Genomic DNA, 70,097 nt, shown 5'->3' with positions numbered 1-70,097 from the left:
CTATATTTTACTAGCACATTTTCATTGGGTTAGTTAAGTTTACTAGTTTTCCGTTCCAGATTAAAGCTCAATTTTTAGGTTTTATGACAGAGAGAAAATTGGACAGCTGATAACACAATGAACAGAACAGGTGTAAGTGTTCTAAGTACATAACTACCAATATTTCTAATTTAAAAATGCTCTTTTTAGGCAACCATTAAAATAAAACACAATTTACACTGCAATGCCACTGAGAAATAAAAATTTGATCTGGGATCATATCCCACAAATATTCTTATGATTGCAGTTCTAGTATTAAATTCAGTAGCAGATTTCCAACAAGATAAGCTAAGCCAATGCCTAGAGCCACCAGGATGAGATAAGGCCACAAACCGGTCAAATTAAAGAACTTCATTTTTCTAGTTGATTATTGATAAGCTTGTAAAAAGTACCAATGCTAAAAATTACAAAATGCTAGATAAGCAACACTTTATCATATATCAGTCAGTTTCTTATATGTTTCATTATGTTCACTTATTTAATAGAATATTTATTGAGACTGAAAGTTTGTCTCAATACTGTTGTGCAGAAATGTGAAAGCCAGGAAATCTAGAGTCATAATAAATCAATAAAACGAAATACATTTCTATTAAGTTAATGAAATTAAAAAAATAGTTTAACCTAAACAAAATAAATTGCGTTGAAGTATGAAATTAAATTGACCACTTTATCTGAAAAAACGGTCTCATTCTGTGCACTGCCTTATGCAATTGCCTATGATTGCGAAATACCTAAATCCGCTACTGATTAAAAACGAGATGGACTAGCTCCCCGTTCTGGTGGAATGATCGAGTTAGCACTGAGTCAGAATATTATGAAAACAAAATAGTAAAGAGTTTATTCCATATTTTAAAGCAAATTATTTTAATGGAACAAATGATGACTATGTCTCAGGTACCATTATCTGTTGTATATTAGTCCACTTGATAATTTTAAATAAAAATGTGCTGAAAACTTAACAGTAAACCCTCATTTCCTCTTTCTTTTATCCACGCATTTCCAGTTTTAATATATAAACATTTGCTTTAAGTAATCGTTCTGGTGTGATTTAAAGCATTTGAAAATATTTGCGGAAGTATTCAATCGGAAATTCTAGAATATATGCAATGGCATTATACGATAAGCGACAAATTTAATAATAGCATTAATAAGTGTCCATCCAAATGTCATTTAAACACATTTTTTAAAAATGCTTCATTAACTTTCTTTTTCGCATAAATCGTACAGTCTCCTGAGATCTTACATTTTAGCTTTATTATTATTATTTTTAGATTAAGTCATCTAAGTTATATTTTACGAACATTTTAAATTTAAATGTACAATAATAACAATCAAGATCAATGAATCAAATATATTCGCAAACGGTTTTTAAAAGGGATTCTTAAAAAAGTATCAATATTAAGATAAGGCGAACAATAAAATAAAATTATTCTGATTACACTTTTTTATTTAAAACAAAAACTTGAAAAGATATAAAAAGCCAAAGACAAAATAAAACTGCAAATATCAGAAAGAGTGGTGTGGAAAAAAACATATTCAAATCTCCACATGTGTTTAGTAATTGCCTATTTAAACGAAAAATATTGATCTTCTTTTTCAGATAGTGTTTTAACCCGGAAGTTGAGTCATAAATGGCAGTAAAGGGCCGAGTGAACTCAGGGAAAGGACGAATAAAGGACGGACCTCCCACATTCAAAACGTCTGCTGATTTTCTGTAAACCTTTTATCCACACGCCGATTTCAATCAGCAGGCATTTTGAAACGTTGCGTTGTTTTCATATTTAACACACTTCGAAAAAAAATGAGGGGAAAGTATCCGGACGAAATTTTATTTGAAATAATACTTTTCTACTGCTTTCACATTTTAAATCTTCACATCTTAATGAAAAATTGACGATTCGAAGAAAATTGATTTAAAAGAGTTATTTTTCCCTATATAATTTAAGAAGGCATCAATTCCCCCAAAATGAAATTCATTTAATTTAAAATATAATTTCAGCTTTTCTCCAAAGCAATCTTATGTGTAAACAATAATTTAGTGAGGAAATGTTTGTACATATAAGAAAGCTAAGAATTACACACACATACATGCGTGCTCGAACAAAAGGGTTGTCGTTTCTAATTCGTATTTTTGATTCATATATATATATATATATGTGTGTGTGTGTGTGTGTGTGTGTGTGTGTGTGTGTGTGTGTGTGTGTGTGTGTGTGTGTGTGTGTGTGTGTGTGTGTGTGTGTGTGTGTGTGTGTGTGTGTGTGTGTGTGTGTGTGTGTGTGTGTGTGTGTTATGATGTTTTAAACTGTAATTTCAATTTAATTAATTTCCAAGGTTTTATCTTAATTTAGCCCATAGCAACTTCATTCTAAAATGTTCTCTTATTTCCTGATCCGATTTCACTGTCTCTACTTAATTAATTCAAGAGAAGCTTTGTAAAATTGCTGCATCGGCTAAACGCTGACACATTCACACGCTCCGTGCAAAGGCTTAGAAAAACGTCCAATAAGCACATTCTTTTTTAAAAGGTCACTGTGTTTCCCTTACTTGGGATTGACATGCGTCAGAAATCCCTATCAGAATCTTAATAATATATCTAATTTATAAAAATCTCATTTCACGGTGTTTGTGTTTGTATTCCTCTGAAACGGCTCGGCCGATTTTTATGAAATTTTTATGTGTATTTGGTAGGTATGAGAATATGTCGTAAAGTATATTTCATAACGCTAGGTAATTAGGGTGTCCATATCCAAAAATTGTTTTCTATTTTTTTGACAAATTTTTTATTATTATTATTTTTTTATTTGGCATCAAAAAAAAATACCTATTACCCCAAATTTTCACCCTCCTATTCCCACCCTCCCATTTTTTAATCGCGATTTTAGTACTTTTGTATGAACTATATCCAAATAATTAACCCGTCGTTAATAAAGCTCAATGTGTTTGTGTGTATGTTGGTGTTCTACCGACCATACCGTTTTACCTACAGCTGCCAAATTTGGCATGTTTATACCTTGGAGGATGGATATGTGCACCTCGGAGCAATTCTTTAAAATTTTTAATTAAAATTTTAATTAATTAAATGTCAATCGAAATTTCGTCGTTTTTTCGCTATAAGTTCCGAAAATATTACAGCACAAAATGGATTTTTGCATGAAGTTAAAGTTCAAAAAATTATCTTTTTAATGATACCAATGCTTTAACCTATAAACTAAGTTCTTATTTTTAACGAATTTGTAAAGATATATTTTAACCATATTGTTCAACATTATATTTCAACACTATAAAATTTAACTTGCACGAGCACGTTACGCGTGCATAGGAAAAATGATCTAATTACTAGCTTTTAGCAATATGTTGCCATCATATTGACAAAAGCTTAAACTAAAAAAATAAGTAAATTGTTATTGCAAATTAAACATACAAAAATGTAATTTCAGGCATGTGTCTGTATGAAATGAAATAAATATGAAATAGGATATTTTATAAAAAGAAAATGCAAACTAAGATTTCTGTGATCTTTTACAATACCTACATTATTAATTCCATAAATCAGTTCTACTTAAGGTAAACATGGTTTAATATATATCCTTTCAATTCAATGCCCAACGGCTAATTTGTAAACCTTTAATAATAGAAATGCATGTAGTAAAATTGTCTAAATGAAGTAAACAATTATATTTTATATAAGTTGAATCTATAAATACTCTAATAAATGACGAATGTTTATCTGGATCCTCTGCTCTGCGAATCATATTTAACAAAATATTCTTGAGATACCAATATTTATAATAAAAACAGTGGCTTTCCAATCAACTAAATTAGTCTCTAAAACTCTCTTATTTATGAATATTTAAATATCACTATTTAATAAAAATGGGTGATTTTAGACCACTTCATCGACCGTCTCAAAGATGATATCTCAATCAGCGCCCAGGGTTTCTCAAGACTTATTGGCCTAGGATTATGAAAATGTTGATTGTTCTAAACTATTCTATTCAAAAGTTCATAAATTTATCATATCTGACAGCAATAGATAGATCATTTACTTATTTAAAAGTTGCAGTGTCACGAATATTTCGAGAATATGATCCCTTAGGACCAAAGGATTGTATAAAATTTAGATTTCACAACTTTTTAAAGTATATTCATAGATAAAAACAAAATAAAAAATATATATTTAACGTCATTTAAATCTTTTTGAAAATAAAACTAAAAACTGAATTTTATGATGAATCTTTGTAGAATAATTCTTAAGATACTATATAAATTATGAAAATTATTCTGCAGTGTACGTATGACTTAAATATTGAACGATTCTGTTTTCAGTACACATATTTAAAAAAAATGCGTGGTTTCAGTAAAAAAATGTTTTTTATATTGATTGCAGTTTAATCACTTTCATTTTACTTTGCCACTTTAATTTTACGGGCGCTGATTGAAAATTAGAGAGAGAGATAGTACATTATGCCTTATGGTCGTTTTAAAAGTATGAGTGAATTATATGACTCAAAATTTGAAGCTTAAAATATTTTGATGAAGAAGCAATTGAAAACACATAAAATATCTGTATGTAACTTGAAATTTTAAGGAGCATTAAGAGCGGCGAACCGACTGGTCGCCAAAGGCGGCTAGTTAGAACTATAAAAAAATATTTTTCCTATCAATAACTCATGTTATATAAGACGAGGGATAATTTATTTCTCACTTCTTCCCCACTTCTGATTTTGTGTCGCGCAGTGAGCGGACGTGCCTTGTCCGCGCCTTCTTGTAAATAAATTACGCTTTCCTGAGATGGATTAAAGCGAATTTAAAAATATTAAAGTGTCTTCAATGCTTTTAGCTCCTGCATTCTGCTTCACATAAAATAATGCTTGCATATATACACTTTTTTGATATTTGAGAAAACTTTGAAATTTTTGCACTAAATCACTGAACTTTCTCCAATTGCTCTCAATCAATAACAAATGCTCAGAATGAAATAGCCTTAGCTATAATAGTTAAAGAATTTATTATAGTTAAAGTCTCTAGAATCTATAATGGTCAAAGACTATTGACTTGGGACCAAACAAAATCTATTACCTTTGCTTTATTTTTAGAGTATCATTATTACTAATTTCATGTTGAGAAGATATTAGTCAATTTTTGGGCGAATTTTTTCCTCTTCTCTTTTTTTTTAGAAAAGCAATTCTCAATAAAAAAAATATTCAGAAAATTTAATGTTTGACTCAGTAATTATGTTTCAGGTCTACAGTTTTTTTAATCGATAAGAAATTGTCTTATTTTAAATCATTACATTATAAATTTTATTTTCGTTATGAAATATTTTTAACATTTTTATCGGCTATAAGTTTAGAATATAAAATTTCAAATCATTCCATTTGCAAAAAATAATTTCCAAATATCTTATGAATCTAACTTATCATAAAAAAATTTCAAAGCCATTTTTTTGTTTTTAATCTCTCAAAATTTTTATAAATTAATTATGCAAAATCCCAATGCAACTTTTTCCCCGTGCATTTTCGTATAAAAGAAATTTCATTTTTTTTTTTTCATTTTGGATTCATTTTGAAATTTTTTACAAACGGTATGAAGTAATAGAAATAATTCATATGCTTGAAAATTCACATCTCTATTTAAACTTATAAGCGAAACCCAAAATGATAGAACGCGTACATTTTATTGCAACAACAGCGCCTTTACTCATATCACTGGTCCGAGGAAATTTTAGGCTTTCAACAGATGTTCTCTGTAGAATTCTATGACCAATTACTGTCTTTTGACAGTAATTTGTTATTAGTCATTGATATGCTGTTTCATACACTAATTCTGTCGGTACTCAGAAGGATTGAACTCGTTGGAAAACGTTCAACCGATCAGATTTGCCAGTAAAAAAATAAATAAATAAATAACTCATTATTTTGTGCTTTTTATGATAGTTATTAGGAATGATTTAATTTATTTTGTACTTAAGATATAAAAAGATTTTTAGCTTTTTGTAGTAAAAAAAATGAAAAAAAAAATCTTTTTTCCTATTAAATTTTATTATTAATCATTTATTGACACTGACTAAATCGGATGTTTGAGGGGTAGGAATATTTTAGATGATACTCTTTTTTGTTGTTAAGTTAAATTAAATTAAGTTATTGACTGATTTATTATTTTTGTTTCAATAGTTTTCAATTTTTAGTAATCCGCACAGGAATAACAAATAGTATAGACAATATTTACGAAATTTAACTCTTCGGATTTTTTTAAAGTTTTTTTAATACTATACAATAAATTTTTTTTAATATAGTTTACGTGCGTTTCTTTTATTAAAACTTTCTCTGAAAAAATAAAATACAATTTCAATAAAAATAATGTGTAGATAATACAATCTAGAATATACATAACTGACAATCGAAAGGCTGGTTGCAACTCGTTTTCAGCGATTTATCTTCCTTTACTTTCAGAAACTGCAATTCAATTTTTTTAAATCTTTAGTTTAAATTGATTGAGACTCATTACTGGCATTTTCTTGATTTTTTTTTTTTTTTTTTTTTTTTTTTTTTTTGCAAATTTATGAGATTTTATTTTCGAGTACAATGATTTCAGTTCATTTTTATATATTTCTAGAACACTTTGTAGAAAGTGGAGGAAAAGTAGAAGAAATTTTTTGTTAAATTGGTAATTTATTTAACTTCATTTCAATAAAAAATATTTTTAAAAAATCAGTTTATTTCAAAAATAAATAAATAAATATTTTTAATGCGAACATTATAATTTTTCCCTTTAAATTCTACAATCCACGAAATTTTAATAAACGAAGCATTTTTTCTTTATCACATTGCCAACCATAATATTGATGATATGTAAACAAAAGTATAGATATATGCCTGATGCCAGCATTTAGATTTTCTGTTATGCATTAAAAAAAATATTTACATTTACATGAATTTCTGTGCATCATCCAACAGGTTTTTTTAATAATTCTTGAAGAGAAATTTATCATTAACAATTTATTTAAAATATCACTTATTTAAAAAAAAAAAAAAGGAAAATAAGCCATAAATCTGTTTTTAAAAAAATTCGGCAATCATGGAAAATAACAAAATGGAAAATAAGCCGTAAATCTGTTTTTAAAAAATTGGACAGTCATTCAGAGCAGCGAAATTCTCACGCTAACCAGGCACAGAAAATTTAATTATGCAAATATGAAATCGTTTCAACCATGAGAAAATAATAATTATGGTGTTTATATCCATTTAAGGATATCACATATGAAATTTGTTTAGAGCATTGAATATCTGCAAAAAATTGTTTAAAAAACAAACATTTTTCTGTGGAGACCTGAGTGCGAAAGAAATCTTGTTTTCATACAATGAGACAAGCCGCGCATTGCTTCCCGTGATGGTCATTATCTTGTGAATTCTCGGCATGTGATAAATAGATTCTGCCGCACACTATTTGTGGGAGGTCTGTTCCAGGAACGTCATCAATGTGTAAGTGTGTAAGGGTGTGTAAGGGACTTTCTCCCTGAGCATGATTGGATTCGTTGTTTGAGGAGAGCTTCCATTGGACAGTCGTATCGATTATTATTTTCTATCGTGATCCAAGACCTGTAATCGAAATATCACCAGAATGATCAATGATCATGTCAAGGATTTGAATCACACCCCTCTTTGAAAAGTATTGATCACAGGTATCTGTAACTTTTTGATATTGGTTACGAAATAACCGCTCATAAAATATTCGTCATCCCTACCCTCTTCAATCGCTATTTGTTTCAATGTACGAGTTGCTAAAAATGGTGCACTCACCGTTCCATACTTCACAGTATTTAGTTCGTAAGTTTTGACTGGTTCCTTCTCATTTTCTTTCCATAGAATGCGCTGTAGCTTTCTCTGACTTGGGTGAATCAAGATCATTCGGTACATTTTCTTTATGTTCGCTGTGAAGGCATAGACATATTTACGAAACCTCACCATGATGGAAAATAAATCACCTTGCACTATTCCTCCGTTATATTGTAAGGAATTTAGGGAATTTCCATTTGAAGTTGGATAATTTGCATTAAAAACAACTCTGAGCATTGCTGACTGCCTATCAGGTCGATAAACTCCTAAATGAGGAATAAAATAAGTTGCTTCTTCCTCCTCATCCTGAATTTCTGACATGTGCCCTAACTCTAAATATTCACGTAAAAAATCTCTGTATAGGGACAAATAATTTGGATCCTTAATTAGACGTTGCCACTACAAGTTTAATTTTTTCAGCGCAAACTCTTTAGATTTTCCTAAACACTTAGGATCTTCCTTTAAGGACATTTTTACAATATATTGTCCTTCCGAATTTCTCGAAAAGTTATTTTTGAAATGTTCTTCACGAATTATTTTTTCTTTACTCTCAATTAATTCCGTTCCAACATTTTCAATTTCCCAAAAACTTCTTAAAGTCTTTTCTAAATCAACACTTTCTTTGACTAACCCGCAATGTATTTTATTTTCTTCCCAGTTAGGAATACTCCCACTCACTAGATAACCAAAAACAGAATTTTGTAAGATTAGATTGGAATTCGGTGGACATATTTACCCTGGTTTCAACAGCTCAAAAAAGGCTTCCGCTCCAACCAATAAATCAACTCTTTGTGGAATATAAAAATGCTCATCAGCTAAATTATCCACTCGCTTTGATGGAGTAAGATCCGTAATTCTCGGAACAACTAATAAATTTAATTCAGTCTCAAAGGCTCGGGCCTTGTTATACAAAGTAGAGGATACTTGAGATCGAACGAAAATCGCTGAGTCATTTAACCCAGACAGCACGATATTTATTTTATTTCTTCTCAATTGAAGTCAATCTGCACATTCTTTGCTTATAAAGTGAGACATTGAGCCAGAATCCATTAAAATCCGTACTTCACATTCATTTCCATAGGAATCACATAAATAACCAAACGCTGTACTCAGGAGAACTGTTTTGTTTTTAGTCGAGACACAACTACTCGTAGCTGCAAAGACGTTGGCGCCAGTGTTCTGTTCATTGCTCGCCGCCGGTATGAATGTAAAAGCTAATGGGGAGAGTGGGGAAGGTGACAGATTTCTATTTTCAATTTGTTTTTTATTTCATATCGTACTCGAAGAAAAGGTTTCATCTTTTTCTTTTAATTGCCTAAAAGAATTCTAATCTGGGGTGAAATGTAAACTAATATGACGCCTTTTATTGCGTTTAGCACAAGAATACTTTGATTTGCAATTACTCACTTTATGTTTGCCAAGGCAATTAAAGAATAAATCATTATCTTTTACAAATTGTACTTTCTCATTAACAGGTAATTTTTTATAATTAAAACACATATAAAGAGGATGAGCATCATAACATAGAAAATATTTCGAACTTTTTACTTCGGATAAAAAGGTCTTAGATACATTTTTCACATTATAATTTTTATTATGAGGAACAACACTCTTTGATAAGGATTTCCCCGAGATGACAAATATAAATCAATTTCCTTTCCCAACGTAATTGGATCAAACCAGGTATCTACTTGTTTTACACTTATATGTGAAGAGGTTTCTCTATCCAAAGTTTGGAAAATTTTATCAGAAATTATAAGCTGATTTAATGTTTTGTAATCTGACACATTCCTTAATTTTAAGTAATATTCTCAGCTTATGGTTAAACGGGAAGCGAACTGAACATAGGTCTCATTTAACTGCCGCGTAGTCATTTTGAAATTCTCTAAACAGGACTGAGCTGTTGGCTGAAACTTTCTCAGCACAATTTCTTTAATTTTCTCATATTTATTTAGATCATCATCATCTATATATGTGATTATATTAGACGATCTTTCACCTAGCAGGTTAAGAAGAAACTCGGATTTATATTTCTCTAGTACACTCTTTACCATAAATGCTCGCTCTAAAGATGAAAAAAAGAAACCCCAATTTTCAGGTTTGCTTGGTACTTTAATTGTTATAGTTCTAATACTCTTTGAGTCTCAGGAATCATTAGGCGCAAATAATTCTGCATTATTTTCATTTGCCTCGGCACGAATTCGCGCTATTCCAAGCACAGTTTTTGCTCTTTCTAATTTTAACTTCTCAAATGCTAATTCTTTTTCATCTTCTGCCTTGCGCTCCTCACCAATTAAGTTTGCAAGATCACTTACAATTTCAGGTTCAGTTTTAAATTTCTCGCCTTTTTAATCATATCAATTAGTTCTAAAACTGTCATTTCATTACTTGTGTTCAATCCAAGTTCTTTGGATATAAGCCTTAAATCAGCCTTTCTACAAGACTTAAACATTTTGAAATAAGGCACAGTCAATAAAGAAAACAAAACAATCCTACCTCATATGAAGAATTTTTATCCACAAGATATCTCAGTAACTCCAGAAACAAAACTTGATGGTGAATCGAAACTGTTTCACATTAATAATAATTAAACTGCTTCACTCCGAACGAGCGGACCACATGTCGTCGGTGCTCATGAAAAGAACTCATACTCAATAAGTAAATTAATGCTCATTTAGCGGACAGTAATTCACTTTTAATCCACACTCAATAATTTGACGAGAGCCGATGGTACACAGATCTCTTCCTGGCTGCTCGCCACTCAACTCACTGTTTTACACAAAAACTCTTTTTTCATACAGATGGCGCGATGGTAGTATGCACAGATACAATTATCACATATATTTTATCTATATATATATATATATATATATATATATATTTGTAATGTGTAAATAAAAATTATGATAGCGAGATTTTGATTGTTTTCCTTTAATGATTCCTACAAATTAAAAGGAAATTATTGATTCATAAGTTGTATAGATTTAAAAAAAGGTATCTATACCTTTTATATTTCATAATTTGAAATTGTAAACATAATTTATTCAGTATATACTAATTTGAGTTTCATGTTCGTTCCTCTGAGCAAACTGAAAACATCAAAGTCTCAATATTTATAAAAGTAATTACATAAGAATAAAAAATAATAATTTTATTAGTAAGCTTTAAAATATTAACTTATCTAAGAGTAATAATTATTTTTAAAAAGAATTAACTGGGGGAATTATATTCATAAGATTCAACATCCAATAATATTTAAATAATATATAAAAAAGAACATATGTAATTTTTCAAAAACACTGCCATAGTCATTTGTCAAAATGTATCCTTCGGATAAAAAAAAGGGGGGGGGAGGATATGGGAATGGAAAGAATAAAGCGGCACCAAACGAATTAAAAAGCAATGTTAGTTAATTATACAAAAGCAATAATTCCATTGAAAATACAAATTAAAATTTTAATGTAAGAAATAAAATTATATAACTAATAAAATTTGGAAAATAATTCAAATTAATATGTAAAAAAAAAGAAGTTTTTAATAATATTTATAAAATAAAATTATATAACTAAGAAAATTTGGAGAAAATAATTCAGAATAATGTCTTTAAAAAAAATCAGAAGTTTTTTAATAATTGATCTGCTAGCGTAATATTTACTAAACAATGGTTCCATCAACGTTATCGGCAGACTTCACGACATGCGCAGAACGGTTTGTTTGGTACCTGATACGTGACCGTGAATTAACCCTATTAGATTTCTTTTAATGACATTATCATATCTGCTATAAAGTTAAATAAATTGTCATCTGACTGATAATAGAAAGAAAGAAAGTAAGAAGCATTAAAATATGAAATAAAATCTATAAATAAGTAAGTATAAAAATAATATTGCAAAAACGTATTAATTTTTTTTGAAAAAAAAAATGTATTTTATTTGTTTAGTTTCTAAAAGACAATTTCATCTGTTAATTTTTTCGGACATGAAAGTTATGAACATCTCCTTTCCTTTCACTTCAAACAGCACATAATTGCAAAAAAATTAAACAAATAACTACAGCAATGGATTAAGATTTCCACATCACATTAGAGAAATATTCCAATAATATCCGTTTTCTACTACAAAAATTTCACCCTTATTTAAAAAATCTTGTAACCAACTTTTATATAAAATTTGAAGATAAAAACCAAAATATAAAACACTAATTATTATTTAAATATATGTGTGTGTGTGTGTGGTGGTGGTGGTGGGGGGTTAGGAAAAATTTTTCTTTGAAAATTCATTTAAACCAGCGGGAGTGATCTTCCCCAAGCTTTTTGACATACTCTCCAATAAAAGTCTTATCTCTCCTCCACCGGATAAAATTATAGATCTTGGTAAGGCCAAGAATTCTTTACATGACATAGGTTAACAATAGTTATGAAGTTATTAAGAATAATTGTTAGCGTTTTTACTGAATCTATCTTATAACTATGTATTTTGCATGCCTTTTTACCGAACGATTGAAATCAAGATTTGACACAGAACTACAGCTATAGTTGCAAGATCACTTACCAATTTTCATTGATTTAATCATTGCGTTTATATGCATGTGAAAATACCCGACAATAGACGGTAACTCCTTGAGGATATCTACACTTTGGCTACTAACTAAATCAGAGAATGAAATTTTATTCATCTAGCTTTCTTCGTTTTGCAATTATCGTGTTAACTTATATTTAGACAACCGGGCCGACAGACTTAATTTAAATGAATTTCTCACAAAACTTGATAGAAATTTACAATTTAGTGCAAAGAGACTACAAAACAAATTTCATTATTTTGCACGGTGTTTTTGAATTATAGATTTCACAAAAAAACAGCCATATTGTCAGAAAGAAGTCCGAAACGTGAAGATTTGTTTAGACCTGAAGTTCGAATTTTTTGACAATTACAACTCTTTCTCTATCTATACTTTCATTAAGAGAAAATAAAAATAATAACTGGTGTTTCTACTGGTTAAGAAGTCAATAATTTCTTCTAGTTATTCTATAAGAATTACTTGGAAGGTTCACATGTTCGGCCTTTTTGAATCCTTGAATGCAATAGATTGTTTTTTAAAAAAAATGATAACACTATTCAAAGATCAGTTCTACTCGTATAGCATTAATGAATATTGCCATCCCGGTGTTTTTATAGCGCTCCCTAAAATAAGTTACGGTACACTCCCGAGTATCTGGCTTAATGTGGTGGAAGGGTATGCCGGATAAAAAAAAAGTCGGATATTCCGTATTTATATGAACTCATTTCTTTTACCCACCAATGCAAGAAGAAGTTTTTATACTAAAACACGCTGTTATAATACACATTTCTCATTTCTTATTGAGTACTAAGGTCCTCCATTTATCTCGAGCCATATAGAATGTGAACGGTTTTTCTTACTTTTATTCCACTTCCACTAGATTGTGCAACACGCCATTTTCCAATTTCTGCCCGATTTTTTTATTTGTCGTCCACTGTACTTTTCCCAACTCTTAACCCAGAAGTTATATTCTTTGCTGATTCACTAGAGTCTGGTCGTAAAGAGCGTAATTTCTCCTTCATAGTAACTACAACTTTTTTTCGTTTACCACCACTATCGAAATATTCATTGTGGTACTGTTAAGGAAACATTAAATATAACCCTAGAATAATTTACGAATGTATACTGTACATACTGTGCAATTATAATCAGGGGCAGCAGCAAAAATTGAGGTCAGTTACACATAGAGATGCATAATCCACAATTTTTTTAATAACAAATAATTTTGCTGATATTTTTAAATATTTGTTCCAAATATCTGTTATTTCAATCATATTATTAATTAAAAATTATTAATTAGTATTAAATATAAAATTTATTAATTGCAATTGATACTTTATTTACTAATTTAAGTAACGTGTGATTAAATTATCTATTTCAGCTTACTTCTTAAATAGGACTTTTTTTCAAAACTATTTATTTAATTTCGTTATTGGAGTAAACCCTTTTCTGAAAAAATTTGAATTAAATAGATATGTCATTTCTTTAAAATGTTGACTTTAGTTTTCTATTCTACCAATAGATGGCGCCAGCAGTAAACAGAATATATGCAATAAAAGTCAAGTCACAAGCAATTAAAAGTGATCTTTATGGAATAGTGCATCGTCAAATGCGAATTTCGGAAAGTCAAGGTCACTCCCATGAAGTGGAGAGGTGACTTCACACTTTCCAGTGAGGTCACCGCTCCGATAAATTTCAGTTATATGCAATTTAATGATACGATAATTCCAAGAATAACCGGTACGTTCACTTCAATGGGTAAGGGACTTTCCCTATACATGATTGAACTCTTGTTCGAGAGTTTCCAATGAACAGATCATATCGATTGTTACGTTCTATCATGATCCAAGACCTGTAATTGTAATATCACCAGTAAGATCGTATCAAGGATTTGAATCACGCCCCTGTTTGAAAAGTATTGATCACTGGTATTTGTGACTTTTTGATATTGGTGACGTAATAACCGTTCGTAAAATATTCGTCATCCCTAGTTACACATTGACGAAACAATGAATAACGATCAGAACGCTACTCTTTTCCTGTCACATCTTGTATTTTGCACACGACACGTAGGAGAATCGTAGCAGACTTCCACTTCCAATGCCTTGGCAATGTTGTCAATACAACACCTTGCTTCCTCCTTTAATTATGATAAAATAAAACTAGGCTGGATAGTACGGAAGGCGGATAGTCGCGAACCGGATACTCGGCAGTGTTTTGTATTTGTAATTTATTTTGTCAGTTTTCAATACTTGCATCTATCATCTCCTTTTTTATTAACTTTTAAATTTATCAATGACTTCGTTGTTTTAATATTTTATCCTACTGACATTTTATTTTTATCAATTAAATACATGTATGGCGCTAAAAATGGTCTGCAACCCAACCCAAACACTGCGGATAGGACACCCCCACCCCTTACCTTTCTGTCGCTGCGTCACTAGTAGATTGTAGCACCCTCATTTCTTATAATTTGCCATCAATAGTTCTCTGTATTTTGTTAATTCATTATATTATTTTCAATAAGATTGAGACTACTTGTTTTATATTTACAAATCAAATGAAGTGAAGTTGTGTTGAATCGGCTGTGTATGTTAGAACTGAAAAGTTAAGCTTGTGTGCAAGTATCGATTTCATGATTGTATGCGATCCTTTGTTGAATTTCATTTTTAATCAACGAAAATTTTTTGCGTAATGCATATTTACAGTTAATTTTGATGTTCATAATTTCATTTAATTCTTCTATTTTTTCTATATATTTATTATCTTGTTATTCTTATGAAGAAATTATATATTGAAACGAATTACTCGTGCAGTGGAATAAAATTGGAAGATTAGGGCACTTTCTATTTATGAGCTCGTGATTGCATTTAAATTTTCTTAATCCATATTTCGATTAGTAAAATGGCGAGTTTTAAACCGCCATATGGACTAAAATCCAATAAACAACCGTATGATGCTTCTACATTCAGATGCCAGAAATGCTTGGAAATTGGCCATTTTACATATCAATGCACTGGTAAAAGGAAATATGTGAGTCGACCTAGTCGGACAGAATTGTTGAATAAAAAACTGAAATCGGACGACGATGCAGCGCAGAATGTTTCTGATGAGAAGAATGCTTCTGATCAGCAGAATGTTTCTGGTGAGCAAAATGTTTGTGATAAGCAGAATGCTTCTGGTGAGCAAAATGTTTCTGGTAAGCAGAATGTTCCTGCGGAGCCCGTACCTTCCACTAGTGGCTATCGGGTTAATGCAATGCGTGCTGATAATATGAAAGATGATGCCTCCAGTCATTCTTCTGCTCATTCAAGTACATCTGAAGATTCAGAAAGTGATAGCTCGACCTCCAGCTCCAGTGTCTCTTCATCAAGTTCAAGTTGCTCCAGTTCATCAGCCTCAAGTTCATCTAGTCAGAGCAGCTCAAGCTCATATACTTCAAGCTCTGATAGTGACTGAATTTCAGAATTTTTATTTCTTCATTGAATATCAAAATTGATTTTTTTATAGCCAAGGGACTGCAAGATGGAACAAAATTTATTATCAGGTATATTTTTTAAGACAATTTTATTTTATTCTTATTTGTAGTATCTAGTAGTGACTGATTTCCAATGAAAGTCGTCAAATAATGCAAGCTTGTAATAGAACCATGTTAACACAAATCTTCAATATGTAATTTTCAACAATGTTTGAATGGAAAATAGAAGTAGATTTGTGCATTTGGATATAAAATATTGTGTTGAAAGGAATGTAAATTTTATGAAATGTTTTCTTTATTATTCTGATAACATAATTTGCTTTTAAAAATATATTATAATAAATTATTTATTTTATCATTCTAATTTTACATCTGTATCTTGAAATATCCAGGTCTAAAAAAAAAAAAACTTACTAATGCTTACGAGTGACATAAATTATCTAAAAAGAAAGCACAACTTATAATTAAACGTGAAAATTAATGTCCTTTGATTTGTTTAATGTTGAAAAAATAAATATTGGAAGGTTTTGAATTAGTGTAATGGAATAATTGTAAAATTGATAATCTTAAGACTGCAATAACTCTAAAATAAACTAATAAAAATCAGAATGTTTTACAATTTTTTAAGAACGAAAGATCCAACAAGTGTGTGAATCTGATTAATCTGCTTCTTTATGGATTTTATATAATATATAAATAAAATGAAATTTTAAATATTGGAAATTATTATATCATGGGAATTAATTTTTTCAATAAATCATATCAGTCTTGTTTAGAAAATTTTCCACTGAAGTATTTTGATAATGTTTACTTTTATATACTATATAACATAATAACTAATACTACTGAAATTCTGGATAATTTTTACAGGATTGAGAATTATTATAAATATATATATATAGGATAAAGATTTGGTAATATGTTTATAAAGAAACGACTTTTTCAAAAGTACATGTAAATATATCTACTATGAAGGTTATAGTACTCTATACTTCTAGATGTGTATTAGGATTACTTAAAAAGAACTGAAACTGTTACTTAAAAACAAAATTAAAGAGCTTTCATTTTTATCATTTGGGTAGAATGCTCTAAAATTACAGAGTATTATTATGTACTTTTTTGTATCATTTGTCTCTGAAGAATTTAGATTTCATTGCATAAAAAAGGATTCTTAATTTTGTAAGTGTCTTTTTAAATATTCATGATGTAATTGGCTTTAAAAAGATGCTTTTGATGTTAATTACAGTGATAATTTAAAAAGCTACATCTAAAATAACTATTATATTTGAGTCTTTATTCATTTAATTTTCATTACATTTATAATTTAAATATTTTTGTTAATTTTTACCACTATTTCTTACTAATTTTACCACTATTTCTAAAAAATTCACCATATAGTTGTGCATTTTTTAAAAATTATGTATTAATAATTTTATTTCTGTTTCCATTTACTTGAAGTAATAATAATTTGAGAGTAATTGTTTTTGAGGATTAAATTCAAATCATGAATAATATGTACCTTTTGCAGTTCTAGCTAATGGTTATCTTTTGATTTAAATAATTTTCTGTTTTCTAAAATCAGGATTGTATGTTACTTTGATTTTTTTTTTTTTTTTACTCTAAAATGAATTGCATAATATTCTGTTTTCATGTTTTTGTACATAGGTAATAAAGTGCAATTTTGGGAAAATTTATATTATAGAAAGTATGATTAGGGGAAGGTGGAACAAAGTGGTGCAATTTTTATTTTGTTTGCAATAAAGTCTCAAGTAAATAAAGTTTTTTAAAGAATCTTAGATATCATATGTTGTTAAAATTAAAAAAAGTAACAACTCGTGTTTTTGGTAGTGATGGAGATATTAATTCTGTGCCCCATTGTTGAGGTTTGGAATTTTCACAGCAATGGCTAGTATAATAGGTTTTTATTAAAATTCACTTGAATTGAAACACTTAATAATTAATAAATACCATATTTGATCGTAACTGTCTTAATTAATATTTGGCTTAACATAAAGTACCATATTTGATCAGTTTATATCTAATTAAATTTATTGAACTTTTATAGACTAATTATTAAAGAATTACTTTGATTTGAATGCATGTAGATGCCTCATCAGACTTGAAAGGGTTAAAGGAATTTTCATGGTAATTGGATTATTTTGGATGGGACATTTTTGGTAAGTTTCCGTTTTTAATTAAAGCAATTTAATGAATATTGGAAACATTCTGTTTTGAAGTTATTATATCAGGTTTAGATGTTTTGATATTTTAAAGAGCTTTTCTGACTAAAATTAATTAAAAAGAAATTGCTGTGGAGGGGATTGGAAAATTTAGTTTATTATTATTATTCTAAGCTAAGAATCTGTTCTATTTCAGTATTCACATTATCAGAACATTTTATTTATTATATTTATCCTCTAATAAGTAATTCTTTTTAAACCTTTGTAACATATATGATATTTTTAAAAATATGTTCTTATATTTTAAAGGATACATATGGCTATTAGTTTAAGAAATGCAGAATATTCCAAAAAATAATAATAACTTAATTTTCAAACAAAATGCTTAATTATAGACATTTTTAGTGCATTCTAAAAACTTATAATAGAATTTTTTCATCCAGCAATGGTTCTAACAATATTTTAATGATTTACCTATAACAAACTCTTTTACGAAAAAGTAAAAAGTTGTAGATGACTCATTATATTTTTAAAGAAATATAGCCTTAGTTTTAGCTTCTTCAATGAAAGTTATTTGTGCGACAAATAGTCTTTTTTTATTTCATATGCTTTTAATCTCAACTTTCACTTTAAAAAAAATTTCCACCTGATTTTGTTTTATTGCATATAATATTTTATTGCAATTTGAAGCTGTGTTGATTTTTGAAATACTGCTGTATACTTAGTGAATTTGGTAAAAGTTGTCCTTTTTTTTTTTTATCAGAGATAAGGTAAAAATGGAATTACTAAAAATTTTCAGTTTATCTTTACCAAAAGGTTTTACTTAGTGCAGAGTGAAAGGCATAGATATGTCCATCTTTAGCTATCTGTCTTTAATTCCTCACAATGAAGATTATTATCAACTTCTCAGAAAAACAGTACATTTATTTTTTAGCTACTTTATAAAACCCTGCTGTATTGTTTATGACTGCTTGATTTTGTAAAATCCTTGAATTTACATAGCATTTTAATTCTGCTCTAAATTGAACTACAAGACCTTTTTTCATGTGATGTTCCAAAGAAAGAGTAATAAGCTAGACAATCAAAATCTGACTCATAGTGAACAGAATTTGCCAGCTATTCTTTAACTGGTTAGTAGGACTAATGATCCAATAATGATCTTTTTGAAGATAATGTTAATACATAGTAGCAGTAAAAAAAAGTTACTTTCATTGAACACCAATGCACATTCATGATTTCAATTTGTTGCCTAATTGAAAAATTTTCTATAAATTTTTTTTTATTAACCCGGTCCTTCAAATTCGCTCCAAATGCTGAAGCTCTAGGAATTATCTTTTCATGTTGTCGACATGTTTAGAAAATGGAGCAACTGTTTTAAATTTTCATTTACTTCTGCAGTAAGCAAAATTATTTATGATTTTATAGATTTTCCTTCAGCATTGATCCATTAGTAGAAAGTAATTAGGGTTTCACTATTGATATATTCCAATTCGCCACACAATACATTCACACTACACTCTTTGTACACACAATCTGCCATTCAATTTTTATTATGTTTTCAAATTTACTTACAGTTATAATAAGCAACTCCTTAGCATTATGAATTTTCAATTTAGAAAAGGATTTCTTAAATTCGATAAGTAACAATTCTATGTTTTTATGGTATATCCAGTAATACACTTCCCTGTCTTTCTGTTATTGGATGAGTATGTTTTGTTCTTAAATTATGGAAGCAGCTAGTGCCAATTTCTGCAATAGATTCTTGTTTGAAGCTCATGCTTTAGTATTTTTGTATTCTGTTTGCCATTGCAAATAATTTTTTTTTATCCTGGATTGAATCCATTTGTATCATCAATTTTTTTAAAGGATTTCTTTTATAGTTTCTCTAGCAGTAGCCAAGTCTTTCTTTTGGGCTACTTTTCATGTTTAAATATCTGAAGGAAAATATTTTTTGAAAGAATACTGTTAATAATGTAAAGAAATATTGTAAATGTCTCATAAAAAATGCAAATTTATATGGTGGAAAATCCTTTATAAAACTTTACTATTTTATTTCTATTGTCATTCACAATTCTAAATTATAAAAAAAAAATCTTTAAATGAAAGGCACAAAGCTATTAAAGATAATAAAATTTATTTTATGAAACATGTTTGTTTTAAATTTATTAATTAGGCAAATTATGTATTTAACAGTCTGTCCCATTTCAGTATGTAACATTGTTTCTTGTTTGATACCCCATTTTATGTAAAAAAAAAAAAAAGAACTATATAATGTGAATTTAGATCATCATTTTTAACTTAAAAGAATCTAAACATAATTTGCTTTCTTTTTAAAATATTATTCATTATAATTATAAAATAAGCAGCAGTTATAAATAGTGAGGCATGACACATTCCTTTGAATTTCAACATTTCCTGAATGAAATTTTATCCTTGAGATCGATTAGTTTTCTTTTATGTAATGATTCCACTATACTTTTAATATTTCAAACATTCTTTATATGAATTTATTCACCTTGTTGTTCAGTTAATCATAATTATTTTACTACTCGGTGTTTGTTTAGTATAATTCATTATTTTATGCTCAACTTTTTTTTTTTTTTCGCTCAAGTTCTGTGTAATGTCTGACAAAGAAAATATAATTAAAACATAAAATTTTACTTTTATCATGTAAAAATAAAGATTTACTTATAAAAATATAACTAATTGTGCAGTCTTCTGAAACACATAGACTTCAGGGAAATAAGATGATTGACAAGGCTTTAAATAAATTGGAGCTGATTTTGCCACCACTTTAAAATGAAATTCACCATAACACTGTGCCCCACCTTCCCCTATAGCAAAATTGATTTTAATACAACATTGTAAGTTTTATAAAATAACAAGACTAGAAACAGTTTTCATGTGCAGGCATCGGATTATATTTGATATAACCCAAAATCACTTTTATAATTTGCCTGAGCAACATTACGCATGGTTATCTGAAGATTTACCAGCTTGCTATTAGAAATAATTTAACCTCAAATTATAACTGGCAAGAAATTTTATTCCTTTGACTGTTTATTGAAATTATCTAAGAAACAAAGATTTTTGTATTAAACTGTGGAAATTGTGTATTGTTTGTGCAGAAGAGCTAGAACTCTTCTAATGTAAGAAAGTACTAATTTTTAATTAATTTTAATTTTTTTAAAACTTTTTTCCAACTATCTCTGTGAGATGAAGTTTTCTGTCATATAAGAGAAGAGACACATATGTGTAAAACAATATATGTTTCCTGTCAATATTGGAAGCTCTAAGAGAAATTTATTAAATTGATGATGGATTTAGATTTTGCTTACAAGATTAAATAAATTAGTGATTATTTTTACAAAAGAAAAAAAGCTGCAAGCATTGCTGTTCTACATCATCTATACACATGCCGCCCCTGGTTTTAAAAACTGATCTTTTCTTCTAACAGCTTTTCTTTTGAAAGTTTCTAGATTTTACTTATAGTTCTAATGTGAATACAAGCTCTCAGTATTTATATTTACAGTTACTTGAGGGTTTTTTTTTTTTTTTTTTTTGGTACTATATGGAGCTCAAGAAATATTGGCATGATCTTAGAGAGAGAGAGGGTATATAATCTAATGCCACCAGTAAACCATTAGATTATATTAACCACAGTTTTAATTAAAACTGTTGGTTGAAAGTTATATGTTTGAGATATTAATATGGATGAGTTCTCAATGTTGTAAGATATTTGGGTTTTTTATGCCATCTGCAGAACTAAGAATATTGGCATAGTCTTAAAGAGAAGATATACTTCAATCTGATGCCATCAGTAAACCATTTTAATTAAAACTGTTGGTTATATGTTTAAAATATTGATGTGTATTATATGTTCAATGTAATAAGTGTTTTTAAGGAAATCATTAGAGTAGTGAACATAACTATATTATAATAACTGGCAAAGATGACAGTTATTATTTTTTTGTTATTGTTAAATGTTTTTATGGATCATAATTGTGAATATCTTTCATATGCTGCATTGTCCTATCCATCTGGTTTTATTGTTTTTATGGTTCCAAATCATTATGTGACACTTTTAAAAATGCATTTCAAAGGTTTAAAATAAAAAATCTGTAAATTTATAGATGTAATGAGTTTTTAATAATAGATGTGATGAGTGTTTAATAAAATGTGTTACTTAAAAATGAGCTAAATTATTCTAAGGTATCAGTTTTAAGTGTACACTCACATGGGGCAATTCCCACCGATTTTGCTGCCCCAATGATGTAAACTATTTCTCTTCTGCTTTGTGTTTTTTAAATATTTATTTGAAAGAAGAAGAAAAACCTAGTCATTTTTATGGTTAATTTTTAACTTTTAAAAAATGTCTCCCCTCCTCAAAGCATAAAGGAGAACTTATGTCATTTTTTAAAAGTGCCTTTGTAACTATTTTCAGATTAGGCATCTTTTTATCGCCTGCCCTCCCCTGCCAAAATTTAATATTCAGTAGCTTTAAAACAGCTAACAATAGAAATGAAAGTCAGTAGCTGAACCAAATTCCATTTTATTGTATAGGAAAATGTTTTTATTAAACCTGAGACAAAACCATTTTTATGCTTTTTGAAAAAAGCAGACTTATAATGTATATTTTAAGTTTTTGATTCATTTGTAAAGAAATGCAACTTGATATGTGTTGTACATTTTTTCCAATCTTGTGTCAATGTTCTGTGAATAAAATTGTTATTTGTATTTTTCATGAGAATGTATTTGACACTATACTTTTTCTTTTCATGTACAACAATACTCTTTTATTAATTAGTAGCTTTTTATTTCATTTTGTCAGTAAAGCATGCCAATACACTCTTGATTTTGCAATTAATGTAAATAATAATATATAAGAACTTCACATTTATTGTTAGATTCTGATATACACTTAATTGCAGTATTATTACAATTATTCTTTATAATACCATGAAAGATTTTAAATATGCTTTTTCAAATGCATTAAAACTAAACATGTTTTCCAATTGCACAGCTAAAATAATAACGTGAATTTTTTTCATTGAAAATATTTCGAATGAATTTTTGTTACATTTCCCTTTTATTTCTTTTCCCAATTTAAGCAGCCTACATTATATATATATATATATATATAATATAATATAAACTTTTTTTAATGCTAACAAAACTATAAAGTGGTACAATACTATTTTTTATTTAACACTGATAGTTTTTAATGTTTTGCATGAAAATTGCCAATTACCATATCTGAATGCTGACAGATGATTATATCATATGTGCTGTTATGGCCTATTTTAGTTGGAAGAGGAAATCTACCAGGATAGAATAATTTGCATTTCAAAATTGTGCTGTCCTCATAAACACATTTGCTTCAGTGAATTTTTTGAAAATGAGCATGATAGAAAAGTTGCCAAAATTTCATTTCAATATTTACTTAATTTATAAATTATATGCAGAAGTTTTGGGTTGAATAAGAAAATATTAAAACTTAGATAATTTTGAAAATTTCAGTGATAAGTTGTTGATTAATTTTATGTAAAATAAATATATGTTGTTGCTGTTCTTCACAAGTTAGAACAGGTAGCTTTATTCTATTTATTGAGTTGAATTTATATGCAATAAAATAAAATAAGAATTTAACTAATCAGTTATAAATAACAATCCAGTATTAAGAACAATGTGAACAAATTGTATCTTCAGTTTTTCTTTTTTGTTAAAATTTCAAACCACTGCTAGCAAAGACAAACAAACAACAACAAAAAAAAATGTATAATACATAAGATAGATTGAAGCTTTCATCAATGATGGAACTATTTTAGAAGGAGATAAATTGTAATATCATCATTTAAATTATTTAAAGCAACTGCAGCTTACTTTGCAATTCATCTTTTAACTCTGATGGTTGGGGTAAAAAAAGAAATCGGTGTTATTTAATTAAACATCAAAACAACAGTTTTTTCCCCATCCTTCCAAAAAAAAAAAAAAAAAAAAAAAAAATGCTGCTATGGCAGTTTATTTTCAGGAAAAATATTTCTTCATTGCTAATAATAAAGACAAATGTGTGTGTGTGTAGCGGTACTGTACTGACCAGACCATTTGACTTAAAGAATAAAACTTACGAAATCAGTCCACAGGACTGCGCTCAAATCTAGGGAGTGGGTGGGATTCTCTGTATACATGTAATGTAAGAGGAAATGCGGGAACAGCACTCATGTGCTAGTTTTAATGGAATAACAATGCTCCGTAATTTTGGTGAGTGGAAAAAACAAGGAAAGTAAAGTTTTGAGTAATGTTAAATTGAAATTTAAAATTACTCGAAATAATAGTATATATTAAATGAATATTTATATTTACATATAGGAAAAAAAAACAATTCTCATTAATTATTGTATAGAATTTATCAAGGCAAAATTTGCATATCAAGGGAGATGTTAATTATCCCTCATGTTCTCTAATAATAAGTTACACAAAATTAAAGACTAGAGTGAAATAAAACACAAAATAACATTTTTGTTATCATGATACAAACCATTTAATGATTACTTAACAAAAAAACGTTACAAAGCAAGATAAATTTATCTTATTTTATTCATTTATTTTGCCAATTCATATATTTAGGTATCAGTTTCTACAATGTCTGCAGATTTTTTCAGTCATCATTTCATTTTTTTTTTCAATAATTTCATTTGCATCGCTCTTTGTGGTTGTTGGACTCATTTCTTTTTCTATTCCTTCAACTTTATATTGCTTTTCCAAAGCATAATACCTCGAACGTGCTAATTTTGTATACTGAATTGAAATTGGAACATTTAAAACGCCTCTATAAAAGTTTGTGACATACAAAGTTCTTAGTTAAAGAATCAATTAAGGGGTCTCAAAACTCTTAACAATAACCCATGAAGCAAAAAAAGCATACATTTATTAACCCATCTAATTTACAAATTAAACAATTGTGAGCTTTGAAAATTTAATCATAGAATACTTACTCATATACAATTTCATCATTTCTCACGTTTTCATATAATTTCAAGAAAAAAGTTATAAAGAAATATAAATTGGATATTGAGATCTTAAAAATCAGAATTTTACTGCACGCAGGATTCTGAATTTAAAAATTGGTCAAAATTTACAAAATTAATATTAACTTGCAGAAAAATGTTCAGTTTTGAAGTTATGCATACTTTTTATAAAAATTTTGAAAAAAAAAATTTAAAACAGAAATTATCGTTAAAAAATTTGAAATTTTAAGAAAAAATGTAATTAAAATTCATGCAAATTTTTTTTCTCTGAATAATGTGTCTAAAAGTTGAAGTATGTAATAGAATAACTTATTTTGAACATGTGTATGAAATTTCAGATTGATGGGATAAGTAGTTTTTGGGATATCCTGGGTACAATTTTTGTTTAGAGAAAAATAATATTAAAGTTGAAAAATAGGAAAAAAATTTGACTAAGTTACGTATAATTAGAAAGCCTCAGAAGCCTTTAGAACTGCCTTTAGTTAGCTTAAATTGTTACTTTTGTTTCATTAAACTTTTTGGGAAAAAAAATATTTTTAAACTATGATTATTAAAAAAAGACCGAGTTTTAAGGTAAAGAACATGTTTAAAAATTTTAAATTTTTATTTGGTCAATAATGCTAATTTGCAAAAGTAATTGTATGCATTTCGATATAAGTTCTTTAAAATTCTCAACAGTGTGATATATCTTGCAATAACATCCATTTGGCATGTTTGTGAAATGCGGCTCAAAGCTTCGTCAAAGCATTTTACAGGGTTTTTTTTTTACTGTTTAAGGATTTCTTAAGAGATTATGGAAAAAGTGGAACGAATCCGTAACAAATTATGTTCAACATTTTTTTACGAACAAACGTGCATTTTTTTCGTTATATAATTGAATTAAACGACAAATGTGATGCAACAAGTTTTAATGGCCATAAAAGTTTAGCTTTAAATTGTTCTTGAACTAACAAGTTTGAAATTGGTTTATTTTCGGGAATGGAATTTGTCGTTTTCGGACATGTCATTTTCTCCTGTATTCCTTTTAAACACATATTAAAACATATTCCTTTAAGATCAATCTCAATTATCAGGTTTTTGAACTGGTAAGCAGTTATATGTTCTCTTTTGACATGACTAGCAAGTGTCTATTTCCCCAAATTACTTAGGCTTTTTATCTTCTTAAAGAACGAGCAATACATAGCAAATTAATTTTGCGAAACTTCTCTAACCTATTCATAAAGTGAGGACTGATACTTTTATTTATCCAGTTCGTATTAATTACGGATTTTGAGCAGCTCATTGTTAAAAAGAATTCTCTAATGTAATCTGAAAAAACTCACAATTTCTCAAATAATAAACAAACCATTCAATAAACTCTCATGTGAAAGACTAAATACCACCGCGAAGCTTTTGCAAATTGAATATTGCTATTCCCTTCAGAAAAATTTATTTTATTCTTTCACGCAGTTGCAGCGATTTATGCTACTACTCTTCCATGCTCATTAGCAACAATCCAAGAATTTCATGGAAAAAGAGCAACTGCCCCTCAAATCAAAATCGGCCTGATATATGCAGGGAAAAAAAAAAAAAAAAAAAAGAGCTAGTAGAAAAGGGGGGAATTTCTGCGATTACACAGTCATGAATTTTGGTGTTTCGTTTTTGGAACTACATCGCATTTTTTAGATGAGAAAAAAAAAAAAAAAAAACCCTTAAAATTCCATGTACTTTCCCGGTTTTTAAGAAATTTTCAAATTTCACTGCATTTCCCCAGTTTTTTTTTTTTTTTTTTTTTAATGATTTTTAAATTTCCTGTATTTCCCTGTGTCATGGTAATCCTGGTACAGTTATTAAGGGTGGGAGTTAGTTTACGGTATTTTTCGAAAGGGGATGATAGGAAGGACAGATAATCATTGATGACATATGTAAAGATCACTGGCTTTTATATGAAATAAAAACTAATGAAATTTTGCAATGATTGAGGTTTTCTCCATAGAGAATGCACAGTAAAGTAGTATTTTTTCGATTTTTCTCGAAATTTATTGAATTGAATTGTATAATTCTTGAGATTGATGCAAATCTGCATTAAAATTTTTGTTACTGTGCTTAGGAGGCGCATGCAAACTACGCACTGAGTGAGATTTTTACGTACGTCTCTAAGATGAAAGAGTTTCGAATTCATAGGATGTTGCGTAATTCTGTCGAAAGCCATTTAGTCTGGGTGATAAAAGAGGGAAAGCATATTGGTAGCATATTTTGATTAAATTTCACCATTAGGCGAAATGTCTGAAAACTATTTTTTTTTCACTATTGTTTCAGTAATCAGAAAATATGTAGACTGAAGAGAAACAACAACTCATGCTTTCGCATCTCGCTCATTTGCTTCCGCATTCTCAAAGGTAAGCACGCACATGGAGAGAGCGGCTTTACCACAAAGTATCCACCAGTGAGCAGGCGAATGACATAACTTTATCACATATAAAATTCACTAAACTACAACATAAGCAAAAAAAAAGACGACATAAAATATATACAAAAAAAATGATGCAGTTAATATCAAAAAGCTTGCTTAATTAACTAAAAATAAAAGATGCATTCATACACGACTCTTAAAGCAATACTCAGAATAGAACATTAAATACAAAATTTTCTAAAATATATACAGACCGAATAAAGTTTTACAAAAAAAAAAAAAAAAAAGTGTTATGAATTGTTCTAAAACTTTAGGAAAGCTGACACGTCGTCCAGATTTATTTTGAGAAAAAGTTTTTCTAATTTGTTTATCTGGATGAGACACAGTTACATCCGTTTTATCCTGTTCTGATTTAGGTACTTAAGGAACAGAAGGAATATTGTTTTTATCATCCAAACAAAAGACTGTTTCGACATGATCTATCGACACAGATTTCTTCTTTCCATTAACAGGAATTGTGAACACTTTGTCATTTCGCCTGACGACTATATGAGGACCAGACCAGTGAAGAAGAATAATAGTATAATATCACCCCACTTAGAAGTCTCATGACCTTTAATTGCTTTCTTGAAGTGGCGATGTATTCTTTTAACAAGTCCACTGGCTTTCGGGTGATAGGCGCAACAATGAATTCTGTTAGTTCCAAGGAGATTATTGAAAAGATTTCATTCAAAGTTTCTATCCTGGTCTGTTGTTATGATTGTAGGACAACCAAAACGAGATATCCAGCCAGATAACAAAGACCGACAAATAGTTTCAGGGGTCATATCCGATGTAGGGATTACTTCTATCTATAGTGTAAAGCGGACATTTATTGTGAGACAATAAATTTTACCATTAAATGGAGGAGGAAATCGATATATATATATATGGGAAAATCTGGCATCGGGTAATGCAATGTACCAGTTGGTGTCTTTGTGTGCCGATGAATCTTTGATCTTTGGCAGAGTTGACAAGATTTTACCCGCATCTTAATATTTGGCCACACGAAACGTTGAATAATCATTGTTGTTCAGGAAGAAATACCAGGACGAGGGAAACTATGCAGGTGTTTGAAAACCTGTCTGCAGTAATCCTTGGGGATGAATAGACGAGGAACATTTGTGGAGACATCGTATCTTGATATCTTCTGAAGGAAAATATTGTTGTTTCAATAGTAAAGATGATAAGTTTGATTGAAGAAGTCGTTTGAGTTCATCATCTACTAACTGAGCTGATGCTATGTCCTTGTAAATGAGAGAGCTTGCTTGAGAAATTGGGTCGATTTCAATCCGAGATAAAGCATCAGCTACCAAATTTTGTGAATATCTATAGAAAACATGCCAAGCATCTGTACAAAAATGCGAAATAAAATCCAAGAGTCTCGGAGGTTTTTGATAAATATAAATCACGAAGTCTCTTCCTTCCAACATGTGTCTCATTTGATCATCGTATAAATGGCTAAAAGTTTTCTATCATACTAAGACCATTTCTTTTGGGAAGAAATCATTTTCATTGACAAGCATGGCAGCGGTTGCCATAGATTATCACTGTATTGTGTTAGAACACCACCAACAGCAAAATCTGAAGCATCAACCCAAATACTTGCATTTGGTTTTGGGTGATATAATAAAGTAACATGTGCAAGGGCTTTCTTAATCTGTTCAAAAGCTATGATGGCCTTATTTGTCAATGAAAGAATTTCTTCCGGTTTGGTATTAACTTTTCGCTTTGAACGCTTTTTATTCTTTATGCCTTCTAGAAATTTTATTAATGGAGTAAGTACACGAGCAGCTTGTCTAATGAAACGTTTATAATAATTTAACATACTAAGAATACAATGCAATAGTGTGATAGTGGATGGTCGATGAAATTGAAAATAGTATCTACTTTATCTGGTAAAGGTTTTATTCCAGTATCACTTGAAATCCTAAAAATTCTAATGCGGGTACTTCTAATGTACACTTAGAAGGATGTATAGACAATCCGTACTGATCCAAACGCTCAAAAAGGAATCGGAGATGTTGTACATGATCTTCCTCTGAAGATGACGCAACCAAAATATCGTTGATGAAAGTATACACAAAATTTAAACATCTCATAATTTCATCAAAACTTTGAAAAGTTGAGGAGGCGTTGCAAAGGCCGAACTGAATTCTAGTACTTTTTACGGTTCAAATGGCAATTTTATGAATATCATCTTCATGAGTAGGTATTTGATGATAAGCTTTAATTAAATCAATATGTGAAAAAGTTGTTTTGTCATTTAGCTCTGAAGTAAAATCTAAAATTTTAGAAATAGAATATTTGTACTTTTTAGTTTGGACATTCAAGACACGATAATCCCCAACCGGTCACCAATCATTACTATCTATCTTGGGTACCATATGTAAAGGAGATGCATAGTTGCTTTTATAAGGTATAATATGGCATACATATAAGCATATGCTTTTAACGATCAGGAACTAATCGTCTAGGATTGGCAGAAACAAGTGGAACAGAAGTTTCGATATAATGTTTTACATTATGTTTGATTTCTTTAGAAAAGGAAGGAGGTTAACAATTTCAGGAATTTCTCTTAAAATTACTCTGACCTGAAATAAGTTTAATAAAATGAACTTCAGATGAGATAAGCTTGCAACGAGTATTTATTTTGGTCGCATTATCAACTCTTATGGAGATCGGTAAATTGAAATGGTATAAAAAATGAGCTCATACGATAGGCATTGGAACAGATGTAATTAGAAAAGACCATCGAAATATTTTTCTCAGATTCAATCTAGTGTCAAAAGTCTTACCGTATACATTGATGGGATATGTGTTCTCGGCCGACAGCTGTTGTATACTATTCCGTCTCTCTCTTTTTCTTTTTGGCAAAAGATGCAGGGAGTGCACTAACATCAAATCCTGCATCGACGAGAAAAGAAATATTTGATGATCTGTCCTTAATAAATAAGTGATGGGAAACATGAGAGAGCGAGGAGGTAATCGCTTTTATTCCTCGCTGGACGATTTTTTTGAAAAATTGCATCGAGGAATGCATTTTCTTGCGGTGGAATTTCCTATGGTATCAACATGCATTTGAGTCTCTAGGAAGATGAACGGCTGCGTGAATGAGAGCGATTTCTGTAATCTTGCTTCTCTTACCTCATCGTAAGTTCGTCGATTCGCCTATTAAGTCTTTCAATTTTTCGAAGAATCCGATTTTTACTGCTTGAAGATATTGCATTAGTAGGGATACATTTGAAAAGTTCACTTCGAGGATTCGATCAACGATTTCCGTGGCTTTTTAAACCGTTATTGGTGTAATCGACGACAAAATTGTTTGGATTGAAGTTGGCATTTGTTCCAGGAAAAGTTACAGCATAAGTTCTTTCGGAATATTTTGTGAGGCGGTTCGATGATTCATAATCCTTAGTAATTCTGAAGGTTTTCTATCCTCTAATTCCACTCTGGATAGCAATTTTTGAATTTCTTGTTGCGAAGACTCTCCGGATCTTTGATTAAGATGCGTTTTAATTGCAGTATATGGGTCTACTGCATCGGTATTTATATCTTGTATTAAAACAGCGGCTTACAGTGGCAATTTCGACATGATGTAGTTGAATTTCGTTACACTATCAGTCACTGGTTTCAGTACTCCCAGCTCAAAAATTCTTTCGCACTTAGCAAACCAAAGATGTGGATCGGTGAAACTGTAGGGAGAAACTCTTACAGCTCTTACTTCAGCCATGATAGGGAAAATGAAATCGGTAGGAGAGAAGATTTATTTATTTATTTATTTTTACAAAGTTGTCGTCACAGTCACCATTATGGAAAAATAATAGCAGTTATCAGAAGTTTGTTTATTGTCCTGTTTAATTGCTAAATATTCATCTTCATAAATAAAAGTGAAAAGGAATGATTCAGATTTAATCCACAATTTTATTCGCTGCTCGCATTTACACAGCTCAAGCGTACCAGCATAAAAGGAATTTTCTTATAATTTCGCCTCGTGCTCAATTGCTTGCGCATTCTTAGAGGTAAACACGCGCATGGAGAGATCGACTTTACCATAGCTCTTTCAATGACATGACTCAATACGGGTTTCGTAGTTTGCGTGTGAGCCTCACTCACATTGAAATATTAAACAACTGCATTTTATGTCCAAGACTCGGATGTGGTAAATTTTTTTTTAAACCTGGGACTTCATTCTTTTTCAGATGAATATTTCTCTGCAATTTGGCAGATTCGCCAGCTATTTTCTTTGCATCTTCCTTTGGCACTAGCTTTTTCCTTGGACTTAATTGTCAGTCATAATTTTTTTTAATAAGAATTTCTCTCTCCCCCCCCGCCCCCCTGAATTCATGTTTTAACAGAAATTTCTGTCCACTTTATTTTTAATATAGTTCTTTTTATACCATGGAACTGCAGATTTTTATTTTTGAGACATAAGCTCATATTTCACAGTCTGAATGGGATCAAACGATTCTATACTTAATCTATTTGTTTCAGAAGTGATGACTGAGATTACGATACTAAAACTCGACTTAACTTTAGGTCCATGAAAACAAGTGATCATGGATGGCAAATGTCCTTTTTCAACTTCCATCTACCTCTTATCCACTGGTTCCTTCTGTTGTGGTGCGCATAAACTGGTAACAAGATACCCGAGTACCTTCATCTCTTCTTCACCCTCTGCATCTGTTTCTATAGCATTAATGACATTAGTCACCAGATCAGGTTGACCTTGCATTAATGTCACAGAAAGAGAATGCTTCCGACAAACAAGATCAATTATTGCCGCAGATTGTAACAGCAAATTATCCAAGGACACTTTACTCTGAAATATGCTTGAATATTCAGTATATGTTTTCAACACATTTTTTTGGTATTTCTTCACTACATCCGATCGTGAATTTGGGAGCTGAAGTGGAAAGCCTTTCAATAGCCTCATAAATACAAATTTTGTAAGAAAATGATTTTTTTTTGTGATAAATTGAAAAAAAAAAAAAAAAAAAATGTTACAAAAAGCGGAAAATTGTGGAGTTCCGGAAGAATCACATCCTTGTTCATGTTGTTTGCTATTTTTGTCTGTCATGCTACACCGAATTATTGCTCCGACTCTTGTGTTATGCACTCCTCAGTAGCGGTGGCAAAATTGTGAATTTTTCTACAGCATGTTCTATTTATAAGCATAGAAATGCCAATTCAGAAGACAGTCACAAATGAAAGAAATACTGAAGAATTTATCGTCAAAAAATATAACTAAAGATGGTAAAGGAAGAAAATATAGAATCCAAAAGTTTTTTTAATGTAGAAGACTCCAATTACCATTTTTATATTGCAGTTTTACCTCGATTAAAGAACCATGTGTGAATGCTTCAATCGAAACTGAAGAACAGACAGATATTTAAAAAAAAAAAAAAAAAATCTTGCTTTAAGCGGTAGGAATTGTGGCAAAGTAAAAGCTCAGGAGTGATGTAAGTATTAGGATGATGTAATGAATGATTGTAATCATATAGGTTTGAGTAAAATGTTTACTGCTGCAGGAATTCAATCTATCATATTAAATGGTCCTAATGATTGTACAAAAAAAATTTTTATATGAAGTTAAAATAGTCTATACAAAACGTGTTCATTATTTTCAAAAAAATTACCCATGGCAAATCCTTTACTCATTTATCCAGCTGCTAGAGAGGAAAAGGTTAAACTTAAAAAGATTACAGAAGTTGCATTTTTAATTATGAATATTTTGACAAGCACAGAGTATAGTAAGGCTCAAACAATGGAAATTCATCAATATCGATTGAAAACTGTCATTCTTTTAATGATTCAGGCAAACTAATTTCCACAGACATTAGGAGTCTAAATTATACACTTTGGAAAAATATACTAGTCTAAGCAAGATGAAAAGTTATAATGAGTTGTTTCCATGGTCCTCAAGTTGAAGGTGAATTCTATATAATGTTAGACCCAATAGATAAAAGATCAAAAGAATGAGCATTGAAAGATGTTCTACAATTCTGAATATTAAATACAAAATGATGAGCAAAGAGCCATCCGCCATTAAATATTTTCATTTTTTTTTTTTTTTTTCTTTTTAGCACAATGCTAATGACAGTAGCTTATGCAAAAATTTAAAGTCATAAAAAAAAAATACTACCCAGAGGACATTGTTAGCAGGAAAACAACAGAGAAAAATGTAAATAGCAAGCACCCCATCAAAGATGGAAAGTAATTAAAAAAATTTTGAAAACTGAGGAAAACAGCAAATTAAAGCACACAAGAAAACTTGAACTTTTGGTTCAAAAAATAGAGAAAGATTACAAACAATATATAAAGTTTTCACATGACTTAAATTTTTTAACATGATGCATCTTGTTTAGTGTATTATTATTTTAGCAAAGTTTTGATTTTAACAAAACCTCTTAAATAAAATTCTTCAACAAGATGTCATGGACAAATGATTAATTTTTACAAAACATTACATAATAAAATTTATTCAAGTTATTCTTTTAAGTGTTAATTAAGATTAGCCTGTGTTACTCTGTTAAGTGTTAATCTAAGCTTAAAGATTAACATCACTTCTAACAGCAAAAACATTTTCACATTTAGATAAAAATAATATTAATTATCAAGTGGCATTTTTTTAATCCATGAAAACTAAAATGTGTAGGATTTTATAGATTTCCAAAAGTTGTTTACAACCATATGCAACTTTATAAACATACAATAAAAAAAACTTTAAAGAGGAACAGAGTATTTATTGAGACATTTTGCAAAAAAATGAGTATTGCATATACATAATACTTAATAAGTGATAAATATCCAAATTTCTGAGTATTTTAAAATTTGTTCTCTTATATACATATACACATTTTATAAGGTGTGAAACAAATACTCACAGCATATATAATATGCAGGAATAATGCAGTATGAATCTTAATGCATACTGCTCAGAAATGTAATATGAGCTATAAATGTCAGTTATTTCCTAAAATTTTTAATGCCTAAGCAACAAAGACTACAAATATAATAAAAAATACTATTAACACTGCAAAGACTTTAATCATTAGCCAACGATTTGATGTAACGTTTTGAAAATATTTCAAAATTTCGGAATGAGCCGCTTCGATATTCATTTCAGACTGCTCAACATTGGCATCAATGCGCTGTACTATTTCTTCTTGCTCTTTAACCATATGTGCTAACTGTTGAAAAATTGTACCTAACTCCACAATTGTTGCTTCAATGTTCTGCATTGTATCAGCACGGTTCTGTATATATGCATCCTAAAAATTTGAGAAATATAAATTTTACATTTATGTGCTTTAAAACCATTCCAACAAATTTTCAGGTAAATGTAAAACAGTTTTAAAATTTGTCTGGTTCCCTCATTTATGTAATCAATAATTAAATGTGATTAATTATTTATACAATTTTACAAAAACTTATGTGTTTAGATACTTAAATACAAAGTTAAAGTTCCCTGAGAACCAAAAAGATATTTAAAACCATATTCTCTCTCTTTCACTCATACAATACATAATACAGGCAAGATAGAGCTTAGTCAAATCAATTACATCTAAACATATAGCATTTAACTTAAAAGAAAAAGTTCTTGAAAATCTGATCATTACAATATAATAGAATTGAAACCAGTGGCTTGTTCTCATAATTTCTTTAAAATCAAAGGTTTGGTAATAAAATATCAATAAATGTAAATGCAATTCATTCAATATCTACAAATGCGCCATTCATGCAAACTGTTAATTCAGACTGATTTTGCAATTCAATTTTTAAATTGAAATCAATTATATCTAAAAATTAAATATTATTCACTGTAATAAGGAGGATGAACTATCTAAAAGTTGAGAGAAATGTGCAAAGCATAGAACATACCTTAATAAAGAAAAACAATGATTTTAAAATTTCATGGTTTAATCTATTATTATTTATAGATGTTTTCAAAATAAATTGAAATGTAATTCAAAATTGATGGCAGTATGTATATAAAGGTGCAGCAATTTTAACCCAATAATTTTATATACATTAAAAAAAAATTGAAAAATATATTACCTGTTCGTCAATAAGTTGTAACTGCTGTTGGTACTGATTATCAATATTTATAGCACATTCATCATTTTGATGTGAATGTGAACTTACAGATTCATCAGACAGTAAAACACTTCTAGTTTGACCAGATATAGCAGACGGTAAAGTTCCTGTAGTAGTTCCATTAGATCCTGAAAATTTATCCCGACGACTCTTCTCATGCTTTAAATTCTGAAAACAAACACATGCTCAAAAAAAAATCATTGAATTCCATATTTAATGTATTTATTCAAGAAATGTGTTAATGTTATTTTGATAATTTCATTTCTAGTATGAAACTGATGAATATAATGAAAAAAAGTTGTACATAATCCAGTCTTACTAATACATGATTCAAAACATAGTTCATCTATAAAGATGACAATCGACAAGGTAAATTACTACCATTTTAATATCTATTGTGAATTAGCTATTGAACTCTAATACAGAAATTTGTAACTATGATAGCATGATTACTTTAACCAGTACTTTCACATTACATCAAGATTCCTGAGATGCGGCCAAATGAAAAACAGAACGTTTCCATACTCCCCAGAAGGTAGCCTTCAGACTTAAATCTGCAATTAGGCTAAATCTAATTAGAATTAGTTTTTTTAAAACACATTTTTATTAAATGTATTTGGTTCATTCTACAGAAAACATGCAGCATTTTAAGTCACAAAACAATAAAATGAAAATTATTATGAGCACTGCCTTTTAAAAAATTTAATATATACAATTTTTTTTAAAAAAATTAAACTTCCAAACAAATAATTATTCTAAGCATGGGTTCTTCTAAAAATTTTCACTGTCTGACAAAGGAAGAAATACCAGCGTATATGTGAGATTGTGTTCAAAAAGGAAACAAGGATTTTTCTTACTCTTCATGCGCATCAATGGGAGATCCAATTACCCTATTTTGGAGATACGGTTCTTAACATCGACTGACTGCTCGCCCCTCCAACTTTTCTTTCATAAAACCAATCTGCAGTTCCAAACAAAACCTTCTCATCCCAATTTTGTTTTTGAAAATCTATTACATCTTATAAAAAATATTTTGTCTACTTCTTTTTCTACAAGTGGTTTTAATTTTTCATAACTAAAACTTCTCCCCTTAATTTAAGCCTTTAAAGGGCCATTTTTTTCTAGTCATATTATGTTAAAATATTTTTAAGCTTGAAATTAGAATAAGGAAAGGGATTCATTTAATTTATTAGATACATTTAATTTAATTAATTAGTTTGGTTAGTTAATAATTAAGTACAAATCAAGACACATTTTGTATGAGACAAAGAACTGAAGCATCTAAGTTTGTCTTTCTTAAAAAATTTGTCAGAACATATCCCAACCTACATAATTTCATACAAAGATTGATAAATTTGGTAGGAAGCATACTTCCCACAGCCCTAGAAAGGGTTAAATGTTTAGTCACATCTCCCTTAATTTTCAGAGATATAAATGTGCCAAAATCGCACTATAAATTTACACTTTACCAAAACAATTTAGAAGTAATACCTAGTGCAAATAAATAATTTATTCAAATGTATACTAATTTTCAATATATGTGCATCACACACTTTATTTCATTTTCCTTTCTAAAGATATAATTTATGATATCTTTTACACAGGAAGTTGAAAATTCTACAACCTAATCATGAAACTTGCAGACAAATTTCTCTTTTTTTTAATGATCTGCAGAAGTTTGGAAAAAAAAAGTATATGCATGCATTTGAAATCCAAAGAGTTTTGTAGAGGCTTCGCAATTAAGAATGCATATAAACTTGAAAATACCCTTTAAGAGGCTTCAATACCTATTATTGATAACAGTAAAGTTTTCCATTTTAATTTCTAAATTACCCAGGAATTTTTCACAAAAGTTTTTGAACATTTCAAATGAATAGAAAAAAAAATATTCAGTGAAATAGGAAGTGATATTAGCATTTTTAATGTGGGCAATAACTATTTTCATTGTTTATATTTAAGCACCTAAACCAGGCCAGGAAATAGAGCAAAACATTTTTTAAAGAAACTTTTGTTTGCCTATAATTTTGTCTGCTACAGGGTTCCTACTCTTATTAAAGAGGGGGGGGGGAATCAAGGACCTTTTTTAGAAAAATCAAGGACCATAAAATTACATATTTAGGTATAAAAATGCAAATAATAAATTTGAGTAAAATATTTTCACTATTAGCATTCAAATGAATAATTACTTTCTTGTTACATAAAAAGCAATATGAACACTTGTTATGTTCTTTATTTAATAAGCTAAAATTTGCAGCTCAAAGATGGTTTCAATATTACAGTGCAAGAGCCCTTATTGTAAGCCACCACAAAGCAACAACTAGCTCTTAATATTGTATTAACAATTAAAGGGTACAAACTTTACCAGCACATTCTCATTTTATTTGGGGGGGAAAAAAAGAAAAAAAAACATCATTTCCAGGAAAATATCTAACCTTACTTTTGACATGCACTTGGCAGAATAAAGTAGAAAACATAAGAGACAGAAAAAAAGAGAAGGCACGAGAAAAACATAAGCAAAACTTCCAGAAATACATGGAGAAAGAAAAAAAGTTCACAGAACAATAACAAGGAAGGTAAAACCAATTTCACAATGTTCTGACAAGGAAATGAGAAAAATCTGAAAGAAATTGGAGTAAAACAGCAAAGCAATACAGGGAATTTCAAAACCATAAAAAGAAAACTGGCCATTTTTCCCAATAGGGATACATATCCTATGACTCCAGGACCAATTCCAGGAACTAGAAATGTTCACAACCTAACTTCCTTAAATAAAAGACCAGTACCTTTTCAAAACAAACAATGAGTAAACGGATAAGAGAGTGGGGAAAAAAAAGTAAAACAATGAAAAAAAAAAAAAAAAAAAAGGCAAAATAAGAATATAGTGGAAAAAATGGCTAAATAAATGAATGTAAAATTTCATCAATGACCCCATACTTAAGTCAGCAAACTTTTTAAAACGTATTAACAATGTTTCTAAAACAGTGAGGGGAAAAAAAGTAATCTTTAGTGAACAGTTACAGTCAAAGTCAATTTACATCAGGTTGAGTACTGTTGAGAAGAGAATACTAAAATCAATTACTAATGGAATTCTTAAAAATATTGATGAAAAGGATATTTTACATCTTTAACATCAAGCTGGAAAATTACCTTGTCATATGAAAGAATGGAAAGAAAAATTAAAACTTGAAAAGCTTAAAGGAGATATGAAAGCTTTCTCAGAAAATTATACATCAAGCAGGTTAACAGCAAGAACAGAAAAAGCATAACTAAAAATAAACAAAAATGTGGAGTGAGGCTTTTAAATAATTCACTGAAGTCTCCTCACAAGTAAATTCCTAGCAGTTTATCCTTGTCACAAAGATGGAAGATTAACTGTAAGTAAACTGTTATTTTGTAAATTACATCCATTCTGGATATTACAACCTAAACCAATATCCAGACAAACATGTTTATTCAAGATAATGTCAATGTGACTCTCATGGAAGGTTATGTCATGGCTCTCAATGTGGAGCATGAAGATGTCAAAAGAGAACACAAAAAACAGAACAAGAAATTATAAAAAAGTATATGCGACAAAAACATAAAGGAAGAATACCTAGAAAGAACATACCAAGAATGTAACAAAAAATAATTATAACTTTATATTATAATCCACAGGTCAAGATCAAATTTGAACATTGGATAACAAAGAATGTAAAAATAATCACTCATGGAAATCAAAAGATTAGTAAGAAGACAGTAAAAGAAACTGTTGAGTACTCAAAATAGAGCTATTCAAAGTATTTGTGAAATCAGTGGCAATTTTCATGCAGCATTTAAATGATATTAATCACAGACAACATTAATAGCAAAAAAAAAAAAAAAAAAAAAAAAAAAGAGGAAACATCACTTCACATTGATTTTTCTGAAACCTTCAATCGTAAATATGCAGAATAAATTCGATCAAACCATTTTGAATTCTCAAAAAACTGTTCAGTTTCCATACATCAATATTGTACTGCAACTGACAATTAGAACACAGAATTGTATCTTTGTGCTTTTGGAAATTTATACCATGGTGTTGAAATTGCACGGATTCATGCAAAATAAATTTTAGAAACACTGCATATATTTAGCAAGTCTCATTATAGGAATTAAAAAATATATATCTTTAAGAGCATTGATGGCAATAGAAACAGGAGCACCTAGATGTGTTTGGCACTTCTCTAAAACCAGCTATGGTAAGGGGGCTCCTCATGAAATTGGAAGAACAATAAAATGAATGGTATGAAAATATTATTGCACAAGATCATGATATCATTGGCCAAAATGAATTTATTTCTCAGCTAAAATCAAGCTGCCCTAGAATCAAAGTGATTGGTATTGATACCGATGCAAAATAGAAGAAAATGTATTATCTTTATTTTTTTAATAAATACTGCAAAATTTAAAAACACATCAGTAGAAAATATTGCACAAGATCATGATATCACTGGCCAAGATGAATTCCTTTCTCTGCTAAAGTCAAGCTTACATGTTCAAAAAGAAAGAAGCAATTTCTGGATGCCAGATGTCAATTGTATAAATACAAACCTGAAGAAAAGTTAATTAATTTCTCTCTAGGGCAAAAATGCATTACATAGGTGTAGTAACAGAAGAGCATCAGAATGAATGCAAATTGATTTTTAAGACATGGAAACAAGTGTGGGTTGATGAAGAAGTTGATAAAAAAAAAAAAAAAAAAAAAAAACAGTTTAAGAATTTCCAAACAAATACAAGAGGTTGTTTCAAAACCGAGAATGAGTTAATTTTACTTTCAAACTTTGAATTAATCTTCGGAAATTTCTTCTATCAGTTGCAAAATCAGATCCTTTATTTTTCATCATAATATTTATATTTTCGGAGGCATCACTTCTGTGCCTATTACATTATTACTTTTATTTCCAAAATGGAGTTGACAAGTGCGATTTATGTCACGATTATATATATATGTAAGCATTATTTTATGTGAAGCAGAATGCAGTTTTGAAGGCAGTGAGGAGACTTTCAATCTCGTGACATCGTTTTATTTCATCTTGGAGAAGAAGGCATTATTTACAAGTAGGAGCGATGAGAAAGAAATGAGGAAAAGCTCACAACACAGAAAGAAATGAGGAAAAAGCTCTTGAACATTTTATACCTGGTCTTATATAACCCGAGATATTGATAGGGAAAATATTTCTTCATAGTGCTTATATACAATGAGATTTCGATAGGGATTTTCGATATATGCGTCGACGAGGTAAGGGAAAACACAAGGATGTTTTAAAAAAGAATGTGCTTATTGGACATTTTTCTAGCCCTTCACACGGAGTGTGGGAGAGTTAGGCTTTTAACTGATTCAGCAATTTTACAAAGCTTCTCTTGAATTAATTAAGTAGAGAAAGTGGAATTGGAGAAATAAGAGAATTCTTTAGAATGATGTTACTATGGGCTAAATTAGGATAAAATCTTGGAAATTAAATAAATTGAAATTAGAGTTAAAATATCATTACATACATATACATATACACACACACCACAGGGTATCTTGCATTTTTTGAAGGATATGCTGTAGACATCACTTTATATGGTCGTGGTTAATGTTATAATTCCCTTTATATCATCCAAATCATCTCATTCCAAACCCAAATGAGCACAAAAATATTAATTTAGTGTAATCACAACACTACTTGATTTGATCAAATTTGAAGCACAGAACTGACCAATTTCCTCAATAATTATGATTAACAATAATGGAAAATCTTGCTCCACTTGTAAGGAAACATCTGAGAGTCACTTTTCCCATGGACGAAGTTCACCTTTTGTCTGGACTTTTTTTTTTAAAGAAACTGTCTGGACATTTTTATCTAATTCAAAGAATATATAAAAGAATTTGTTATAGAATAATTATCAACTAAGGAACTACGCAATAACTAAGGAATTTTTTTAGTAGTTATATTTGAAATTAATCACAACCCTGAGATAAATGTTCTGCCCTTTTCTGTTTAAAAAAAAAATATGTTTTTTTCCCCTTTGAGTGGTAAAAATATTGTTGATTTTACTCAATTAGGTTACTGCTAAGTCCCAACCTTTAAGCAGCAGCTATTGCATTTTAGATTTTTCTTAATATGAAAATTTATGCAGTCAAATTAGATTTTTTTGGTAGAATGAACCAGTTCTTAATTTAGAGAAATTTATCTTAAATATTTAAAATGAAAATGTGTTTTTTATTTTGAAAGAAATTTATTCATTAAAGAAATTATTATATTTTACCAAGACCACATTTACTTACTTCTGTTCTTACTTCCAGAACTTCACGAAAATTACTTGACATATTGGCAAGCTTACATTGCAGAGACACCACAATAGAATTTGAATGATGAAGCATATGCTTTCCATGACTGTTATTTCTAGCTTTTGATTCCTGAGGAAGAAAATTGTTATATTAAATAATACTTATGATTAATAAATTTATTTCTTATATCCATTTTTTCTAGAAAAACATAATTGAAAGCATTTCATAAAACAACTGCTCTAATTGTTAATTCTGATGAAATACTAGAGAAAAACTCCAGGCTTTGAAATCTTTCAAAAATTTAGTTACTTGAAGCTGAGCAATCTGCTTATTCAGAGAGTTGATGTCTTGCTTAATAACATAAGTCAGTTCTTCAATTTCAACTGGCTTATCTGCAAATAAGCTTCTTCTCTTAGCCACTAAAACAAAAGATTAGCAAAATATATTATAATAGATTGATTAAATACATATGAAATTTAATGCAAAATATACAATGCCAATATGAAATAATTATTTTACTTACAAACTGTCAGTTTTTCAAGTTTTGCATATGTACTGGCCAAGTCTCTTCCAATTTGACTTTAAAAAGGGGGAAAAAAAAAGATTATTTGTGATTTTTTTTAGCACAAAATTTAATTATTAATTTAAATTCAAATGGTAGTTTTGCTTGCCAATCAAACACTGCCATTCATTCTAAGCACATTATAGACACAATAAATATTTTCCTGATAAATGTTTACTAATAGTCTTAATTTTATTAGTCAAAAGTTAGATTATTAAGAAATTTGATCACTTTCAAATGAAACTCGAGCATTAGATCATTAATGTAACTAATCAAGTGCAAATTCTACTATTTCCATCCAGTATTATGTGTTACATCATTTCAGCAAAATCTCAATAAAATTACCTGAAAACAAATTCTCTTCGTTACTAACATTGAGCAGATGTAAAATTTAAAATATATATATATATATATATATATATATTTATTATTTTGTTACTCATGAACAAAAAGAATGTTACAAGAATCAAATTCAGTTATGGACTAAGTTTACGAGAACAATGCATCATGAATAATTGACAGCTTTCAGTATAAAATTCACAATAATAACAAATGAGTTGATTAGAGAAATCCAATCCGCAATTCTTTGGTAAAATTTAACGAAATTTCTAGCAAGAATAATTTTCTGCTTTTAAAAATAAAATAGGAAAAAAATTATCATCAAAATCTGCTTAAAGCTTTACATTTTTTTTTTTTTTTTTTTACTTTACTATGCTGAAGATTATGAAGTACTAAAGACTGAAAATATATAGCCTAATTTCTTTAATATGAAACAACTGCTACACAAGATACTCCCTTGTAAAATTTCACAATTAAAAATATGTATAAAGTTACAAAAAGAAGATATGATGTTCTTGAAGTTTTGATATTTTAAACTTTTTTATATTTCAAATTTTCTACGTATAATTCATGATCCAATGGAAAAGTTATAATGTAATTCTGCTGAAAAGTAAAATATTCTTACTGAAAAGTAAAATATTCAGATATTTTTTTTTAGTCGACACATTTTGAAAAGATATTTAAAAAAAAAAAAAAAAAAATTAAGGTTTTTCTCATGTTTCATGATATACTATTCACTAAATGTTAGTAAAATTCATCACTTCTTTCAGCATTTTGCTTTTATTGCGATTTGCCAAAATTTTTACACATTTCAAAATACACAAAAGGATCTAAACAATTTTCAGAAAAGCCTGCTTATTATGTCATTTATTCTGATAAAGTAAAATATATATCAATGAAATTTCAAACTATATAAATGACTAATTTTACAAATTATAAGACTTAAGATTCAATTTATGCATTTTAATGTTTTAACATATGAAACACATTTCTAGTTACTATATATTTGCATCTCATTTGTTGTGTTGTAAATATGACATTTTCTGTTCCATTATAAATTAAAGGATGATTACAGTCAATAAGAATATACCATAATTGAAACATTATTACTAATATTAATCCTAAAATTCATTTAGTGGTAAAAAATAATCCGATTTTTTTTTTTACTTCTTTTATATTACCTTGAAACCAGAATAAATGATCAATTTTATAACACTCTACATCATTAGCAACAAAACTTTGATATTTAAAAACGGGACATATGAAAATTTACTTACATACACACTGGTTATAAAATATTTAAATTTAGAAATTGTTAAATTAAAAACCATAAAACTGTTCACAAGAGTGAACCATACATTTTATAATTGCTTTCTAAATGAGAATATCTCATCCAAAGTTAATTTTATAAAATTCAAATCCCTGAAAGCTTTTATACGACAAATATATTTCTTTAAACTAATATAACCTCTATAATATAAGTTTACTAAAAACTAGTCAAAACAAAGAAATACATACTTTGCTGTTTGCATAAAATGGGTCCACTGCTCTAAATTTTTTATGTGTCGCTTTCCCCTCACAGGAACATATTTTTCTTTCTATATATATATATAAAAAAAAGCAGAAGGGAGCATTAATATTAAATGGAGATATACAGCAAAATGCTTTAAGTTTCTTATTTATTGTATGAAATTTAAATTTTGTCATACATTCTCTAACAAAATTACTCAGAATACAATAATTTTACTGAAACATTTTTTATATATAAAATTAAAAAACAAACAAACATACTAAATCAAAGAATGTTTTATTTCCTAACATGTGTTTTAGATTCCAAAACTATAATCAATGCAAAATATATCTATTTATATAAGCATAGTTTTATAATTAATTTGCCTATGTATATTTCTTTTTAATCATTATTTATGGCAAATAAAATTTCTATAATATCAATGAAATTAAGAAAATCTAGATTTTGTGGCATTATTTTAGTTCCAAAATTGTGTTATACTTAATATTTAACAGTGGAAATATTCTAAACAGAATCGCATTCATAAAAAAGTCAGGAGCTAATTTTAAAAAAATACAAATTTAACACTCTTTATTTCACAATTACTAGCATATTTTATACATTAAATTAAAAGAATATTACGAACCAATCTTCCTTCCTTGTTCTTAACAACTGATTTGAATTCCACAGTTCTATCACGACAAGCCATATCAGTTTCAAGATACTGGATTTTGTTAGTAGTGTGAAACTTAAGATGGTCAGCTGGAACTGATCTGAACTCTGAATCTGAATTATTTCTTCGCCGAAGGGTGTTCATTTGAAAAAAGTAGTAAACTTTGCATTAACTACAACAAGAAAAAACATAAACAAATAACATTTTATAAATGCAAAAGACATTAATTCTAGATACAAATTATGAATAACTTAATTTAGTGCATAAAATTCTTTAAGATTTAAGCGTCAAGCGAATACAAATCCTGGCAAGACAAGGAGAAATATATCGTTTCAAATAAAAACCAAGAATTCAGCAAAGATGATCATAACATAGATATTGAGACTATAAAATTTGTAATAAAAATATCTTATCAAACAAAAAAATAAATTATAATTATTAATCACATACGTGTATGGAAACAATAAGATGGAAACTTGGCCTAATATTTGGCATATTATAATAACATATTGAGATATTAACAGAGTCTAAGTAATCATTTCATTTATAAAGAAAAGCTGTACTAGTGCTAATTTAATTAGCTGTTTAAATTATTCTAGTGCAAAACATTTGGTTCGATCGTATAAGGATGGTACTCACTGATTTTTAAATACACAAGTAGAAAGCAAAGCTAAACGTCAGTGATGACGGATTGGGACAGTTGGTGGTGGTGATGTTGTTGTTGATGATGATGCTGAAAAGCACTGAAATATTCGTTCCAACAAGGGAGTCGGCTTTACCGCCAATTGACTGGACTCTCCAATAGTTCAAAAGGAGAGTTCAATACTTTTTATGATATTGTTTCTACTAAGGAACCTCAAAAATATTTTAATCTCCAACCAAATGCATTGTAAAGATCTAAGGACAGCATGCGAATTCTTTACGAAGATCGTAAAAAGACAATTTTTCTTTTTGATTGTTGACTATGCAGAAGTTTTGTTATAAAAAACTAATCTTTAAATATAAAAATTCGATAAATCAGATTGATAAATAGAATTTTCAGATTATAAAAAGCTTAACCAAAAAGTCATAACAAAAAGGAGAAAAAATTTCAGATTCCCATAGATAAAAGAAATTCAACAACGATAATTTATTTCGACTGACTTTACAGTTAGGAACGACGAATATTTTACGAACTCTTATTATGTAATCAATATCAAACAGTCACAAATACCATTTATCAATATTTTTCAAAGAGAGGCGAGATTCAAATCCTTGATACGATTTTATTGGTGATATTTCGATTACATGTTCTGGCTCACGTTAGAAAGGAACAATCGACACGATATGTCCACTTATAACTAAAGAACAAGAATTCAGTCATGCATAGGAAAGTCCTTTACACACTTACGTACGCTCCAGGAAAAGAACCCCACCACCACCAATTATTGTTGTGAGACTTGGTCACAATGCTAGTTTTTCATTTCACAGAGAATGGGGTCAATCGTGACTTCCGAGGTCACGGGTCAATTCATGTGACGTAAAAGTCGCATGTCATGAACTTATGCGCATGACACTAATAAAGGTTGTACTTCGAGGACTTCCCTCCTGCACTCCCATAGAGGAAATTAAAGAGGAATTAATAAAGGGAGGGTTCACAGTTGTTAGCATCACCCAACAGTCTAAATTTCAAACCAAGTCACCGATGCCGTTATTTTATGCACAGATTGCAAACGGCCCTCTGTTAGAAACGGTTTACACTCTCACTGAAATGTTCGGCACCAAAATTTCAGTAGAGCGTTACAGAGGAAGGAAGGGGCCTTCTCAATGCTGGCGGGGTCACGGCTTCTTCCGCAGCTCTGTAGCTTGTAAATTACCAATAAAATGTCTAAAATGTGCAAGACCTCATAGGACTAAGGGCTGCACTCTAGCCTTTGAGGATAAGCTAACCTGTGCTAATGGGTCACATGTCATGAACTTCTGAGCATGGCATTTAAGTTTTCATTCGCAACGCTTTCGTCGATGAGTCTGCCATTAACTTTCTCCGCCAAGTATGAAGCGGATTTTTTGTTTACATTTGAAGTTATAATTTTGAGTCATTTTCTTATCTCTTATTATATGTTAAAAGATGAAATACTGGTGTGCTGTTGGATGCTCTAATGCGAAACACAAGAGTGATTGTCTTGATAAAATGTTTTTGGTTTGACTTGGATTATTAGCTTTGAATTAGAAGGTTTTACGCCTTCTTCGAAGTCGGGGATATGCTCCGATCATTTTGAAGAATCCATTCAGTGTGTGTCCATTTACTAAATATAAGAAACTGAAACTCAAAGCTGTTCCAGTAATTTTTTAGAAAAACCCTTCGAGGAAAAAGAAATCGGAAAGCGATCTGCCATCACAAACAAAAGGGGACAATCCAACAAAATCCTGAGTGCATTTCTAATTTATTTTATTAACATTTGATGAAATTTCTCATAATTTTGAATATGCTTAAACGGTTTTAAAATGTTTACATGAATATTGTATTACATTTTACCTGCAAAATCTTATCTAAATTTAATTGATGTAAGTAAACAAACCCCTGTTGCAAAAAAAAAAAAAGCACTTAATTTACAATTAACTACTGATATAATGCTAAACTTGGGTGGAAGTGAATAAATTTCTTAAGATTTATTTAATAAGTGAATCCTTTACTAACTACAGAAAATACAATTTTCTTATTGACTGTTATCAGCATTTATAATTGATGTATTTTATTAAAAGTGGTCTTAACTTGTTACATTTAATGCTGTATATAAGAAATATATATTAAAGTTTTGAAAATACATATCATTTAGTTAAGTATATAAATGCAAGAGAATTGATTACTAAGAAAAATTATTGAATTCTGATTTCAGTGGTATGTAATCTGCTTCTTCCCAGACTATTACTTTTTTCTGAAATAATCGACAAGATCAAGAATTTGCAAAAAGAGCTGCAAGAACTTCAAGATTCTGTGAGAATGAAAGAGATTCATTCCAGAGAATATTGTTGATGATATTAAAATGAGTGCATTGACATGTTTATCAAAAGAAAATTTTTTATCTATATATGTTCTTTTTTGAATTTTAAAGCAGATCATCAAAAATTAAATTTGCTGGAGTGTCTAGTTGATTTATATGCTCTGTTCCTTGTTAAATTAAAGACTGGAATTTCAGATGAATTTTTATCTATTTTGTTTGAAATTTCAGATTCTGCTGTTTCAAGGAATTTTAATTTTGTAACAACAATTTTTTTATGAAAAGTTGAAATTGTTATCTACATTCATGTCCAAAATTAAGGTCGTAAACATAAAATCTGCGAAAAATGAAAAACTATTCACTATGTTGCCACGAAATTTGGCACAGAGCTACACTACAATGGAAGAAAGAACATAGAGACATAACAACATTGAAAAGATTTTAATTGGTAATTAAGAAACAGGATATATCAAAAAGTGTTACATTATGAATCAAAGATAAAGCATTTATCTCGGGAAAGGCATGTCTAATATGGATTGTGACCACCGTGCACTGCTATACAGGCTTCACAACGAGCTTTCATACTATTTATGAGGGTGTCAATAAATGCTTAGTGCAACAAAGCCCATTCTTCCAAAAGCGCGGCTTTTAACTCTTGGAGGGTATTAGGAGGGGGGTTACGATGTGCAATGGCTCTTCCGAGACCATCCCAAACATGTTCAATAGGATTGGAATCCGGAGTCCTCGAGGGCCAGTCCATACGTCGAATATCCTCTTCCTCAAGAAAATCATCCACGATCTGGGCTCTGTGTGGAAGCGCGTTTTCGTCCATAAACATGAAGTTTGGGCCAAAAGCACCCGGAACAACCTTACATAGGCTTCAAGGATCTCATCCCTATAACGATGTGCATTGACAGTACCCGCATCGAAGACGTGCAGTGGTGTACGACTGCCCAATATTATGCCACCCCAGATAAGGATTCCTCTGCCACCAAACTGTCAATTTCTTTTAAGTAGGAGAGATGAGAGTGAACTCCTCGCTCTCTCCAGATGTAGATTCGAAGAGTGTCACTCTGTGTGGTAAATCTCGACTAATCACTGAAAAGAACACGTCCCCATTCTTGCTGTGCCCCAGACTGATATGTTAGGCACTACAACAGCCGGGCTTTTCTGTTGGATGTAGTCAAAGGGACGCACTCAAATGATCGCCGGGCAGAAAAAGCCCTCTCTGTAAGGCATCTTATACTTTTTGTCTGGAAATTCTTATTCCAGACGCAGCAGCAAGGTCAAGAGCAAGTTGAGGGGACATTGTCAGCCTATGCCGTCATGCGCTTAATGCCAAATAGCGATCCTGTGCAGGCGTCGTTACTCTGTGACGGCCTTGGCCGGCCTTCCTGGTTACAGTACCACTTGTTTGGAATTGATTCCACAACCTGGATACCAGGATTACTTTTGGTGCCACTTGTAATATTCGAACCACCTCCGCTTGAGACTGCCCAGCTTCAAGCCTACCAACGGTTCTCTATCTCAAGGAATCGTCTAAACGATTATGAGAACTCATTCACACTGGAAACAGGTTAAATTTTTTGTTTTAATGCAATATTCACAAAATTGCAGGTAAAACTCCCAGAGGCCAAAACGATCTAATTTCAGTAGTTCCCCAAAAACTAATGCGAAACAACATTTTTTCCCACAACAAAGGTTAGTATCGTGTTAGCGGTCCTTCATATATAAAATATAATTTGTTTAAATTTTACTGTTAGCCATTTAGAATTACTTTGAAAAACCTTTTTGTGACCTTAATTTTGGACATGAGTGTATATTTCCTCCAAAGTCATTAATTATTGAAACCATGATAAAACAGTTAGATTCTGAAAATAAAAACTCCAGATTCATTATTGACTGTACTGAATTTCCTATATAGAAACCTAGCAGTCTAGTAGAACAGCAAATGAATTTTATTTTTATAAGAAAACAAATATTTTAAAAGATATGATAATCATTTACTTTAAAAGATATAAAGCCTTCGGGAGCCATCAGCCATTATACTGTGGTAGCACATCTGATGGATGTATTAGAACCGAATGATGTTGTGATGGCAGATAAAAGTTTCCAAATTTAACAAGAACTACAAATAATAGGATATAAATTGAAATACCCTAAATTTTTAAAGGACTATTCAGTTTAATATTACTGAAAGAACTGATAACTCCAAGGTATCAAGTGTAGGGGTTAGAGTAAAAAGAGCTATTTCAAGAATTAAAATGTACAAATATTTTGCAGGGGCTCTCTCTTATACATGTTTATATAATGTCAGTTCAGTATTTTTTATTACTTGAATGTTGTGTAACTTTCAAAGACCATTAATTAACATCAAATAATTTTTGTATTTGACTAAGTTTTTTTGGTATTATAATAAAATGCATTATCAGGTTTTACTTTTTTATTATGAATCTTAAAGTTTTCTTTATCTTTTAGTAATTCATATTATTTAGTTATTGCTAGGTAATCATGTCAAATAACAAAAGAACAACATGGATTGCTCCAGGAAGAATTATTATTAGTTTTCCAAACACATTTGCTGTTTTGTGATGGATTCAAGGTGAATTTATATGAAGCAACTGTTTCTATTGTTGAAAAAGAAATGCATTCGTTTCTTATATTTAAACTGAAATTGATTATCAATAATATTATGCTATACCATTGTGCACCTCAGTGATTTCTGTTTTAAAAAATACAGGTCTTTTCATTAAAAAATGATTTCCATATCAGCATTTATTATATATTATTTATTTCCAACTTCATTGCTACATGAATGTTTCACTCTTTTCTTCTTCTTCTTTTTTTTCTAACTATTTCTTTAACATATCAATTTCAAATCATAAAACTCTGTAAAAGCATAAAAGTGTTTTTTCCAACTCCTCTTTATATCCTATTTAACTTATATATCATGACCTAATTCTTGTTTATTAAATTTACTGTATTGTATGTTTTTGTTTTATTTTATGATATTTATTCAATGTAATTTTTATCAATGTAAAGATCTGGATCTTTATTTTCAGAACCAAACTGTTTTGTCATGGTTTAAATAACTAATGACTTTTCAGGAAATATAGGTAACAATTTCAACTTTTCATTAAAAAAAAAAACTTTTGTTACAAAATTAAAATACCTTGAAATAGTACAACCTGAAATTTCAAACAAAACAGAAAAAAATTCATTTGAAATTCAAGTCCTTAATTTTACAAAGAACAAAACATATAAATCAATTGGATGCTTCGACAAATTTCATTTTTGAAAATCTGCTTCAGAATTAAAAAAAAAAAAAATTGAACATATATAGAGAAAAACCTTTCTTTAGTTAAATCTGTCAATGCCCTCATTTTCATATCATCAACAATATTTTATAGAATGAATCTCTTTCTTTCTAACAGAATCCTGAAGTTCTTGTAGCTTAGCTCATTTTGCAAACTGCAGATCCTGTCTATTATTTGAGAAAAAGTAATAGTCTGGGAAGAAGCAGAGTACATTCCACCAAAATCAGAATTCATACGAATTTGCTTAGTAATAATTTCTCTTACATTTATACTTAACTAAATGACATGTGTTTTCAAAACTTAAATATATATATATATATATATATATATTTCTTATATTGAGCCTATTTCTTATATTGAGCCTATTTCTTATATTGAGTCTATTATATTGAATTTATCAAATTAAGCACACTTTTAATAAAATACATCAATTATATATTATAACAGTGAATAAGAAAATTGGATTTTCAGTAGTTAGTAAAGGATTCACTTATTAAATAAATTTTTAAGAAATTCAGTCACTTCCCCCTAATTTCCTAAAGTAAATTAAGCATTATAACAGTTGTTATTTTTGCAACAGGAGTTTCTTTACTTACATCAATTAAATTTAGATAAGATTTTGTTAGAAAAATCAGGATTGTTGAAAGAAAACTAATATAACATTTTATCATGACCATCACTCTTATGTTTTGCGTTAAAGCATCCAGCAGCATACCAGTATTTCATCTTTTAACAGATAATAAGAGGAAAGTAAATTAATCAAAATTGTAACTTCAAATGTAAACAAATGCTTCAAATCAAAAATGAATGTAACATTGTCCATCTCTTGTTTCCTCAAATACAATCTGATTTAACAACTAACTTCATATAGAATATAATATATTTTGCACTTATTTTTTTATTACAGTTAATCTTTAAGTGTGTTTCATGCATTTTATGAACAAACTGAGGGTTTTTTCAGTTTTTTTCTCCTAATACAAAATCGGTCAAATGCAATTTTGAAGACAAAGATAAAATATTTCGATTCAAGAAAATACTTAAACTATTACAAAGTTTACTGACTTCACTTGTAAATAGAGAAAGCTTTCACTTAAATATAAAGTGTTCTCAGATGAGAACAAATTACAATTTTACAACCAATGAAAGAGTTGCTTGAATTTTCATAATGATTTAAATTTGGGATATCAAAGTATGTTGATAAATGAAAATGCTGGAAGTAATTTAGTAACAATTACTTCCAGTGATAATGGATTCAATTTTGTATTTATTCATAGAAATGTAAACAGCTAATAAAGATTATACTTGTTTTGAATTCTAAACTTCAATTTTATGTTAACCTTCTTGATTAAAGAATGTCACAATGATATTGTAATTTCATCATTGATAAACAGAGAAAAATGTATCAACATTTGTCTTGGCATTCTCAGCTAATGCAATTAGACCGTTATTCATATGAGAATAATTCCTTGAAACACATTGAATGTATTGCTAAGTCTTCCAGGTATATGTAGATTATGATCTTTATCAGTACTAACATTATTATATTCAAAATCTGCTAATTCTACAATTTCAGGCTCAACATTGCTGCATGAAACATCAGATGCACTACTAAAATGTCTTGATTCATTAGAATCTTTATCGAATAATACAGCATATGCGCATTCAATGGTCAAACAGTCATTATTTCGTTGAATGGTCAAATTCAGACACAACATAATAAATAGCAGGAATTAACTAAGTGAGGGAGGCACCTATATTTGCTTACATGGAAATGATGTACCAGCAGAACCATCTACTGTACATTTAAGAATGTGCACAAAAAATTTCTTTCAAACGAAACATAATAAATTATTGGAAATTTTCACTCCCAGATTTGGTTAATATGGTAACAATCGCACTTTCTATAAACGAACAAACAAAACATACTATGCTGACAAAATTCTGAAAGGTATCTTAAAAGAATTTCAAAAAATAATTTTATAATACATTTTTTTAAACACATAAAAAAATGGCTGAGGTCAAATTGACCCTATCTTAGTATAACAAAAGTTAAAAGGATAAAAAACATTTGCAGAAACATCTTGTAATCAGTTAAATTATGTCCGACTGATAAACATAGATTACATAGCAAAAAAAAAGATTAATAATGTTGAAATATGCAGGTTTTTTTTTTTTCTATGGCTGTAGAGGGGAAAATGACATAAAGCAATACTGAAATAATTTTGTAAAAGTATCATGTTTTTTAATTAAACTGCTGTTCATTAACCCTCTCAATTTCCAAAGACAGTTTGGAGTGCTTTGAGAATTTCGACTTAACACTCAAGGTGGTTTTTGTTTGCCTGTTTTCCTTGGAGGGGAGGTTGCTATGAAAAGTGGCTACTGTGCAAAACGTTACAGGAAAGTCTATATTATATCTAACTGTTGTGGCTTTTTCACAGCCCACTCGCATGTGCCTTAAGGTAGGCATTAACTAAAAAGGTAGTTTGCATTTTTTTTTAATGTTTTCAAAGGTTGAGTTATTCGTGTAAAATATAAAAGATTTTATAGCTATTTACTAAAAGGAATGCATACCATTGGAGGGCACTTTTAAAAACAAATAATATATTAGGATTGCAATACGTTCTTTACTTTTCTGATAAACACCAGATATTCTCTATAGCATTACACTTACTATAATAACATAATAGCAAACTATTGGATTATTACTGCAGCGAATTCACAAGGGAATTTCTTCCAGAAATGTACAGCGACTCCTGTTATTGTGGAAGCAAGTAATTCTGGATTAACACCATCTTATTTGTCTTTTTTTTCCCTCATAAATAACTAATTTAAAAGATAGGCTCTTTCAATAATCTGTTCTTTGGGACACATGCAGAGATACCGAAGTTTTTGATGCCGATTCTCGAGGCAAATAATTTTTTTTTTTCGAAAAATTGCAAAATTCACAACAATTAAGAAATAGATAAAGTGTCATAAAACAGCATCCCGTAACCATTATTGTGGGAAACCTAGTGAGTAGGATAGAAAACTTCCTCAGTCCTGGCATAACTGGCCGATAAAATTTTTTTGATTGGTTGAATAAATAGTAGAAAAGGCCCATATCTTAACATTAGATTTTGAAAACTGTCATACTAGAGCATCAAGCTGTCGTACTAGAGCATCTGTACTTACATCGTTTTAGTATACCAACTGGGCGTCTATTATCCATTTGATTAGTTCCTCCAGGTTTTGGCGCACATGCGGAAAGAAGCTGTGAAGACTGTATTTAAACGCTTGTTTCTGACTCGAAATATGAATTTCTAAACGAAAATACTGAATCTTGAAATTTATATTAACAATTCGCCCGCCTGTCAAAGTATCTAAATTTTGTTACAGTGTTCCTTATTCCCACATTCTTATTTGAGATAAGATTTATAAACAAATCCAAATTATCTACATCTTTCATTTGTAATTTTGTGTTTATATGTTTAGTGAATTAAACATTTATAGCAAGCAGCTGAGTACGTTTTTCGGTTAATTCACAAGTTGCCCATTTATTATTATTATTTTCTTTGTAGCTTTTTAGTAATGCTATTGTGGTATGCAAGTGGATTTCAGAGCTCTGCAGGAGGATGCGTCGTCGATTTTTGGTGGCATATTATTTGTATATATTATGAAGAATTGTTAATAATTTAACAATTCTTCATGCATTTATCGCATTGAATTAAGCAAATATCACTATATAACAAAATTTGATAGGATCAAATATTCCTTAATTTTTTTTAAAATTTTTTTAATGCTCTGAATATAAATAATCAGTTGCAAAATCATTAGGCTCATATGAATCCTTTAGTGACTAGTCATGACAAAGTTCACCAGAAATATTGTTCATATTTACACTTTGGAGATACAAATGTTAACCAAATGTTTAATCGTAATCTTTGCTTGTTTAAAATTTTTCAGAAAGTTCTTTTAGAGTTTAAAAAATTGTTATTTTGGACAGTTAGATGCAAAAAGCTCATATACTTATTTAATCTAATCATGATATTGTTGTCGACCTTTGCTTGTAGTAAAACTTGCGGTTTTGTACTGTCAATAAATATATAAATATCTTTTTTTTTCTTTCCTTTCCTAAGTGTCTGTTTTGCCCATGGTTTATAATGATATGAGCCATTTATTTTAAAAATAAAGCAAGTCCATTTTTTGTTATTGCGAGATATTTAAAGGTTTGCGTTTCAATAAATTTAAAAATATTGGTAAATATTAATCGATATATTTTGTGGTTCCAGATAACGTAGGTTTATAATCCAATAGTGTTTACAGTGCTGACTAAAAAAATAAGAGTTCCATTATAACTAAATGAACTTGCTTCACTTTCAAAATTAAAGAATTATTACAATCATTCATTTAATTAGGAAATAATATTTCAGTTGCATCAGCCATTTTTTAAGAATAAAATCAAAATACTATTCAAATTTTTATAAATATTTATTCATTTGATAAAAAGGGAAAAAAAAACCAAGAATATTCTAGTAGAAAATATAACAACAAACAATTCAGTTTTATTAAGAATTTCAATGAAATTATGTATTTTAGTTTATACGTAGGTATAATCAATTTTAATTTCATTCAAAATTTAACATTTAAAAAAATTTATGATGAACGGGAGGTGTATATGGTATTAAATCCATTATATCCTTGTATTTTTCAGATATAATAAATCTCCTTTTTTTTCTTACATAAAAGATAATTTTATATTTCTGAAATTACTTGGAATTATTTACCTTCCTTGTTGTGTTGGCAAATCGATAATTTTTAAATTCAAAATCTCGTTCTATCGAACATTTTGTTTGGTGCATCCCTTGTAAATCTGATCCAGCATATAGTTAATCAATTCACGGTTTCTCCATCAGTATTTTTCTTCGGTATTATTCTTTTTAAAACTGTTTTTTCCAGAGGTAGGGTTGAAAATAAATTTCAATATTTAATTTCATGTACTAAAAATTTATTATGTTTTCGACAATTCTGTATTACTTTCTAGTAATCCTGGAGAATATGCAAGGAACTGGTTTCTGTATTGAATAGTTACTAAATAGTTCCATTCCAAAATCACGATTGTTCGGTAGAAATGAATGTCCTAGCAATAAAAATTTGTGATCAATGATATTTATTTCGTTGTCACTGGACTGAATAATCGATGGTGGAAGTAAACATTATTATCAACACACAAAATTAAAATATACTTTTTATAAAAAACAAGAGATGGACAATGTTACATTCATTTTTGATTTGAAGCATTTGTTTACATTTGAAGTTACAATTTTGATTAATTTACTTTCCTCTTATTATTTGTTAAAAGATGAAATACTGGTATGCTGCTGGATGCTTTAATGCAAAACATAAGAGTGATGGTCATGATAAAATGTTATATTAGTTTTCTTTCAACAATCCTGATTTTTCCAATAAAATCTTATCTAAATTTAATTGATGTAAGTAAAGAAACTCCTGTTGCAAAAATAACAACTGTTATAATGCTTAATTTACTTTAGGAAATTAGGGAGAAGTGACTGAATTTCTTAAAAATTTATTTAATAAGTGAATCCTTTACTAACTACTGAAAATCTAATTTTCTTATTGACTGTTATAATATATAATTGATTTATTTTATTAAAAGTGCTCTTAATTTGATAAATTGAAGGCTCAATATAAGGAATATATATATATATTTAAGTTTTGAAAACACATGTCATTTAGTTAAGTATATAAATGTAAGAGAAATTATTACTAAGCAAATTCATATGAATTCTGATTTTGGTGGAATGTACTCTGCTTCTTCCCAGACTATTACTTTTTCTCAAATAATAGACAGGATCTGCAATTTCCAAAATGAGCTAAGCTACAAGAACTTCAGGATTCTGTTAGAAAGAAAGAGATTCATTCTATAAGATATTGATGATATGAAAATGAGGGCATTGACAGATTTAACTAAAGAAAGGTTTTTCTCTATATATGTTCGTTTTTTTAAATTCTGAAGCAGATTTTCAAAAATGAAATTTGTCGAAGCATCCAATTGATTTATATGTTTTGTTCTTTGTAAAATTAAGGACTGGAATTTCAAATGAATTTTTATCTGATTTGTTTGAAATTTCAGGGTGTTTTTTTTTATGAAAAGTTGAAATTGTTACCTATATTTCCTGAAAAGTCATTAGTTATTTAAACCATGACAAAACAGTTTGGTTCTGAAAATAAAGACTCCAGATCTTTATTTTATTTTATGATATTCAATCAATGTAATTTTATTAATATAACTTTAGCATTTGAAATAAATTTCATTAATGTTCTGGTTTAAAAGTATATTGTTCAACATTATGTTTTTATTTTTGATTAAAAAAAACTGTTGTTTAGTATCTAGGATGTTTCTGTTGAATAAAATTGATTTCATCATTTGCATTGACATTCTTGTCATGTTATATTTATATTCTTTCTCTCTAGAAAAATAAATGTTGATAAATAGTAAATAGTTTTTGAGTTTTTTGAATTAGTGAGTACATTGAAACATCCATTTGATCATATTTTTTCAAATAATTATCATATATATTTTATCTATATTTTTTTGTAATGTATAAATAAAAATTATGAAAGCATAATTTTGTTTGTTTTCCTTTAATGATTTCTACAAATTAAAATGAAGTAACTGATTCATAAGTTGAATACATTAAAAAAAAAAAAAAAAAGGTATTTATACCTTTTATAATTTGAAATTGTAAACATAGTTTATTCAATATATACTAATTTGAGTTTCATGTTCTTTCCTCCCAGCAAACTGAAAACATCAAAGTCTCAATATTACTAAAAATCATTACATAAGAAAAAAAAAAAAAATGTAATAATTTTATTAGTTAGCTTTAAAATATTAACTTATCCAAGAGTAATAATTATTTCGAAAAAGAACTATATTCGTAAGATTTAACATTCAATAATATTTAAATAATATGTAAAAAAGAACATATGTAATTTTTCAAAAACACTGCTATAGTCATTTGTCAAAATGTATTATTTAGAAAAAAAAAAAAGGGGGAAAAGCCAGCGTCCTGGCATAGGGGTAGCGCGTCTTCCCCGAGATCTGGGAGTCTCGGTTTGGGCATGGGTATTCTATCTGTGAGATATGTGAATGTGGCCCTCCTGTAAAAAGGGGTTGTGCAAGCAAATGAGCCTAGCCCTAGTTGGCACTACTATACTAGCGTCTCAATCGCAACATTTATCAATATGGGATGGGCGAATCCATCATAAACATACATTTCACAGGTAGGTACGTGTGAGTGAGAGGGGCATCAGGGATAAGCGTTGTCTTTTATATGTTGAGTTGTAGCTCAAACTTTTCCCGGTTCAGTTGAATTGTTTTTTGATGAGCATGAGGAAAAAACGTCATTGCTTTTGTACATGAATGTGGATATCGGTTTTTTTCTTTTTTTAAAAAGTTTTTTTTATCTAGTGAGTGTGAATAATTTATCAAATTTTCCTTAATTAATGTCTATTTTTAAATCGCATTTCATATCTTTGTAATTGATTTTTTTGCTGTTTACAAATTTGTTCTTGTGATGCATTTCGTAAACAGATCATATAAAATTTCTAGAAATGTATAAATTAATTGTAAATGAAGAGGTAATTTGATATTGATATCACAGTATATGATCTGCTTATATCCATGTATCTAATATGAATATAAAACAAATCATTATCCATTCCATATATGCTGCTTTTTTATTTGGTCATTATATTACTCTTGTGCTTTCTAGTTTTAAGCATATGTATGTTAAATTCTTGTAACTTATAATTTCTAAATAATTTAAGGTGATAAACTAACAGAAATTCATATCTGTAGTCATAATTAAATAACACATTTTATGAGTAGATGACATATAACCAAAACTTAATTATCTAAGTAAACTTTATTTTTAAAAAAATGAGTAAAACAATATTAACATAAATTTAGAAAAATAATTTAATAATAATTTAGAATTTTTTTTAAAGTGCTGACTGTAAAAACAACTTGATATCACAATTAACTACTCAGGGAAAGTACTTAGATCTTCCTCTCTCTTTATTTTCAATTATTCAGTATTTAATTTATATCTAACTTAAATGAAGCTGACACTAAAGTTAAGTAATAGCATTCATATCATAGTGGTATAATGAACATAGCATGTTGAATAAGTAGTATATATTGTAATTTTCGTTGTATATCAAGACAAGCCTTTATTCAAGAATCAATTTTCTGATCATGTATTCTGATTTTATTGAAAGTATTTTGAGATTTATTAATTTAAAATTAATGTTTGATTGAGATTTACCTTACTATATTCCAATATAGTGTTATATTTTATAAATTTCAAAAGTCTTTGAATAAAATTTTTGTTACTGCAAGTTATTCCCTTCGTCTATACAAATAAAACAAACTACTTTTATACTTAACATATAAATCTCAATAAAAACATGAGGAACCTTTTTAATGCATGATATAAAACTATATTTCAATTCATGTTTTATTGGTAATTTAAGTTTTTTTGTGACAAATTAATCATTTACATAAATTATAACATAATTGTAAATATACTTAAAATGTTTCCATTTGATAAAGTTTTTTATCAGCCTAATTAGTGTTATTTGAAAATAAGCTGCAGCTGTTAATGATTTAAAATTGCAAAGAATTGTATTTTATAGTCAGTTTTTTAAAACACGGCACTATTTAAATCCAATTTTCTAGTGACAGACAATTCATACAAGGCTATATTCAATTACATAAAATTATTTAAATGTAATTTCCTGCTAATGTATCGGAGGATATAAGTTTTTTCAATAGTGTTTTTCTAGCTGTTAAGTCATATTATGAAGAATTTCATGCCCATACCTGAAGCTTCCTCAGTATGTTTCAAAATATAAAAAAAATAATGAAAGATTAATAATAATGGTTTTGTTGATTAAAAGTTAAAAATATTCATAACATTGCATCTTGTTATTGACACTGAATGTAGGAAAGGAATAAACCTCTACTTTAAAAAAAATAAAATTACTACATTTTCCAATTAATAATTTAAACAGAAATGACATTGAACTAATATATTATACAAATATAGAAAGCTTGACTGTTCAGCATGTTTGTAATTTCAATATATATATAAACGGCCATTTTTCAATTGAATAATATACTTTTTACAACATAGCCAAACATGGCTGTCGAATCAATCAATCAATGCTAAACAAGAACGGCAATAAAGTAAATTTCCTTGTTTGGAGACAACTGTGAACTAATGAACATTCTATTTATTAGTTTTAATTGTAAATACCTCTAAATAGGCAAGTTATTTTATGGTCACCCTATAGTTTCATTATATAAATTTTTTGAAATGAAGTTCTAAGAATTCATATAAAAAAATAAAAATTAGAGCAAATAAATTATAGTTTGGTAAAAATTAATTTTACTTGCTAACTCATGCAACAGTTTTTTTTTTTTTTTCATGTTAAGGTGAATGAATATAATATCCTGATAAGTCTATAGTTAAGTAACAAACTAATGCTGGATTTTGAATGAAGCAATAACACTTGGGAAAATAAAAGTGTAACCAAATATCAAGGGCCAAATTCTTATTGGTTTGACAATGTAATATAATTAAATGAAGAACAACATATAAAATAGTAAATAAAGAAAATAAATAATACATAACACTATATTACTTCACAATTTTTAGATTAAACTTTAATAAGTTCACATCATAACTAGGTAGTTTAGAGTAATGAAAATAAAATTCATCAATTGTCAGCTTTATATAACTATAAAATGTAAATAAATGTGTTCATATGTAATGTTGTCTTCTTCCTCTTGTGAATAATTGCAAAATTTATTAATTTGTTTGAAAAATCTTGGTTGATTTCATTATGTCATAAAAGTAAATAGGTAGAATATATGTATTCCTTATCAAGAGAACAGATTTTACTTAATTTGTAAAAGTGCTGCATATTTACGAAATGCATAACCTGAAACATCCAAATTGCCAGCAAACAAAAATATCTGCAAACAAAGGAAATTTACAATAAAAAAGAAAAGTACAAAACCAAACTAATGGTAATATAAAGAATTTATTTCTTACAGAAATTTATCAGAGAAATTTGTCACAAGTATCATTGATATTTAATATGTTTATTTGTGCATTAATAAAATAAATTTTTCGGTTTTAACAATATATTTTTGCATGATTATTTACAGAAGATTTAATGCATTGTATAATTTATATTTCAACAACAGTATAAATATAAGAGTTAAGGTATCACTAACAGGTAATGAATCAATGAATATTTATTCAGTTTTTAACTATGTTCAACTAAAAATTATTGCATGATTATTCAAAAAAAAAAAAAAATGTTTAAATGCATCTGTGTATTAGCAATCATATAAAAAATTAAGCATAATTTAATTACAAGTACTGAATTGATAATTTTACTGAGAGTAAGAATATTTCTTTCCAAATAAATGAATATGTCTTTTAATTTAAACTCCAGTTAAATATAGAAATAACTAAAAAAAATTTATACAAGTAATATAATAAATGAGTTTTTTTATAGTTCTATTTTATGGATTAGATAACTTACAACTCTACGATAACTTACAACTCTGCGCATTATTTGTTAAATACTGCATACCACATTTTGGCTCGTGTATTAAAATTATACCAAATAATCTAGAGAATCTGTAGAACTACATCTTTCAAGAATTGAGAACTTGGTATTAGCTCAGTGATAGTTCATAGATATTTTTAAGAAAAAACTTTAATAATAATGATGTTCTATAATCTATTGCAATCAACTTTTATTATTATCATTATGGAAAATAGCATAATAAAATACTTTTTTAACTTAATTTACACACAAATCTTAATTTTTCAGGGAATTTTTTTATTCAATAGCAGTTTAATTTTTTTTATCGGTTTATTGTATCTAATTATTAAAAAATTTAGCGTGGTAGCTGTATTAGAAACAAAGCATTTTGCAAAAGCATTTATTTCAGCATTTCATAAACTTCATTTGTGGTATTTGACTTTTTGAGGCTGAATAAACTTATGTAATAATATATTAAAAGACTATAATGAAAATAGTTATTTCCATTTTTTTATTAATATATGTACAAAAATATGTTCTTTTCTAAGAACAGAAATATACTTCTATAGTTTTATATTATGACTTGATTTTAAAAAAATGAACACATAATAAATTTGGATGAACATCAAGTTGTAGCAAGTTTGAAAAATCAAGGAAACAAAGTTAATATGAATGAAAGTATTTTAATTAAAACTTGTTTTAAATATTTATATACCAGCTGATTTCATGGTTAAGAAAATTATACATTTGTTTTCATTCGGTTTGCTTGGAAATCATTACCAAAACCAGGTATGAATGGCTGCTAAGCATAGAACTTGTAATGTACTCTCAGTTAACAAAGTAACCATTGAATATACTTACCTATAGATATAGGATAAATATTTATTCACATAAAATATAGGGATGTTACAGTGTTAAAGAACAGAATAAGAATACTTACAGATTGGTATCTTTAAGACTTTGCTTAGCTGAATGCTTACTAAACATGTCTTGATAAATGGTTAGTAATTAAAATAAAAATAACAACTACAATCTGCTGTTTATTTACTGAATTATGTATAAGTCTCATAATTTATAAAAATAATAATGTAAAACATTTACATATGAATATTTCATTGAGTTAGTCCAACAAACATTGACATTGCATAATGCGAGATGTCTTGGATATAGATATAACTAAATAACTTTCGAAAATCAAATAATAAAAAAGCAAATTGCTTAGCATGTAACTAAATTGAAATACTAATATGAAATTTTTATATGTCTATTGTTATATTTTGCTATAATTTAGGGTGTAAAATGTTAATGAATGGAATTAATACTATCAAGAGCTATGAATAAAGATACATATTAAAGAAACAAACTACATACAAAAAATGCTATGCAAAATTGCATACTTTATGAAGAATAAGACAATAGATAATACAAAAAAAAATATTTCAATTGAAAAATATGACTACCATAATTACAGTCTGAGAATTAAAAATCAATAAAATATAGAAAGATGTAAGAAGGAATTATTTATCTAAGTAGTTTGAACACTATTATATTTTCTCACAAATCATAGTCTGTTACTTTTTATAATTAAAAAAATGTTTAAGACTGAAATTGGCAATATTGCAACTGTTTTGGAATAATCAATTTTTGAACACTTGGTACATTCTAAAATAGATCCCATAAAACTATATATGAAATATTACAATATTTTACATAGATTTTTTTAAAAATATTTTTAAAAAGAATTTCCCATTGAATAGTTATTTTTAGAAATTTTATAACTAAAATTGTCTAAAGGAAAATAAATGTAAAACATATGAAGTTCCCTGACAATGTCTTAAATATGTATGTATTTATGATATTAGAATATGATAGTTTTGGGAATGGGATTTTTATGCCATAAAAGTTAGTTAGCTATATGTATCTTTAAATTGGAACTGCAGAAAATGCAAAATATCAGTCCAAAATGTTTGAGTTTAAATTCTGATTTAACAACATCTACTCTTAACTAATTATATTATAGAAAATACTTCTACAGAAAGTTTATATCAAGAAACTTATTCTATTAAAAATATATATTCTGGATGCTTCAATTTATCAATGCATTTTGTAACTAGCTATGATTTAAAAATACAACTTTCAGTAAAACCAAATTTTATTTTATGTTCTCACATCATAACTTAAAATTAGCAATAGCAGAATATAATTTTATTTATTTTTTCAATTCATGATAACATAGAAAGGCAAATAGAAATGTTGAGCTTAGAACTTATAAAAAAAATATAGACATAACCTGTCCTGGAAATGTCAAGAGAAATATAATCATTAGCAGAATATTTTTCTCTGACAACAAAGATACTGCATTCATACAATCATATAAAGTCTTAATAGGCATTTCCCCCCCCTCAGAAACAGTGCACATTTTAATGAAAAAAATGTCTCCATATTATTTAGAAGTCTTCTGTAAAGGAATATAAATTAAAACATTAATGTTAATTTTTTTAAATCAGTAAATCACCTGCTTTGAAGAGGTATCAATGAAAACATTCATTAGGCAAAAAGTACTTTTAAATAATTTCAAGATTCATTAATATCAGGAAATTCAGGACTATCTAAAAACAGCAATAGAAGTAATTTTTTAAAAAAGTGGAAAACAAGTAAAAGCCAGATGAAGAAAATAAATAGTCTAAAATTTTTCGTTTGTACTGAACGATTAACACTATGTCATTTTTCTCCAGCATTCCCTGTAGTGAAATAATACACAATGGAACACTTATAAAAGATGAAAAGGAATTTGTATTAAATATCCATTAAATAAGTAAAAAGATTACTGAAAAATATGTTTTAAGCTAACATGTCGACACATCGTTTATCATTCCATTCTTTCCCAAACACAAGGAAAAGCGTTGTGACTTGGGATACAACTCAACATATAAATGATAACGCTTATCCCTGGTGCCCCTCTCACTCAAACGGTCCTACCTATGAAAAGTACGGTTTGCGATGGATTCATTCATCCCATAGGGATAAACGTTGTGATTGAGACGCTACTATAAAAACAAGAGACGCTCTTCGAAACAGCGAGCTTGTCCGTGGCAAGTGCCATAAGAAACAACAACAAGGGGGGATTGGTTTGGTTATATTAACGTCCCATTTGAAGCAACACTAGGGCTATTTTGGGACGGAACTCGTAATTTTGAACCGCAGTCAGATGACGAGGACGACACCTGAGCTGGCACCCGCCTCTCCACACCACACCATACCAGCGGCAGGACGTTTGGTCATGACAGATTTAACGTGCAACAGACCCCCTTACACGACGGTTCTTCGGTGGAATCGGGTCACGAACCTGAAACCCTCCGGTTCCGAAGCCGAGACCTTACCACCAGGCCACCGCGGCCTACAACAAGGGGATGGGGAAAGGAAAGAATAAAGCGGCACCAAACGAATTAAAAAGCGATGTTAATTAATTATGCAAAAACAATAATTCCATTGAAAATAATAATTAAAATTTTAATATAAGAAATAAAATGATATAACTACCAAAATTCGGAGAAAATAATTCAAAATAATATCTTTTTTTTAAAAAAAAAATCAGACGTTTTTAATAATTGATCGGCTAGCGTAACATAACAATGGTTTCATCAACGTTATCGGCAGACATCCCGACATACGCAGAACAGTTTGTTTGGTACCTGACACGTGACCGTGAATTGACTTCAAATAAGATTAATTCCTTTAAACAAACAATGATTTAAGGAAGGTGTTCCTTTCTCGCAGGCAGAAGCGTCGAAAACAAGGCATATCTCGGTGGTTTTGCTTTGCATTTTTTTCACGGGACGATGTGGCAAATAATGACATTTTTAATTCGTTTTCTGGGACATGTTCGATTATTTTCAGTTTCTCCCAATCGTCAAAAACCTCTTGGTACTCACAAAGGAATTCGCGAGCTTTCATACGCTTAACCATGTTCTCATGACGCACACAACACAATTCTTTATTGTCTGGGAGATTTCTAGAATCGGATTTCCAAGGTAATCCAACCTCATATCTTCCACATGGAAAAATAGTTAATTTCTTTTGAAAATCATTTAAATGTCCACTATGCGCTTTCTTCTTGCAAAGTGATTGAGATGGGTCAGTTATTCCCAAGCATTCTAAATCCCACATTTCCGTCAAATTGACACTTCTGCAATGCATTGAAAGGGTTGTCATGACATTTTCCATTGAGCTTGTTCCCTTCTGCTTACCCATAATAGTTCAACCTAGTTTGGTATGAACCACAGTTAAACCACAATCTAATTCTACAATTTCTCCAGTCAAAAGACTTCCCAAAAGATCTGCGCCAATTAAAAGATCAATTTCATATTATCCAAACAGAATCGGTAATTTCAATTTTGCGATTTTTCAATTCTCTTAAAATGATCCCATCATTTATCTTAGGCACGAACCCACATATCTTTTCCTCCGAAAGTGCTTCCAAGCAGACAGAAAAACTTTCATCTGAAGCCTTTATTTCTATAGTATACAGACCCTTTTCCCTCTGCTTGGTTTCACTCCCCTCAAATAAAGTATTAATAATAGTTTCAACTCAGTGTGGCTTTAAACCCAATTGCTTAATTATCCTATCACTAATATGACTACTCATTGAACCTGAGTCAAAAACGAGACGAATACGTTTTTCGCGACCCTGACCTCCTATAACGAGCTCAAGGGTTTGCAGATAAACTATCCTTCCTCTGCTTACATTTGAAAGAGCCATCTCTGAATTAGAATTATGATTACCAGCATCCATATTATTCTGACCTTTTTTTGAGTTATACCTTTTACACATAATTTCATAATGTGTGTCAGAACACAATTTACATTTTATACGAGATTTTTGATCACGAAATTTAGAAATATGACCAGACTTATCAAAACAAATAAAACATGCACCTTTCTTTGACAAAATATTTAGCCTTTCTTGGCGAGTCATTTTTCTAGCATCAAAACATTTAAAACCAGGGTACCTTCCATTACAAAAAATACAGTTCGAATTTCTCTTACCTGGCCTGCTTAAACTCACCAAAGCAGCGGCAGTGGGTGGACCAGTTTGTTTTTCCGACACAATGGAAACCTCTTTCCTTCGACAATGTTTATCCTCAACCCGCTTCGTGATCGAAGCATCATTTTTTCGTTTCTTATTTCCTTCTGAAGAAAATCATAAAGTCGTTTAAAGATCTTGAACTTTTGGTTTCGTTTTCGTTACCCCTACTTCTGTCCCATGCAATCAGCACTTCCTCCAGCAAACAACTCTCCACCAGTGGTGTTAAGAAATCGCCTGTCTTTCCCAGGCTCTCCAATGCTCTTAACTTTCCTTCCAGCTCGTCATATAGGGTAGGAAAACTTATCTTCATCCGTCTAGATGTAGCGTTCTTCATTACTATGTCTTCATTATTATTGTGTCGTACATAGATTTGTACCAATAAATCATCTCTCCCAAATCGTTGCGGCAATTGATAATTCGATGCCGTTGCTGGAAAGTTCTGCACCAATCGTTCCGCTTTCGAACCCTCTTCAACAGCTTGAATAAGATATTGCATCTTGTTTTCGTTGGGAATACCCGGGTTTGCAGGGATTTTTTGAAATTGGCTCCAAAAGGCCAAATAATCCCGAGCACCTCCATTGAATTTCTTCAGCTGGAGTTGCGGTAACTTGAAATTTATTTTTGTTGGTGGGTTGATCGGAATCAATTTCTCGGTTAATTTCAAATTCAGGTGTGACATTACTTCTAAAAAACGATCACGGTATTTCTCGGCTTCAACAAAATCCGTTTCAAACAACGATTCATTCTCTTCATCCTGAAGCAAACTCGTAGCTATTGATTGCTGATAATCTTCTAATCTTTGAAATTTGTCCTTTAATTGCACTTTCAATAAGGAGAATTCTTCCACCTCAGCAGTTTCGTTTTGAAGTTTGGCTTCAATATTCTTTATACAAAGCGTAAAAGCGGTTCTGAAAACCTTTCCTTGTGTCTTCAGTGCCTGCATATTTCATTTCAGAAGTTTCGTTCTTTGAGTATTATTTATAACTTATGGAGAAAAAAAATGTCATCCGGCTTATAGAAATCCATATAATTCTCAAACTTCGCTCACAAACACTATAAGCATAAGGAAGTTTCCGAGACAATTTCGATTACCGGTTTAGGAGCTGGCATCGAATTCCCGACATGTCGTATTGTTCTAAATATAATAAAAATCTTACAAAAAATTTTACTTCCTTTTTTTAAATCGAAAATGAATAAATAAACATAATAAAAGTCAAAATCTCCTTGAAAATAATAAAAGCGAAAGTAAATGTTGGTGGAAAAATATTTATAAATTACTCAACTGATCAGTGGAGAAATATTAAATATTCTATACAGAACGAGATAAGCAGAATCCTAATATTCCTTCCTTTAAATTAACCAAACAGCAGCTAGTTATTTTTAAATACAAAATGAGCTATAAAGTTGTCGCAAAACTTTCGCTTAAATCTCTTTAATTTTTCAGTATTTGTATGAAAATTTTTAAATACTTATAATCAAGGCCGAATTAATAAATAGGCAAAGTAGGCAATAACCTAAGAGCATCGCAGCTCTAGGGGGCCCCGAGGTGTCTTAATTTTTTAGCTGTATTATTGGGAAAAAATTAATTTACCAACGTTGTGTACTCGAATGTACTGAAACAAAATCAAATATTGTTTAAATTGGGAAAATTATTCTTTTAGCAATCCTAATTAATTACCGATCGTAAATTTTATATTCTCCTTTTTTATTATTCTAACAAGCTATGCAGTTTCATAATTTAAAAACTATCCGATCATATAACAAAACAGTATTCAAACTGTATTAAAAATTGAGTCATTCTTTATGGAATTTTGTTTGAAATTACTTTTAAAATTGAATTTTGAATTATTTATAAGCGAGATAGTGAAATCAATTTTTTGAAAACAATTTAATGAAACATTTTAATTAATTAAATAAATATTTTATTTCAATTTGTCAGAATTTGCATTGAAAATGACTTGTATATAGATTAAAATTAAAATAAATAAAAAAATAGCTAGTTTTGTAAATTGGGATGAGGAAAGAGGGATCCTGCAACTTTCACATACAAAGAAACCTTAGAGGGTTTAACACGGATCTGTTTATAACATAAAAAAGGTCAACAGTTATAAAAACAGATTTGTTTCTGGTTGTGTACGTAGTGTAAATATCGCATGCAAGAACGTAAAAATATACTTAATATCAGCACCTGATGAAATTACAACGCACACACAAATTAACTCACCTTTTAAAAACATGTGTAATATTTTTTATATAAAAATATTAGTATTCATAATAATATTAATTTTAAACAAAATTATAATTATGCTATCCAAAATCCTTTTATTGTATACATTATTTTTAATCAAAATAGTAATATTATTTACAGCAAAAAACTTTTAAATCTTATTTAAAAAAAAAAAAATTACGGGCTATGTCAAGCGAATTTTTTAAATCTTCCGGATGACATTTTTTCCATAAGTTATAAATAATACTTAAAGAATGACACAAAATTTAACTAAAAACTATGTTAATATTTTTATTCAACTAGAATGACAGCACAAAACATAAATTAATATCTTCTATACATGAGAATATTATTTTTGATTGATAAAATTAGCTATTTCATTAATTGCCACAAAGTCTTCCTTATGTTTATAGCATATGTGATCGAAGTTTGAGGAAAGTCTGAATTTCTACAGAGAATAAATTATTTATGAGTTTCCTTTTTTATTTATATAGTTAGATTTTCAATTCATATATAATCGCCAAAATTACATTACCAATTTTTTTTTCACGTCATGCATTTCTTTTTCTTTTCTTTCTTTCTTTCTTTTTTTGAAATTTTTACCTGTTCTTTATAAAAACTGAATGATAGCAATGTGGATGTGAGAGAGCCCCATTGTTTTCAGGCACTTAATATTTTCAGACCCAGTTCGCTACTGAAAATTAATATGCATAAAGAGATTGTAGATGGTCACCAAGCAATGTTTTCTTCGTAAGCGCAATTCCTTACTTAACCATTTAGAAATCCGAGTTAAAATAGATTGATTTATATTCCTAAACGAAGTCAACCGCATT

At 29.0% G+C, this 70,097-nt stretch overlaps 3 protein-coding genes across 4 annotated transcripts; 1 reads left to right on the top strand and 2 right to left on the bottom strand.

The window, feature by feature from the left end:
• Positions 1-14,854: 14,854 nt before the first annotated feature.
• Positions 14,855-22,801, top strand: LOC129958559 (zinc finger CCHC domain-containing protein 10-like). Its single transcript, XM_056071104.1, has 2 exons — positions 14,855-15,978; positions 18,015-22,801. Exon 1 carries the CDS (start codon positions 15,336-15,338, stop codon positions 15,888-15,890), a length of 555 nt encoding a protein of 184 aa, XP_055927079.1. The 5' UTR covers positions 14,855-15,335; the 3' UTR covers positions 15,891-15,978; positions 18,015-22,801.
• An 11,486-nt stretch (positions 22,802-34,287) lies between these two features.
• On the bottom strand, positions 34,288-45,747 carry LOC129958823 (syntaxin-5-like). 2 transcript variants are annotated; one of them, XM_056071522.1, is made up of 8 exons: positions 45,667-45,747; positions 45,001-45,199; positions 44,363-44,442; positions 42,467-42,522; positions 42,253-42,362; positions 41,941-42,072; positions 35,610-35,816; positions 34,288-34,822 (listed from the first exon to the last, which is right to left on the bottom strand). In XM_056071522.1, exons 2-8 carry the CDS (start codon positions 45,169-45,171, stop codon positions 34,541-34,543), a joined length of 1,038 nt encoding a protein of 345 aa, XP_055927497.1. In that variant the 5' UTR covers positions 45,172-45,199; positions 45,667-45,747; the 3' UTR covers positions 34,288-34,540. The 2 variants fall into 2 exon arrangements, with proteins under 2 accessions (XP_055927497.1, XP_055927496.1); XM_056071521.1 differs by lacking the exon at positions 45,667-45,747 and adding an exon at positions 45,478-45,660.
• A 20,461-nt stretch (positions 45,748-66,208) lies between these two features.
• On the bottom strand, positions 66,209-67,980 carry LOC129959230 (uncharacterized). The gene is made up of 3 exons (XM_056072054.1): positions 67,206-67,980; positions 66,998-67,141; positions 66,209-66,288 (listed from the first exon to the last, which is right to left on the bottom strand). The coding sequence occupies exons 1-3, from the start codon at positions 67,978-67,980 to the stop codon at positions 66,209-66,211; spliced, it is 999 nt and encodes a 332-aa protein (XP_055928029.1).
• Between the last annotated feature and the right edge of the window lie 2,117 nt (positions 67,981-70,097).

Source organism: Argiope bruennichi, chromosome X1, assembly GCF_947563725.1.
Source record: "Argiope bruennichi chromosome X1, qqArgBrue1.1, whole genome shotgun sequence".
NCBI lineage: Eukaryota > Metazoa > Arthropoda > Arachnida > Araneae > Araneidae > Argiope > Argiope bruennichi.
Note: the sequence above shows the minus strand (reverse complement) of the source record. Positions and strands in the feature narration are given on the sequence as shown.

Coding starts and splice junctions, on each gene's coding strand:
- LOC129958559 (XM_056071104.1), top strand. CDS start 15,336: ATGGCGAGTTTTAAACCGCCATATGGACTAAAATCCAATAAACAACCG.
- LOC129958823 (XM_056071522.1), bottom strand. CDS start 45,171: ATGAACACCCTTCGGCGAAGAAATAATTCAGATTCAGAGTTCAGATCA. Junction 44,443..45,000: donor AGAACAAGGAAGGAAGATTG/GTTCGTAATATT, acceptor ATATATATATAG/AAAGAAAAATATGTTCCTGT. Junction 42,523..44,362: donor CATTTTATGCAAACAGCAAA/GTATGTATTTCT, acceptor CCCTTTTTAAAG/TCAAATTGGAAGAGACTTGG.
- LOC129959230 (XM_056072054.1), bottom strand. CDS start 67,980: ATGCAGGCACTGAAGACACAAGGAAAGGTTTTCAGAACCGCTTTTACG. Junction 67,142..67,205: donor GCTGATTGCATGGGACAGAA/GTAGGGGTAACG, acceptor GATTTTCTTCAG/AAGGAAATAAGAAACGAAAA. Junction 66,289..66,997: donor GGTGAGTTTAAGCAGGCCAG/GTAAGAGAAATT, acceptor TAATTGGCGCAG/ATCTTTTGGGAAGTCTTTTG.